We start from the raw sequence: 72,089 nt of genomic DNA on the forward strand, positions 1-72,089 counted from the left end.
GACCCCAAGACCACACTCAGAGGCACCCTCCTCTACAGACCACCAGGACCCCGCGCAAAATTCAGTGAAGACATCACGGACTTCATCACTCCACTCGCGCTCCCCTCCAAAGAATACATCCTTCTGGGAGACCTCAACTTTCACCTTGAAAAGATCAACGACCACAACACCACCACCCTCCTGGACAACCTCGCCAACCTCGGACTTAAACAACTGGTCACTTCCCCCACCCACATCGCAGGTCACACACTCGACCCCATCTTCTCCTCCAGCAATCATGTCTCCTTCAGCCACACTACGGATCTCCTCTGGACTGACCACAGCTGCGTTCACTTCACCTACAACAAGCCCAAACCCACCAACCACCTCCAACCGACTCTGCAAAGAAACTGGAACAAAATCACCTCCGACCAGATCTCCTCATCGCTCCTTCTAAACACCCCAGCCCACTCCTCGGACCCAAACCTAGCCGCCGCCAACTTCACCCGATGGCTATCCAACACCGCAGACACCTTAGCACCACTGAAAAAACGTCAAAGCAAACCTGGCAACAAGAAGGCCTCATGGTTCAACGATGATCTTAAGAAGTCCAAGAAACTCTGCCGCACCCTTGAAAAAGCGTGGAAAAAAGACCCAACCACCAGCACCAAGGACGCCTTCAAAAACGCCACCCGCACTCACCACCAACTAATCCGAAAGGCCAAGAAAACAGCATTCAAGGACCGACTCGACAACAACGCCCACAACAGCAAGGAACTTTTCAACATCGTCAAGGAGTTTTCCAATCCCTCGGCCAACTCCAACGACATCACCGCCTCTCAAGCCCTCTGCGACTCCCTAGCCTCATTCTTCCACAACAAGATTGCAGACATCCACAACAGCTTCGACAACCAACCCGGGGCCCAACCCACCCAACCACATGCTGAACACTCTCCCCCCGCGAACACCCTTAACGACTGGAACCCAATCTCCACTGAGGACACCATCCGCCTAATGAACTCCATCCACTCAGGATCCCCCACAGACCCATGCCCTCACCACATCTTCAACAAAGCAGACTCCGTCATAGCACCGCACCTCCGAGACGTCATCAACTGCTCCTTCAACTCCGCCACCTTTCCGGAAACCTGGAAACACGCTGAACTCACCGCCCTTCTGAAAAAACCCACAGCGGACCCCACCGAACTCAAAAATTACCGCCCCATCTCGCTCCTTCCATTCCCGGCCAAAGTAATCGAGAAAGCTGTCAACAACCAGCTCACCGCTTTCCTCGAAGCCAACAAATCCCTCGACTCCTCACAATCTGGCTTCCGAGCAAAACACAGCACTGAGACCGCCCTTATCGCAGCAACAGACGACATTCGAACCCTACTGGACAATGGAGACACAGTCGCCCTCATCCTCCTCGACCTCTCTGCTGCTTTCGACACAGTCTGCCACAGCACCCTGTTACAACGCCTCAATAACATCGGAATAAAAGGAAAAGCACTTGAATGGATCACCTCTTTCCTCACCGGAAGAACCCAGAGAGTCCGTCTTCCACCATTCAAGTCCGAGGCCACCGAAGTCATCTGTGGCGTACCACAAGGATCCTCTCTCAGCCCCACCCTCTTCAACGTATACATGAGCCCCCTCGCGACCATCGCCCGCCAACACAACCTCAACATCATCTCTTACGCGGATGACACTCAACTGATCCTTTCTCTCACCAAGGACCCCAGCACCGCCAAAACTAACCTACACGAAGGAATGAAAGAAGTTGCTGAATGGATGAAACATAGCCGTCTGAAACTGAACTCAGATAAAACAGAAGTCCTCATCCTAGGTACATCCCCCTCTGCATGGGACGACTCATGGTGGCCGGTAGCCCTTGGAAAAGCACCCATCCCGACAGACCACGCACGGAACCTAGGCGTTATCCTGGATTCTTCACTCTCAATGAACAGACAAGTCAGCGCCGTATCTTCATCTTGCTTCAACATTCTTCGCATGCTCAAAAAAACATTTAGATGGATCCCCACCGAAACCAGGAAAACAGTCACCCATGCTCTAGTCACGAGCCGACTGGACTACGGAAACACCCTCTACGCAGGCACTACCGCTAAACTCCAAAAGAAACTCCAACGAATCCAAAACGCCTCAGCCAGAATCATATTAGACATCCCACGCAACGAACACATCTCTGGTCACCTGAAAGACCTCCACTGGCTACCCGTCAATAAGAGAATCACTTTCCGACTGCTAACCCACGCACACAAATCACTCTACGACATCGGACCAGAATGCCTCAACTCAAGACTGTCCTTCTACACCCCCTCCCGCCAATTACGTTCCTCCAGCCAAGCCCTCGCCACCGTACCTCGCATCAACAAGACCACCATGGGAGGCAGATCCTTCTCTTACCTGGCTGCTAAAACATGGAACTCACTCCCCACTCACCTTCGCCTTACCCAGAACCACCTAGCTTTCAGAAAGCAACTTAAAACGTGGATTTTTGACAAGTAATCCTCCCCCCCCCCCCTCCTTAGCGCCTTGAGACCCTCTGGGTATGTAGTGCGCTTTATAAATTCTCTGACTTGACTTGACTTGACTTCTGTCAGAAACCTGACAGAACACCAGCAACATTTGTGAACACATAAAATCTGTGCGCGATCATGGAATCCTGCCTATTACCGGTTCTCCAAGTGAATTAAATCACAAAAAGCACTCTTTTCACCCTGCAAACTCTGCACAATATTCCCTCATCAAAATGTTCCTTAAAAGCTGTAGGTTAAAGTATTCAAAAGGCTGCAAAGAATCCAAAATTATTCAGCAAACAACTCCTATTCCTTCCCCTACACGACAACATTAACCCACGCCTTCAGAGACCTCACTGGCTACCGATAACCAGACAACCCTTCTTCAAGACAATCTACAATCCTCACATTGGGCACTTACAGCAAGGACCCATTTTACATCTAAGTGAAACTGTAAAATGCCCACAGAACAGAACCTTTTGATCTAGACTGGCACCTTAGCTGTCAAACCCTCCCAAACGTACCAATGCATTGGTGGAATCTCCTTATTCACTCTAGCAGCACAATTATAGCACACTCATGGCAAAGACAAGAAACATTCAAGATAACTTAGAATTTGAGACGGTGGTGAAAACCTGGGTTTGCCAAAAGATGAGGAATGATTGCACCAAGCAACAGAACCAGAGCCCAGCACCTAGAAAACTGTAGTTCAAAGATGATAACATCACATCTGGACTATGAAAATGTGCTATATTTAGGAGCCACTCAGGCAGTGCTAAATAGACTACAGATAATTCAGAATGCAGCAGCTTGACTCCTTATCCATACGTCTATGCCTCCTTCGCAATGTCCCACTGGCTACCTATTGTAAGTAAGTAAACTTTTATTCTTAGATTAATTACATTTGTTATAATATAAAATACAGTGAAAAAACACAAAAAAGGACCAAACAAGCAATGACAAAGCCAATAAATACCACAAAAAAAAAATGGGACAAAGACTCACCCACAACTCCAACTATATAAAGGACTACAATCATTACCATCATTCCTTGCAAACAGGAGACACAGCCAGCAGCAAACACCAGTACACAGCAACCACAGACACACTCACAACTCACCCATCACACAACTCACACACCATCAGCACCTCATACAAAAGCATACACACATACACACAGCAAAACCAACACCAACCCAACCTCACTTGCACCCTCACACACACATCCCCCACCACCACCACCCATCACCATGCCTCCAAAGAAGAATCCAAAGTTCACAGATAGTGAGTTAGAAGTGCTGGTAGACGAGAGTAGAGCCACATTTGTTTGGTACATTGGCTCAAAGGACCCCCATCTCACAGAAAACCAAGATGTGGGCGAGGACTGTGGACAAGGTGAACGCACAAGCACCAACGTTGCGCACAAAGGACGATATCCAGAACAGGTGGTATGACGTGCGCAGGAGGGTCAAGAAACTCATCAAGAAAGATCACGCCTTGAGTCAGCGCACCGGCGGTGGCCCTCCTGCCAAACCAGTCTACTTCAGGACCTGGGAGGAGAAGGTGCGGGACATCCTACCACCAGAGAGCGTCCATGGCCTAACACACATCCCAGAGCCTGGTGAGTACACAAACAACATACCCAAGATTGTGTGGCAAGGGGACAGTGAAACCATGCACCACAAGCAAAGCTACACTAACCAACAGATAAACATACCATGATGTGTATGCCAGTCAGACACACACAATACCTGCCATCTAATAGTGACTGGGGACTGTGTCATGACATGCACCAACCTACAAACAAATAGAGCAAGCCAGTGGCACTAAGCCAAATAGACACTGCCAGACAGTTTGCCACCACAAATACACCACCTCACAGTGCAGCTGACTGTCAGGAAGGAATAGTTGGGATGCAGGTGAAGTGAGTGTAGCCAAAAGCATGATGGGGCCTGTAGTCACAGATAATGCTCCCCCTCCTGATTGGCCCATCAAGACCTCTCAGAAACATGCCCACATCACAGGGAGTGGAAAATGACTGACAAGATGGCTGACACTGGCTCCTGCTGTGGGGAGCACAAGGCCCTGCTAGGGCTTGTGTGCAAATCACAAGCAGGACACCACTGACTGACATCCTGAAAGGCAACTTGCACGCCCTACAATGGAAGCACGTTTCATGATGGGAAGGAGAACTGACAGCCCTGACCAGACTACTCAGCATGGGGAGACACCCCCCCAACACAAACTCCACACAACTCACCGGGTACAGTGCATTGACACACACCTCATTGAAATAACAGCAAAAGATACCCCGTACTGGGTGCTGCTGTGTGAAGCACAGGGGCTCACTTGGGACTTGTAGCCAAACAAACACCAGGATTTCACAGTCAGCCATCTTGCCATTGCTGTCACACCCCCTCACAGGGAAGCAGAGTCAAGAGGGAGGAAGTATGGGCATGCTGGGAAGGGGGGATAGCCAAGAGTATGATGGGAGTTGCAGTCACAGACAACCTGCACCCACCCACATGGCCCAACAAGATCAGACTGAAACATACTCGCCTCACAGGGAGTGGGAAGGGACTGACAAGATGTCTGACACTGGACTCTGTCATGGGGAGCACAAGGCCATGCTGGGAAATGGCCAACATCATACATCAGGACTACACAGTCAGCCATCTTGCCATTGCTGTCACACCCCCTCACAGGGAAGCAGAGTCAAGAGGGAGGAAGTATAGGCATGCTGGGAAGGGGGGTGTAGCCAAGAGTATGATGGGAGTTGCAGTCACAGACAACCTACACCCACCCATTTGGCCCAGCAAGATCAAACTGAAACATACTCGCCTCACAGGGAGTGGGAAGAGACTGACAAGATGTCTGACACTGGGCTCTGTCGTGAGGAGTACAAGGCCATGCTGGGAAATGGCCAACAACAATATCAAACTCTGTCCGTGACAAGCTGGGAAAAAGCAGTGTACAGGCAGGCATCTGTTTGAAAAGTAGAAAATGTCATGTTTGTGAACCAACAATGCATGTAGAAACATAAATCACATTGTGTGTCTCTTCCAAACACAGGTGGTGCTGGGCACCCAGCATCAAATGACAAGGATACCCAGGCCCAGACTCTGGTGGACACTGAGCTCTCTGGTCTGACTCTCTCACTGTCCTCTTCGGATGACAATGACCAACCTGGCCCCTCCGGTCTGAGCCATCATGCAGCACCAGCAGCATCAACATCTGCCCCCCCCTGTACCCACGCCTCCAGCATCTGGACACTGACAGGGCACCCCCGCCAACACGGACAGACCAAGGACAATCAACACCCACAGCACAGGGACACAGGACCCCCCAGAAGCTACAGCCAACACCACCAGCAACACCACCCAAGGGGTCCCAGTGTCACCTGTGCGTACCGCCGCTGGTTCTGCCCGTGTGGAGAGGGGTGCTGGGAGGCACAGGGCACGCCTTGCAGAGGAGTCTGGACTGCATGATGACCCCCAACTGGCACGCAACTTAGATGCGTACCAGGATAGCATTGGAGGATTTGGCCAGGTAGTGGGGATCCTCAAGGACATGCAACACGAGCAGGTCGCCCACCATGCCTGCATAGAGGCCAAGTGGGATGACATCACTGCGGTGCATCGGGACATACTACAATTCCTCCGCCAGATCAACACCAACCTGTCCACACCCCCCTGTTTGCCCACAACATCTGTCGCAACACCATCTGCCAGCGCCACAGGGAGGGAGGAGGACTCTGGAGGAGAGTCGCCTGCACCGCAGAGGCCTGCACATGAGGATCCCCCCCCCCCGGAAGAAGAGGGGTCGTCCGAAGAAGGACATGTGAGAGGCAGATGTCCCAGCACATCCCCCAGGGCCTCCAAACCTGTTCTGGACAATGTTCTTTGTGCGCAACCCGTACATCTTGTCCAATCGCACACAACTCGCCCACATGACATGGAAGGTTCATGTTGGACCAATGTATCAGATGACTGCGGACTTTACTCTGGACATTTCATCTACCAGCACTTCCAACTCCAATGTGAACTTTGGATTTCCAAACCACTGTACAGCACCCACCATCCTGTGCACTTCCCTCACACATGTTTGTAAATAAACTCACCAGTACACCATACTTGCCTCTGTTGTGATTCCAACTTGTCATGTTCAGTGAGATGTCGATCTGCTACACAACACAGTCCATGCCAAATACTGCAACAATGTGACCAACGTAAGGTGAGTCATGGGGATGTGACACATGTGAGGGAGACACACCACTATGGCAACACAAAACATACTCACCATGGCCATGTTACTCATCACACACAATGATGTTGACCTGAAACACATTGGCATGCACAGACACAACACCAAGCCCAGTCAGTGGTAACAAGTCCACAGGTGAGGTAATCAGATGTCACTCAGATGTGGGAAGACAGACAACACACATAACAGAGCATAGCACAGGTTCATTACACATCAGCAACACGTTTATTCCACACAAGTTGAATGGTAATTCTACGTAACAGTGGACACATGCTCACAATGTGTTGGAGAATGGAAGTCCAGGGATGTGGGGTACATTAGTTGATGGGAATTGTCAACTTCCACACTGGTGTTGGCTTCTGGGTGTTGGAGGTCAGTGTTGACCACACAACAGGCAAAGTACCCTGGGAAGAACAGACAAGATACAGTCAAAAGCACAGAAGAACAGGAGAGAAATGCAATACACATGCACAAAACATGTTGCAAAACACCTACACAAACACTAGTTAGCAGTACTACCCTATTGTGGAGTACACACCAGATGAATGGACACATCACAGCACGCATCCAGTCAAGTGGCACACAGACACACTCAGACAGCAACAGAGCTGGCTCAACACATTCCAGGCTACCTCCATACATTCACATAACAACCCTGGAAACTCACATTCAGGTGAAGAAGTTGTTGATGAGCTGGGAGCGGACGTCACCATCATCTTCATCATCACTGGCCGGGATCCTCCACAGGTGCCGGAGGTTGGTCGTCGTCATCGTCATCATTGATGAGAGGCACATCATTCCGCACCGCCATGTTGTGTAGCATGCAGTAGACCAGTCTTATTTTGCACACCTTTGCTGGCTCATATGGGAGGGCCCCTCCGGTCTTGTCCAGGCAGCGGAAGCGGCTTTTCAGGAGGCCGAATGTCCGCTCAATCACCCTCCTGCTCCGACCATGTGCCTCATTGTAGCACAGCTCGGCTGGTGTCACAGGGTTCCTGAGGGGTGTCAGCAACCACGGCATGTTGGGGTATCCGGAGTCACCTACAAACACAAAAATGAACAAGTAGCTGAGTTTTGTAGGAGTGTGGAATACAACAGTGACAAACACACACAATAAGAAACAGACAGTACACGCCGAAAAGCCAGACACGCTGAGCTGGCATCGGTGACATAAGCGTTGCAATGCGACTACTCCTCATAATGTAGGCATCGTGCGCCGAACAAGGGAACCGTGCACACACATGTGTGATTGACATGTCAGCAAGACAGACCACCAGAGCATTGATGGAATGGTAGTGCTTCCTGTTCCGGTATGCCTGCTCATGTGCCTGTGGTGGTATCAGGGCAAAATGTGTCCCATCAATAGATCCGATGACATTCGGCATCCTCCCCAGTGTATAAAAGGCATCCTTAATTTCAGGGAGTTCATCTGGGCTCGGGAACTTGATATACAGGTCAAGGAAGTGCAACATCCCCTCCAAGACATCGCGTAGCACCCGACTAAACTTCGTTTGCGACATACCACCAGCAGTAGCCACAGTGTACTGGAAGGTACCGGTAGCAAAGAAGTGCAGGGCTGCCATCACCTTCACCTCTGGGGTCAGTGCTGTAGGGTATGTCCAGCCAGGTAGCTGATGTGGCGCCAACTGCTCTGCCAACTCCGCAATCAGTGGCCTGGTGAAGCGGTACCGTCTGATGCAGTCGCGTTCCTGCATGGTTGCAAGGTCTGGGAACGGACGATGGACAGCTGGTGCCCTGCAGTACAAAGATGCACAAAGGAAGATTGTCACTACATCTACCCATGTGGCCATGACCACCATCACATGCTAGTTCATGACATTACACAATGTACTGAGGTGTGTGCTGTTGGGCATGGCCACATATGTCACCTACAAGACCACCACCTCACATCTCATTTCCACATGTCCACATGAGTGCCATGTAGTGCAAAGGGCCAATCATCTGGCTGTGTCACCCAACCTATATGTTGCTGCAACGTTAAAAAAACACACCCCACTGACAATGGAGGCCTCATGTCTCCCAGGCATCACAGATCTTTGCCAAGCAGAAACCCAGGCTCCCTGTATTGCCACATCAACACAGCAATGGACATGGCGTAGCACGTACACACCACAAGGCAAGCGTAGTCCCACAGGTAGTGGCCACTGTTGTTCCTACCGGCCCTTCATGTACGTCTCTTAGAAACACACCCCATCAAGGTTGATGCATATATCACATGGATGTGGAGACTGTCACCCATTGGTAACATGTGATCAGACACATCTGAGACACAACATGCACACAGACTGTGGGGGCACAGTAGTATTGGGGCTACAGGTCTCACTGTGACGTACATGCCATCACCTCCAGGACTCAGGGTGTATGTGACATGTCTTAAACATATCCAACCTGACACTGTGGCCTTGACTCATGCCCATTACTGTCCAATTGCACATCACAGTGGTAATGTGCACAACACACAAAGTATTCTGCCCCCATGTACACGTGCACAGCCTTGGAGTGGCTGCACAAAGAGCCAGCCAAAAAAACAGATGCGGCCCCCCCAAACACCCAGGGAATGCAGCCTTACATGCCATGGGACACTGTGTGGCCAATGCTATAGTGTGGCAGGTGTGCGCAGGTGTCCATGGCCAGTATATGTGTGTTGCATCCGTATAATAGTCACACTAATGAGGTCCGACGCGGGTGACAATGCGTACGCATTGCACGGTTCATTACCGAGCCGTGCGTACGCTTTGTCATTGAATGCAATGAGGTCCGACGCGGGTGACAATGCGCACGCATTGCACAGTTCATGATCGAGCCATGCGTACGCTTTGTCATTGAATGCAATGAGGTCCGACACGGGTGACAATGCGTACGCATTGCACGGTTCATGACCGAGCCGTGCGTGCACTTTGTCATTGAATGCAATGAGGTCCGACACGGGTGACTATCATGCATACCCATCGGACAGGCATGGTCCGAGACAGGCGTACGCCTTGGCCATTGATTCGTTTGGAGACGGGTTCAAAATACGCATTGTACAGTCAGTTGAACGAGCTGGGCGCACCCATTGGCTCAGGACTGTCATGGAGACGGATGCGGATTCAAAACTTGTACGAGTTGTGCACTGCAAATTCAGTTAGATGCCTACAACAATGTTGCAATTTCAAGTGTTCCATGAAGGTGAAGATTTGAACGATGCGGAAGGCGTGTAAGAGTCGTACTTTTGAATGGATTGGCCAGATTCATAGAATGCAACCGTGTTGGACCTATCACTTGGGACACATGGCACAGAGTCTGCCTCTGCAGCACAGATATAAAGCTGGCTGGCCCCCAGGGAGCTCACTTGCCTGCACTACATGCTACTGGACCACATCCCTGCTACCACTGCTGCTGTCTATGCGTCCTCTGGCTCCTGCTATAGCACGTACTCTGGAGAGGGCCCCAGCCTTCACTGAGGAGGAGAACCAGGCCCTGCTGGACGGGCTCTTTCCAGAGTACAGAAAGCTCTATGGGACACCAGGGGAGCAGGTGAGTGTGCTGTCCACTGCCTTCCTAATTATGCATGTTGTCTGACTAGCAGTACTAGCAGTGTGTACAGCAGTGGCAAGCATTCTAACTGACTACTTTCATCCCCCAAAGTGTGTAGGTACATGTAATGAATAGTTTTCCTGCTGCTAAAGAGCATTATTGCAAGCTTAAACTATCCAGGCATTGTTAACATGTAAGACATGCATGTGAGTTTTCACTCCCCATGGTTGCACTACCTGTGTAATTTATTTCCCTTTGTGATGTTGACATGTATATCCAAATGTGTGCTGCACAAATCTGGGGCATGTGTGTTAATGTACTTTTCACTTTGTCATCCTCACAGGTTGATGCCCACCAGAAGCAGGAGATCTGGCTGACCATCGCCCGGGCTGTTCGTTCTGTGGGGGTCGACAAGCGCCGCATCCGCAACTGCCAGAAGAGGTGGCAGGACCTTCGGGGCTGGACCTGGAGGATAGCTAGAGTCCAACTGAAGCTGTCACCTCCACGCAGGAGGGGCAGACACCGGACCCTGACTCCCCACATGGTCCGTATCCGGGCGGTGGTCTTCCCTGACCTGGATAGGCAGCTGAAGGCCAGACAGCAGCAGGAAGGGGGTAAGTCCGTGCCTGATCTGCAAATAGCAGTCTTTTGTCCTGGTCACACTTCCACATTACGTAGGTCTTGTAGTCCCAAACTCAGGTCCCTCATTTGTGTGATGCACCCTCCTCATCTGTTCCACAGGTGTGGCCCCTCCAGTCTGTTGCTTGTGTCACTAGTGCACTGTGTCCCTGCAGTCAGCTATGCTTCAGGTACCGGTCAGTATCAGTTCCCGTGAATCTGTTGTGTGTTTCATGGGTGGGTCAATAGTTTACACAATGCCTGAGATATGACATGTGATCTGTGTGTGCCCTTGAGATGTGTACCAATTGCTGGTCTGACTCGCAACATGTGGCTGGGGTATTCCAAACAAACCCATGCAGCAGGGGACTGCAATTTTTGGGCATCAGGAGTATGTATATCAAGTATGTCACACTTGCTTAGCCACCTGACTACTGTCCGGGGCAAAACACTGTTTCACTTAGTCCTGGCCAGTAATGCCCCCTCAAAGGCATTCAGAAACACTCTGTAATCCCACTCCTGTGTATGAAATTGCAGGTTGTGCTTAGTGACATATGCCCTCAGGTGTCTGCCTCTGTGTCATTAGGGTGTGGCTTGTTGCTACGTACAACTGGGGTGTCCATGATTCAGAGGGTCAGCATGACATCTGCGATGTGACTGTGAGAGACAAGACCTGTGTGACATATAGGTGTGTGATCATCTGACAGCGCACAATGGTGTATGCAACTGTGTCCTTCATGCATCTGGGTTACATGCATGGCAGACTGTGATGTGTTAATGTACAGGCATTTCTGTTTGCTGAGACTCATATGAATTATTTGCATGATGTGGGGTCTTCTGGGTCCTGGATATGTTGTTTGCATGAGATGGGCAAGTGGGCCGGTCATCTGCAGAGTCAGCTTTACCCCTGAGCTAGGATTGTGAGTCAGTGCATATTGTTGTTGTCTGGATGCCCTGCCCCTGTGACAGGAGACAGGGTTGACTGACTTTCAGGGCATCCCAGTGCCATGGCATTTAACTTGCTATGAGTGAGCCTGCATTGTGTTCAAGTGTGCACCATGCACCCCATTGTGGCCTTGCCCATCAGGACACGAGTACATCATAGTGTGTGTTGCTGGCATGCATCCCAAGCATGTGAATTGAGTCTCTGCCCATCCCTTCATCCGGACACCTGTACTGAGTCAGTCGCAAGAGATGTGCTGTGTGTATAGTGACATACTCCTACATGTTCACTTGCATGTACAACTAATGTGTGGGTGGTGCATGTTGGCACATTGGTGTGTTAGCATCCAACATGCAACGGACATATGTGTGAAAGTCAAGGAGGGATATGTGTGCCATGGTTGATGTTGAGAATGACAATTGTCTTATCCTAAACAGTGTTGGCACTTTGAGCTGTGTTCAGCTGATGATGCCAGGGCTTGCCCTGTGATGTGATGTACTCACTGTGGTATGTGAAGTCGGTGCAGGTGACTGATGTTGTTCTCTTACTTCCTATTCCTTTCCAGATACATCCACGGACACAGGAGGGGACAGCTCCATGGACAGGGAGGAGGAGCCACAGAGCCTTACAGGGACAGAAGGAGAGGAGGCGGGTGGACCCAGTGGCACGGACGGCGAGTTGAGCCACACAGAGGAGTCGTCAGCACCATCCCCCCCAGCTGAAGGCCACAGCAGCTCGGAGGATGACTCCCTTGTGGAGGCGGGTGTCAGCAGCCACCAAACCCCAGCTAGTGAGGCTGTCTCCGCCACCGCCACCACCACCACCACCACCCCCCTCCCACCGGCTCCCATCCCAGAGGTCCCTGTGGGCTCCTGTGTTTGTGAGCATGTCTCCTTTGTGCCAGGCACCGCACCCCCTGCCCCTATGTCCCCTGCTGCCCTGAGTGAGGAGTCTGTGGACTTACTTAGACAGATCCATGTAGGGCAGACGTCGATGCTGAAGGTCCTCCATGCACACACAGGTCTGTTAACACAACTGGTGTCATACATGGAGGGCATTTCCTCGGGCATGTCTGCCCTACAGAGGACCAATCAGTCCGTGGCCTCCTCCCTGATGGCAGCAGTGTCCCTCCTCCAACAGTCCCGCACCCCTCCTACCCCTGCACCACCCACGATTCCTAGCACCCTACCTGTCCCAAGCACAGAAACCCCCAAACCAAGGGCTAGACGTGCACACAAGCAAGCGCAGGGGACTGATTCCACACTCACAGGGGCTGGTTTGCTGACACACACACACAGTCATCCACAACCACTCCACAGTCCTCCGAGACCTCTCCCTCCCAGCCCCCTTCCCTTGCCTCACCTGTAACCCCATCCTCCCAGAAGCTCTTCCTCTGTGACCTTGGCCTCTTCCCCACCGACCCTGCAGATCCTGATTACAAGGGGAAAAGGAAGTCCCCACACACAGAAGGGAGTGCCCCTCACATACGGACACCCTCCCCCAGGTACAGTCAGACCGAGACACCCACCTGCATGTCCCCCTGGCGAAAGAAGAGCAAGACCCCCCCCCGCCACCACGCAGCTCCAAGGCAAAGTCTCCGTCCTCCATCCCCCAGGCCACCACTCCAGAGGTTCCCCTGCCACTCCCTGCCTCGGGTTCCCCCACACACAGATACACCATCCCCAAAATGCTAAGGCCATCCCCCCTAGCAGGTGCTCCTCCACACCTGGTCAGACAGTTGGTGCCACTGATGTGGGGACCGTTTCTCCCCCCCTGCCCTGCCGACCTCACCTGTCCCCCATTCCGCTCCCATGGATGTAGGCACTGCTTTGGAGTCCACAACCACCCCGTCTGACTTGGGCACTGCAGTGGTGAGCCAATCCACTCCATCTGACCTGCCCACTGGAGTTGTGCCGGCACCCACCCCATCTGACTTGTGCCCCACAGTTGTGACAGCACCCACCACTTCAGTCAGCTCCACTGCAGTTGCAAGTGTCTCGCCTGCATCTCCCACCTCTTCACTGCCTCCTTCTGCTGCGCCCTGATCCTGTCCCTGCGGTGCCTGGCCTACCCCCATGTATGCCCTTCCGAGGGGATGACCCTGGTCCTTAGCAGTGCAGGCAAGCAAGGTGTGACAGTTGTCACTCTAGTTCACTCCTTGGCATTTGGACATGGACTGGCCATTGGCCTTTTGTTTGCACAGACGTTTAGATTTTCATATACTAAATGTGTCACTCTAGTTCACTCCTTGGCATTTGGACGTGGACTGGCCATTGGCATTTTGTTAGAACAGACGTTTCACTTTTAATATGCTGAATAAAGCTTTTTTTTTTGTCCCTGTGAACTTGATTTAGCTGTACATCATGTTGATGTTGTTTTACATGCCCTTGCACCTGTAATGCTTGGTTTACAATGTTGCATACTGATGTGTTGATGTGAGGTACTCCCTGTGGTCCATGAGATCTGTATCCTATTCTGGTGGGTATCCATGTCATCCTTTGCAGCTACCTGGGTGTGTCAGGATCAACTATTTGTGTACATCTCTCTGTGAGCATTTCATTGGCATGGTCACATCTGTGGCTTGCACCCCTGCACATATGATGTGCTTCCCATTGTCCAAATTGTCACTTCCACATACTTTGTGCTCATCAAGACTGGACCTACAGGTGTGGGCAACATTGTAATAGGAGCAACTGGGGCCTCTGTGCAACTTGCTAGACAAATGTTTTGGGTATGTGCAGATGACTTAGGGGAGACTCACGTACCCAGGCTGTTGTGACCAGAGCCTTCATTGTGTGGTAACTGATGGCTGACTGACCAATTGTTCTGCAGACATGAGTGGGACTTATGGTGAATAAGTTTGGCACAGCTGGGCTCCCACAGGAGTTGCGTCCCCTCAAGTTAGTGTGTTGTCCAGTGACATGGCCTGGGCCCATGGTGTGTGTAGTAATGTGCACGTGTGTGTCCACATCCCTGTTCATACACAGACAGTGTTCCCTTGATATATTCCTGTTGTTGATGCTTGCTGAGTGGTACTGGGTTCATCCCACTACTTTTCCAATAGGCTACCAGATGTGTGGGTGCATGACACACTACTGTTAATTGGTGTATCATCATTGTGATTTGTCAGTTCTGAGTGGTGATGATGTTGTCAGACACAGATGGGACACAGTCAGGGTTCCTCAAGGCACTTGTTTGTTCGCAATATCATGTAGTTGTCCCTAGGTGGTAGTTTTCAGTGATTGAGACATTTGTATGTGTGTGTGACTGCTCCCACTTGTCGGGTTCACGGATGCGATGCTGGCAGGTGTCAGCATGGGTGCCTTGTGTTTCTCCTTGGCATCTGCATTGTCCTGGGACTGTGGCAGGGATTCTGAAGGTTACATGAGCGTTGAGGTCATGGCTATGTACCGCATATTGTGCAGTATGTCTGTCATTCCCCAGGGTTGTAAACAGTCCTTGTGTGATGTGTCTGTGCACCTTAGTTCCTGCCAACATTCCTGTGTTTGTCATGGGTGCACGTGCAATGTCACCTGTCCATGTGGACTTCACAGATACACATTGTTGCAGTTCAGATGTGTGGTCTTGAGGGTGGACTGATGTGAATGTTTGCATGGATGGTCCCGTAGCTCCCGTTAGTCCATGGATGAGGGGCCATGCTGAGTGATTTGTGTTTGTGTATTTGAGATGTATGTTTGTGGCACAGGACACGTCTGGGTTTCCCAGTTGGTACGACATCTACCTTTGTCATCACAGTGGAGGTGTCATGCATCAGCCGCGGCCCATGGAGGGAGTTCCGTGGGGCGGTAAGGTGGGGCGGGGGAGGGGCAGGGTGGGGGGGTTCTAAAAACCAGAATATGGATAATTGCAGGTAAGTAAACAATTAAATAAATAAAACGAATTTCGTAGCGTGCGCTGCATCGCAAAATGCGATGCAGCGCGCGCTACGAAATTCGTTTTATTTATTTAATTGTTTACTTATCTGCAATTATCCATATTCCGGTTTTTAGAACCCAATACCCTGCCCCTCCCCGGCCCGCCTTACCGCCCCACGGAACTCCCTCCACGGGCCGCGGCTGTCATGCATGCTTGTGTCACCCCACTGTCTGGTCCCTGGGGGTAGTGGTGTTGTGTGTCAGTCTCTTGCTGTGTTAGTTGGTGTTCATTACAGCTTGTGTCACGTGTGTCTGTTGTGCTTCCTCTCATCTCCCAACGCCTCATTGCCCACTGAGGGTGTCCCAATGATGGTTTACTTTTGTATGGCACTGTGTCCACATCTGTGTCACTGTGGTTCAGCCCCCCTCATGTGTTGTGTAGTTGCCTGGGGATGCTGTGACACACACACACATGTTGTGTCCGATGTGCAGTGTGAGTTTGCCTGTTTGTGCATCTGCACCAGTGCATTGGTATTGCTGTTGTGGGCCTTGGTCTGGATGCTGTTTATGTGATTTTGCACGCTGTCCCTGTGAGTCATTTCACATCATTGTGCACATTCATCCTGGTTGTTGGGTGCCATTGCTGGCATGGAATGTGAATTTGTGTGCTGACACCTACAGTCTACACATGTTGTTTTGATTGGTGTGTCTATTTTTGAGGTGTGTGCATGCTTGGTGATGGTCACTTCTGCTGTTGTGTCATTGTACGCTGTATGCATTGTCAGCCGCCATGTGTGGTGCTTGTCTGCACATGGCCGAGAGTGTTATGTTTTCACAGCACTGTTAGCCTCACCACATCTCTGTGTGTATGGGACACAACCACTAGTTTGCCCCAGAAGTGCTTGATGTGTTGGGAGCATGGATCATACATGCTGTTTGTTAATTGCAGCTTTGACCATGATGACACTTACCTTTTGGTCACTGTGATGAGGGGGGTTTGGTCCCAATCACCACAATGCTCCACATCTGCTGTATTTTGTGAGCCCCCACTTGACTTCTGTTCTACACAGTGAGGGGGTGTTCTTTTTACATTGCCACAGTGCTATGGTGATGCTTGCCTTGTGTATGTCACACTCATGTGTTGGACACACATGTGCTGTTACTTACATTGTATGCTCGTAGCCATAATCACTGTTGTGGGCATTTGTCACAGACTAAACACTGTTGTCATGATGTTATGGGGGATGTATTTTGCGGACATACCTGATGTTTGCGTATGCTGGATGTGTTGCGCATCACCCATCCTATGGCTGCGGGTGGCAGGGGTGATGAGCAACATAAGCACTATGGGTGGGGGTGGCAGGGGTGATGGGCAACATAAGCACTATGGGTGGGGGTGGCAGGGGTGCTGGGCAACAGGTCCCCTGTGAGTGGGGGTGGCAGGGGTGATGGGCAACAGCTCCTCTGTGAGTGGGGGTGGCAGGGGTGATGGGCAACATAAACCCTATGGCTGGGGGTGGCAGGGGTGATGGGCAACAGGTTCCCTGTGAGTGGGGGTGGCAGGGGTGATGGGCAACATAATAAGCCCTATGGCTGGGGGTAGCAGGGGTGATGGGCAACATAAGCACTATGGGTGGGGGTGGCAGGGGTGATGGGCAACATAAGCACTATGGCTGGGGGTGGCAGGGGTGATGGGTAACATAGCCCCCAGGGGTGGGGGTGGCAGTAGTGATGGGCAACAGGTCCCCTGTGAGTGGGGGTGGCAGGGGTGATGGGCAACATAAGCCCTATGGCTGGGGGTGGCAGGGGTGATGGGCAACAGGTCCCCTGTGAGTGGGGGTGGCAGGGGTGATGGGCAACATAAGCCCTATGGCTGGGGGTGGCAGGGATTATGGGCAACATAAGCACTATGGGTGGGGGTGGAAGGGGTGATGGGCAACATAAGCACTATGGCTGGGGGTGGCAGGGGTGATGGGCAACATAGTCCCTATGGGTGAGGGGTGGCAGTAGTGATGGGCAACAGGTCCCCTGTGAGTGAGGGTGGCAGGGGTGATGGGCAAAATAAGCCCTATGGTTGGGGGTGGCAGGGGTGATGGGCAAAAGGTCCCCTGTGAGTGGGGGTGGCAGGGGTGATGGGCAACATAAGCCCTATGGCTGTGGGTGGCAGGGGTGATGGGCAACATAAGCACTATGGCTGGGGGTGGCAGGGGTGATGGGCAACATAAGCACCATGGGTGGGGGTGGCAGGTGTGATAGGCAACATAAGCCCTGTGAGTGGGGGTGGCAGGAGTGATGGGAAACAGGTCCCCTGTGAGTGGGGGTGGCAGGAGTGCTGGGCAACAGATCCCCTGTGAGTGGGGGTGGCAGGGGTGATGGGCAACATAAGCCCTATGGCTGGGGGTGACAGGAGTGATGGGCAACAGGTCCCCTGTGAGTGGGGGGGGCAGGGGTGATGGGTAACAGGTCCCCTGTGAGTGGGGGTGGCAGGGGTAATGGGCAACAGGTCCCCTGTTAGTGGGGGTGGCAGGGGTGCTGGGCAACAGGTCCCCTGTGAGTGGGGGTGGCAGGGGTGATGGGCAACATAAGCCCTATGGCTGGGGGTGGCAGGGGTGATGGGCAGCATAAGCCCTGTGAGTGGGGGTGGCAGGGGTGATGGGCAACAGGTCCCCTGTGAGTGGGGGTGGCAGCAGTGATGGGCAACAGGTCCCCTTTGGGTGGGGGTGTTAGTGGTGCTGGCCATGCAACCCCTATGGTGGGCTGTTGTTAGTGGCCAGGATGTGGATCCCCTGTGTGTGTGCCATTTTGCAGGTATGTGTCGTTTGTTTGTGTTGTAGGTGTCTGACTTACCTTCTGCGCCGTCGGCGTCGGTCCCTGATCCGGTCATAGATGTAGAGTACTGGTATGACCTGCACGATGGGATTCATGATGTGTTCGTGTCGTACACGCTGCTTGTTGCTCCGTCTCGTACCCGCTGCAAGCTGTTCCGTCTCGTAGCCGTGTATTGATTTGTGGCGCGAATCGTAGCTGATATGCTTGTTTTCCGGATGCTGTGACGTCCCGTGCGCGATGACTCATCCGGCGCGTAGAAAGTACGCATCGTACTTGTCATGCCGGAAACTGCTATGGATACTGCTTCCGGGCAACTCGGTTCCTCTTTAGGAGTTACGGCTCGGACGGAGAATGGGGCTTGATTCACAGCCTACGTGTCGGTCATGTTTTTGGCAGTTATGCACATTGTACTTACTCGACAGGACGGACCGGCTCCGGGTATGTGTCGGTCGCACGGTAAGGCTACGGACAGCTGTTCGACCGGCCATCGGAATCAGCCCCATAGAGTTAGAGTTACAAAGGGGGAGAGCAAAATGTCCTTAAGAATATTCCTGCACCAGCCTGGACACTCTGTTAGCCTGATTCATCTGTTTGGTCAAGAGGGTTATTTATGTGGGCAAGTGTAACTAAATAGTTTTACAAAAACAAGCATGATTTATGTTAAAATAATGACATACTTATACTAACATAGTTGTTGATGAATCAGTGCTCCTCAGAATGCTGTGCTGGGACACAGACCTGTGTATACTAAACTGAACAATGTGATACTCTTTTTCTCTTCACTGGTGAAAGAATGCGAGGAGGTGAGTAGAGCTCATTTGCTGCATTCTGTGTTGGTCGTCAGCAAATCCCATAGAGGATTGTGCTCACTCGCACTGGCATCAGAGCAAGGCCACCAACGTATCTGCTCACTGAAAAATGAAGGGCTTGGAATGAGCAAGAAAATATGCTCCACTCTGTTATGAAGCCAATACAAGATGTGTATTATATGTGTATATAGTCACTGAACAAAACAAAGGTTGCAGGGGCGTTATAATTAAGAATTAGCATTTAAAAAACCTTAGACAGTCACTAAAAAAAACCTAAGGTACAGGGACAATATCGTTAGGGGCAGATTTTACTCATACAAAATCTGAGGAATTCAGTTGTTATAGTTAGCTATGTTAACTATAACTCATGCCCCCACAATGCACTGCTTATGACCTCACATATTGCATCACTCATGACATGGTCAGTTACATCACTGATGACATCTCAAATGACTATAAATACCGACTGGTTACTGCCAGTATTTAATATACATATATTTTAAAAGACATTGTTATTCTTATAGCAGCTACAAAAAAGAGTAACTTTGGGCCGTTTGGATCACTGCTGGTGCTTTAGTAGCAGCAGGGACAGTTGAGCTCAGCTTGGCGATGTGGAATCCTGGCTAAGTCAGACAGCAGTGAATTGCACTCTGAGTTCATTCCTAGATATAGTAAGAGAACTTGAATTCATTTGCAAGGTATTGTTAACAGGTGTGCCCTGCATGACTCCATTCATAAATTAAATTATTTTGTATCATCTGTAAAATGCAAGCAATCATTTCCTGACTCAGGGGTCAATTATGATGTCAGACAGACCTGAGTTCGTCCGACATCGTTTGGTGACTGGGACCGAATGACCTCCTGTCACCGGTCCCAACCCAAAAATTAGGATGCGACCGAACACTGTTTGGTCGCTCTCCTATTCTTTACCATGGGATCATGCATTCTAAATGGAATGCATGCTCTCATGTTAAAGAGCTGAGGTGCAGTTCATCCCTGCACCCCATGGAAGGCACCTCAAGGTGCCTGCCACCGGGTGCCGGAATCAACACGTGGGGCACCATAGGTGCCCCCTAGTGCCACCATCCAGAGGCCTTGCACCCATGGGAGCCCTGCTGGGGGCCCCTAAGTCAGTTTCCCAAAGCCTTTCTATGATGGAAAGGGTGGCACAGAAAGGCTGTGAGAATCTACCATCGTAGTCCCTTGGGCAGAAAGAGCCACCCGAGGAATTAAGGGCCCCTTCCTGAAAGGCAGACAGGCTCCGTCGTAAACCCTTCAGAAATCCTGTCTGAATTAATTTCCAACCAACTCCATCGAAATGGGTCGGTCAGAAATTAATCCAAACAGAAGATAAAGATTCCGTAGGAACAGCTACGGCATCGTAATTGGGCCCTTAGACAGCCAGGCTTTGGGATCAATAAAGAGAAACAGGGCATGACCCCTATTGGCTGTTCTAATTGGGTAAAGAGTCAGAATATCGAGTTGGAAATGTTGACTTGCACTATTATCGAGTGCAAAATATCGAGATACAGAAATATCGACTGCAAGAATATAACGTGGTCAAGAATATCGAGTTTAAGGTAGGAAATATCGTTTTCAAAAATATCGAAGTCATTAATATCGTTTTCAAAAATATAGTTGTTAAACATATCGTTTTTTAGTTAGTGTTATGTATTTTAGTATGTATTTTGAATGTATGTGCTCTATATTTTTGTCTAAGTATTGCATTTGTTTTTTAATATATGTGTTACATTTTTAAAAGTTATTATTTTTATTTTAATAAAATTTGCATTTTAGTTCCATAGCAGGTTGTGGGTTTGTAGGGGAATAGGGTGGGAAGTAATTTAATTCTAATAAATTGAATATACATTTTTATTTATTAGTATTTATTCAATTTAGATTTTATAGTGTTAATTGAGGGAATTAATTTCTTATTAATAAACTAATAATTGACTGTTAATTTGTATTGCTTAATTAATTGGTAAATATGTTAATTGTGTCATTTTTTAGGAGTGGGTTGTGGGTTTACAGGGGAATAGGGTAGGAAGTAATTTATTTATAATTAAATCATTAATATTTTAAAAAAATAGATATTTAATTAATATTTTATATTGTTAATTGTGGGAATTCATTTATTATTAATTATTTATCCATTGGTTGTTAATTATTATGAATTAATTGGTAATTATGTTAATTCTGTCATTTGAGGAGCAGGTTGTGAGTTGATAGGGGAGTAGGGTGGGAAGTAATTTAATGTAATACATTTATTAATATTTTTAATATAATATTTATTTTATTTTATAGTGTTAATTAATCTATTAAAAATATGGCAATTGTGTAATTATTTTGATGTGTGAGTTGTGGTAAATGGTGGGAAGTAAATTTTTTTAAATTAATCATTGATTTGCTGTTGATATTAAATTATTAATGTAAAATTAGTTGTGGGAATTGTGTAAATATATTAGGTGTGTGTTTTGGTGTTTATTGGGTTAGAGGGTGGAAAGTAATTTAGTTTAAAATAATTAATCATTACTTGATCACTCATATTCATTTATTAATTGATTAATATTTTTGGTAATTGTTTATTTTTATTTTGTTTGGGGATTTAGGTTCCATAGCTGTAACATTTGGTTAGTATAATAATTTGTACCTTTTTAAATGTGTTTTTGAATTATTAATATTTGTTTAATTGACAATGAATTGTGTTAATTATGGAGGTACACTTTTATATTTTATTTAGATGAGTGTTGTAAATTGTGTGGTGTTATGTGTAGGAAAAAAATATTAAATTTATGTAATAATTATTTTTTTATTACAATTTATTTCTATTACAAAATATTTATTTTTTTATACATTTTTTGTTAAATTAAAAAAATTATTCTTTTTATGTAAATTTTAGATGTTTTTTACATTCAGGGGCCGATTCCGATCCTGTATTTTTTTTTCCCGTACAAGTACCGTACAAACGGTGAAGTACGATTCGTACGGGAAAAATACATACGAATCGCCTCGGGAAAAGTCTACGAGACATCCCCGGACAGTTTTACGTACGAGTCGTAAAACAGAAGTCCGAGCGCACAAGTCCGATCCGTACCGAATGCACAAGCGTATGGAAAATGTCCCGTACAAAGCGAACTGTGTGCGACCCCTACCCCGGGTACACTTGTGCCCGGGGTACGAGTTGTACGGCCCCCCCACCCCAGCCCCATATGTATGCGCCGTACCCCCAGCCCCGTATGTATGCGCCGTACCCCCAGCCCCGTATGTACGTGCCGTACCCCCACCCCAGCCCCGTATGTACGTGCCGTACCCCCAGCCGCGTATGTACGTGCCGTACCCCCAGCCCCGTATGTACGTGCTGTACCCCCACCCCAGCCCCGTATGTACGCACCGTACCCCAGCCCCATATGTACATGCCGTACCCCCAGCCCCGTATGTACGCGCCGTACCCCCAGCCCCGTATGTACGTGCCGTACCCCCAGCCCCATATGTATGCGCCATACCCCCAGCCCCGTATGTACGTGCCGTACGGGGAATGGCATGTACATACGGGGCTGGGGGTACGGCGCGTACATACGGGGCTGGGGTGGGGGTATGGCGTGTACATACGGGGCTGGGGGTACGGCACATACATATGGGGCTGGGGTGGGGGTACGGTCCGTACATACAGGGGGTGGGGGGCACGGTCCGTACATATGCAATTTTGGGGTACGAACCGTACATGATGACATGTACGATGTGGGTGATGGCATGTACGTCGCATAGCGGGGCCCCTTTTCCTAGTGCATCGCGGCGTACTTAGCTTTTCCAGCACTTTTTGGCTCCCGTAAAAATATAGCCGTGCGGAGTGCTGTGGGTACGAATCGTACTTGCTGGTCCGTAAAACGCTACCTTACTCCGTGCGGACGTCGCGTACGTGCTTTCCAGGATCGGAATTGTATGTATTTTTTAGCCGTACGGAGTTTTTTACGATTCGCACGGAAATGGTATTTCTGTACGAATCGTACTTTCTGGTTTGTACGGTGGAATTCCCGGGTACGAGTCATACGGAGAAAACGCTCCGTACGACCATTTGTACCCGGGTTTTACAGGATCGGAATCGGCACCTATATGTTTCTATGTTTTGTTAATTTTTATAGTTTTATAAATGTTTTGTTTTTGTGTGTTTTATTATATGTTGTATTGTAGTTGATATTTTGTTTTTAAATATGAATTTTCTTCAGTGGGAATAGTAATTGTTACCCCTCTGCTATCCAACACATCCCCTACAGCTGCATTCGCACGAGTGGGAATAGTAATTTATATCCCTACACTAACCAACACTTTCCTTACTGTTGAACTCACTGGAGTGGGACTAGTCATTTTTACCCCTCCACTATCCAATAGTTTCCCCACTGTTGAGCTTGCTAGAGTGGGAATAGTAATTTTTACCCCTCCGCTATCCAACACTTTCCCTATTGTTGCATTCTCAGGAGTAGGAATAGTAATTGTATCCCGTCCGCTATCCAACACTTTCCCTACTGTTGGACTTATTGGAGTGGGAATAGTAAATTATGCCCCTCCACTATCCAACACTTTCCTTACTGTTGCACTCACTGGAGTGGGACTAGTAATTTTTACCCCTCCACTATTCAACACGTTCCCTACTGTTGCACTCGTTGGAGTGGGAATAGTAATTTTTACCCCTCTGCTATCCAACACTTTCCCTACTGTTGCACTCTTTGGAGTGGGAATAGTAAATTATTCCCCTCTGCTATCCAACACTTTCCCTACTGTTGTACTCGCTGGAGTGGAAATAGTAATTTTTACCCCTCCGCTATCCAACACTTTCCCTACTGTTGCACTCATTGGAGTATGAATTGTAAATTATTCCCCACCGCTATCCAACACTTTCACTACTGTTGCACTCGCTGGAGTGGGGATAGTAAGTTTTTTCATGTACGCTATCCAATACTTTCCCTACTGTTGCACTCAATGGGGTCGTTTCCGATCCTGGTTTTTTTTTCCCGTACGACTCGTATCCGTATGTTTTTTACGTACGAATTGTACAAGTCCCGTACAAACGGCGAAGTACGATTCGTACGTGAGAAATACATACAAATCGCCTTGGGAAAAGTCTACGAGACGTCCCCGGACAGTTTTATATACAAATCGTAAAACTGAAGTCCGAGCGCGCAAGTACGATTCGTACCGTCCATCCGAAAACACAAGCGCATGGAAAAGGCTCCGAACGGAGCGAACTTTGTACGAGCCCTACCCCGTGTGCCCGGGGTACGAGTCGTACGGCCCCCCCCAGCCTCCCACCCCTCCCGCGTACATCCGCACCGTATCCCCCACCCCTGTATGTACGGCGTGTACCCTCCACCCCCGTATGTATGGTGCATACCCCCCTCCCCCCGTATGTATGGTGCATACCCCCCACCCCCATATGTACGGAACGTACCCCCCACCCCCGTATGTACAACGCGTACCCCCCACATCCCGTATGTACGGTGCGTACCCCCCACCCCCTGTATGTACGGCGCGTACCCCCCACCCGCGTATGTTCGCACCGTACCCCAGGCATACCCCCCACTCGCGTATGTTCGCACCGCGTACCCCCCACCCACGTATGTTTGCACCGTACTCCAGGCATACCCCAATCCTATGCGAGGATTGGGGTACGCCTGGGGTACGGTGTGGACATACGTGGGTGGGGGGTACTCCTGGGGTACGGTGCAAACATACGCGGGTGGGGGATACGCCTGGGGTATGGTGTGAACATATGTGGGTGGGGGGTACACCTGGGGTACGGTGCGAACATACGCGCGTGGGGTATGCCTGGGGTACGGTGCGAACATACGCGGGTGGAGGTAACACCTGGGGTACGGTGCGAACATACGCGGGTGGGGGTACGCCTGGGGCATGGTGCGAACATACACGTGTGGGGGGTACGCCTGGGGTACGGTGCGAACATACGCAGGTGGGGGTACCGTACCCCAGGCATACCCCCCACTCGCGTATGTTCGCACCGTACCCCAGGTGTACCCCCCACCCACGTATGTTTGCACCGTACTCCAGGCATACCCCAATCCTCTGCGAGGATTGGGGTACGCCTGGGGTACGGTGCAGACATACGCGGGTGGGGGGTATGCCTGGGGTACGGTGCAAACATACGCGGGTGGGGGATACGCCTGGGGTATGGTGCGAACATATGTGGGTGGGGGGTATGCCTGGGGTACGGTGCGAACATACGCGGGTGGGGGTATGCCTGGGGTACGGTGCGAACATACGCGGTGGAGGTAACGCCTGGGGTACGGTGCAAACATACGCGGGTGGGGGGTACGCCTGGGGCATGGTGCGAACATACACGTGTGGGGGGTACGCCTGGGGTACGGTGCGAACATACACGGGTGGGGGTACGTGCCGTACATATGGGGGTGGGGGGTACGAGCCGTACATAAGGGGGTGGGGGGTATGCGCCATACATACGGGGGGTGGGGTGTAGGCGCCGTACATACAGGGGGCGGGGGGTACGCACCGTACATATGGGGGTGGGGGGTACGCGCCGTACATAGGGGGGTGGGGGGTACGGGCCATACATATGCAATGTTGGGGTACGCACCGTACATGATGACACGTACGATGTGGGTGATGGCGTGCACGTCACATAGCGGGCCCCCTTTTCCTCATGCATCGCAGCGTACTTAGCTTTTCCGGCACTTTTTGGCTCCAATAAAAATATAGACGTGCGGAGCACTGTAGGTACAAATCGTACTTGCTGGTCCGTAAAACGCTGCCTGAGTCCGTGCGGACGTCGCGTACGCGCTGTCCTGGATCGGAATTGTATGTATTTTTTAGCCGTACGGTGTTTTTTACGATTCATACGAAATGGTATTTCTGTACGAATCGTACTTGCTGGTTTGTACGGTGGAATTCCCGGGTACGAGTCGTACGGAGAAAATGCTCTGTACGACCATTTGTACCCGGGTTTTACAGGATCGGAATCGGCACCAAAGTAGTGTAAAATGCACGTTTAAAAAATATTAACTATTTTAATATTTTAATTTATAATATATATCTTTTTTAATTTTTATGTTACATGTGTATGTATATATATATATTTATAATGTTTAATATATTTATAACATTTTATAAGTAATTCAAATTATTATTTATTAATGTGTATGTATATATATATATATATATACATTTTAATATATTTATAACATTTTATAATTAATTAAAATTATTTATTAATAGTTTTTAAGTAAATATATATTACATTTTATATATGTATTGTTTAATTTATTTTTAACCCCTTCAGCGCTGCGCGGATTCCCCCGCGGTGCTGAAGGGTTCGAGCGCGGGCGGGGCCATGACGGAACGGTTCCGTCATGAGCACAGCTCAACCGATGCTCATGACGGAACCGTTCCGTCATGAGCATGGAAGGGGTTAAATTAAATGTATTATTTATAATTGTTAAAATATACAAATAAATCTAAACATTTTTTTAAGTTAAATGTATTATTTAATTCATTTTACATTATTTTTATACATATTAAAAAAAACAATACTGTGTACTTCAATATTTTTTACAACAATATTTTGTTCCGATATTTTTACACTTACCATTATAAAGATAGGAGGTCGATATTTTTGACAACAATATTTCTGTCCCGGTATTTCTGTATCTCGATAATCTGGTACTCGATATTCTGTCAGTGATCCATTCTAAATGCAGAGGCTGTTAACGAGATGAGGGTTAGGGTAATGGGTGTACTTTATACACTGTTGTCTCTGGGTGTTTTTGGATGGAATTCTTTAATGCTTTACTGCTTGGTCAGAGTCTGCTGAACCGAGAAACAAACAGTAACGCCTTTATTCGGAAATTGAGTGGAATACCAATGTGATGTTCCTGTATTTGGAATTACAAAATCGCTGGAGTTTGTTAATCCCACATTGGAAGAATGCAGTGGGATTCCAACATCATAATAAATGGAAAATTCCTGTAGAAACCGGAATTTCCTTGCTCAATTTTACAGTAATTTCAAATGTTTTGGCACGTCAGGATTTTGGGTCAGGAGAGAGCTGGGAGGAGTTCAGATCCATTTGCAGACTTGATCAGACACGTGGTTCTCAAGTACCACAGTGCCAATTTCGCTGCTTGCTTCACTCACAGAATTAAAACACAGGAAAGGGACTCAAGCTAGAGCAATGGTGTCTAGGTAATAGTTCACCTCAACCTATTGTTTGGGTGGGATCCTCCTGAGTCAGAGGTCTACATCCGGGTCAATAATAGTAGAATCAATACTTAAGCACAGTGCATAGCTGTCTCCTTGCTTGGCAAAGTTTCATGGTTGTACTGGCTCTCCGCTTCGACCCAGGTGATAGGACACCTTGTGTTCTAGCAGCCTTGTTGTTTTTCTCCCCCAAGGGTTGGTCCTCACCGTCAATGAATCCATCAATCGGGGAATTGTAAGCGCGCTACTCACCCGTGAGGGTCTCAAGGCGCTGTAGAGTTATATTGTTTTGTTGATTTGTTGTTTATCCTACTACTCATCTCAAACTAGGATTCACTTTGAAGCCATGAAGGGAAAGATCCAGCTTTGCAGTGCCAGGAGAGGAGTTGAGGCGCAGGTCGGCTTGAGTCTGCTGTTCCAAAATTCCCAAGATACTGCTACGGGCTGGGCCAGATTATGGGATGCCCCTATGTATTACCTGTTGTGGATGTTGGGGCAATGTGATACCTATGGAGTAGGAAGAGACACCCACCTTCTAGAACCTTTCATCTCCACTTTTAAGCCCCTGCATACGGTAGAGTTTTGGAGAGAAGAGGTAACTATAGAGAAGGAAGGAAGGATGCATTGAATAGTCAAACTCCTGCCTGAAGTGGGCTTCTGACTTGTAGGGTTTTGATAAACACAGTCTTCAGGACAACTGGCAGTGGCCTCACCACTCACCAAAGGATGGACTTGCAGAGGACCATGAAGGAGAAGGGTCTTTTGGACTTCTGTGTTTGGCTCTGGTGGTGAGAGCTGCCTAGAGAAGGAGTACCACTGAGTCCTTCAAAATAGGGGTGCTGAAAATGTACAGGAGGTTATGGGACCTGGAGAGTGCAGGACGGCCGTATAGTCTGCCTTGAGAGCCTCTGGGTGTTACAAGAAGTTACAAGACACTGGAAGCACCTGGAGTACTGTGCTCTGAGGCCTTTCCTTAAATGGAAACTCCAAGAAAATCTGCACATACTTCTGGTGCATACAGTACACCAAATTGAGCAAGACACAAAAACAGTTACATCCAAAAATACCCAATGGGGTCAGGGAATACAGTTGTCGGCTCGTTTGCTCTTGTAGGGCCTGTAAAATAGATCTCCAAGAGATGCAACCTTTCGATTTTAGACTCAACTTTACCCATATATGGAAGCCCAGACATAAAACGTCTACGAATGTGCAACCAAAACTAGGGTGAAAGACTGGAGAACAGGGAGATTATATACGTTTTTTCTGTGTTTTTTTCATTTGTTTACTGCTCGTTTTCTTCAGAAATGGCTCCCATCATGGAGGCATGAGACGTTTCAGTTGAAATATTTCTGCACAAATAGTGGACAACTCTAGATGCAGCAGGTTGTCATGGATTGGGATGGTGGAGGTCATGCCTTCACCACTGAGGCATAGATTGGCCAGCATGTCAATCTCTGAATGATGCTCTTAAATAGTTCCCTTGATATGTTTTGCCTGTGCTGATTATATCTTGACCAAACTGTTTTTGTTGTGTGAACGAGAGTGTGGCATTGTTGCAGGGAGATTTTATCTTTACATCACGCTTCCTCCACGTATTGTTTTCTCCAACCAAGTCAGTTGTTGAGGCCAACCGCAAATTGATGAACTTTATAGCTGCAGTGGCCGACACAGATGCAGAAAGATACATAAAGAGAGCTTGAAGTCCCAGCCTGCACCTGCTTCCTTACAGTTTCAATGTAAATCCGATAGGGCTGAGTTAACCCCATGGTTTACACAGGAGGTTAAGGAAGCTAAACTCAAATGCAGATTTTCCACAGTTTTAATGGGTAGGACATCATGATTTTATTGAAGGCACAGAGGTTAATATTATGCATAACACCTTTATTGCTCCTCAAACACAGCAGCCACAAACTCTAGAATTAGAATACACAATAACTCTAGAACACAGAACATGCATATTGCCATTGAACAGGCAGCCATCTTCCTCTTTTAGCTGCTGCGAAATAAACAAAGTCCAAAAAACACAACTCCTTCTGCTGGTCCTGTATTCCAAACCTTCAAACCTCTCTCGAATTCAATCCCGAAGCCCAACTCTTCTCCTTTAACCTACATAAATAAAATAAATATTTAATAAAATTGGGTGGGAACAGTGGAGGGACAATATTAGCCTCTTTGCCTTTAATAAAATCATGATTTTCTGCCCATTAAAACTGTGGAAAATCTGCATTTTATGGCAAGGCCCGGAGGCCAATATTATGCATGTTCAAAGTTCATCTAAAACACTGTCAAACACATTTTCCACAGGTTTAAAATAGAATCTTTTAAAAGCTGAAACATTTGACCAATCAGCAGCCTTCAGAATTCCACTCAAACTAACACCCCTCATGAAAGCTTTACTATCCATGGCCCCTCTAACAGAATGTGCTACAAACACACTCCCATTCACACCAGCCTTACATATTACCCCTTTTACCCACCTTGCCAAGGTAGGTGAAGAAACTGCTTTAAAAGGTTTTAAAAGGCTTCTTATAAGAAATTAACAACTGTGAGTAACCACTATGTCTCAACTCTAAAGTCCTCTTCTCATATTCCCTTAAACAACTAACTACACACAAATTATTTTGCCCCTCCAAAAGAGGATACAAAAATCGTCCTAGGCATAGTCTTAGTCCTTTTCCTTATTTCAATACACACACCCTCTGGTTGATAACATCTAGAATTTACCTCCAAAGTTCTAATATCAGAAACACTCTTGAATGAAACCAAACACAGCAGCATAGCCAGCTTCCAAGACAAAAACTTCAAATCCAAACACAAATTTGCTCCCCAGCTATCCAACTCCTTCAGAACCACTGAAACATCCCAAAGTGCACCATATTTAGCTTTTGGAGGCAAACCCATTCGAACACTCTTAACCAATCTTTTAACCAATGTATGCTGTCCAATAGGAAATCCGTCAACTAAAACATGCCCTGCCAAAATCGCAGACCTGCTTAAATTGACAGTATTGTACGTCAAACCACTACTATATTGAGCTGACAAAAAATTTACCACCTCCACTACAGATGCTTATAAGTGATCCAAACCCCTTTCAGCACACCAATTACACCATCTTCTCCATGCTGACCTATAAACCTTTGTTTTCCCTGTAGACCAAGATTGTGCGATGATACCCTCAGCCTCCTTTGATAATCCATGCACTTGCCATACTCTCCTGAAATCAACCAAGCTACAAGCCTCAACTGTCCCAACACTACCAATTCGTGGGCATTCCCTTGCACATCCAACAAAATCTCTCTGAAGTTCGGCAATATGAATGGATCCTCCGTCAACAGATTCATCAGATCTGGGAACCACACCTGAGCTTTCCAAAAAGGCGTCACCAGGACTAACTCTGCCTTTTCCCTTCTGACTTTCATCAAAACCCTCTGAATCATTGAAAACGGAGGGAGTGCATAATTCCTCCCTTCTTTCCACACCTGAAGGAAAGCATCTATCCCCTTTGCTTCCGGATCCGGCCTCCAGCTGTAAAAATCCTTCAACTGTGAATTCAGCCCGTCTGCAAGCAGATCCACCTGCAGAGGAGCCCACCTCTACTGTAACCTCTCGAATATACCTCTATTCAGTCTCCAATTGCTCACATCCCTGAGGTATTTTGAATACCAATCCGCTTCTACGTTGCTCAACCCTGGGATATAATGAGCCTAAACCATTACCTCCTTCTCTAAACAAAACTTCCAAAATTCCTTTGCTAACTCCGCTAGGCCCCTCGACCGAGGACCCCCCAACTTGTTCACATACCGTACCGCTGACAAATTGTCCATTTTCAACAGAACACAACATTTCACTTGATCCTTTATAAAACTCTTGATTGCAAATGATCCTGCCAGAAGTTCCAAGCTATTTATGTGCATCTCTCTTTCCTGTTTTGACCACTGTCCCCCTGTTGACACCGTGCCACACCTTGCCCCCCATCCGTGCAAACTCGCATCCGGCTCTATCTCTATCTCTGGCACCTCTCCAAATATAGCTCTTGAATTCCATGCTTCCAGACTCATCAACCACCAATCCAGTTCCTCTTGACTCTCTTGATTCATTCTCACCTTTTGTGAGTACTTCGCACCCTGTCTCAAATGAAAAGCTTTCAACCTCTGCAAAGCTCTGTCATGAAGGGGTGCGGGAAATATCGCTTGAATCGATGCAGATAACTGACCCAACAACTGAGCCAATTGCCTCAACGTAATCCACTCTGCATTCTTCGGTCTCTTCACTTCCTTCCTGATTTTACTCACCTTCTCCATAGGCAACTTCAATAAACATTCCAATGTCTGTATCTGAAAGCCCAAAAACTGCATCACTTGTTCTGGTTCCACACAAGACTTCTCCCTGTTTACCACAAATCCCAAATCCTCCAGAACTCTCACAGCAAACTCCGTCTGCTCCCTCGCTATGCTCCTCTCTGCCGCCATTATCAATATATCGTCTAGATAAACAATCAAACAAATCCCTCTGGATCTCAACCATGCTGCCACTGGCCTCATTACCTTTGTAAAACACCACAGGGCTGACGTCAACCCGAATAGTAGACTCTTGAACTTCCAACGCTTTCCCTTCCAGATGAATTGAAGCTAATCCCTTTGATCCTCGCACATCGGAATGGTGAGATATGCATCCTTCAAAACTAAACGGGTCAACCAATCCCCTTTCCTTAACAAATCCCGCAACATATGAATCCCTTCCATCTTGAAATGATTGTAACAAACCCAATTGTTCAACTCTATTAGATTTATAACTGGCCTCATTCCTTTTTCATTTTTCTCCACTAAAATCAGATTGCTAATGAAACAACCTTGCACCTTTCTTGCAGGTTCTATCGCTCCTTTTGCTTCTAAGGCCTCTACTTCCTTTGTTACCAGATCCTCCATTTCTTTTGAAAAATGTAAAACATTTGGAATTCTCGCTTGTACCAGCGTCTGAATAAAATCTATTCTGTAACCTACTACTGTCTCCAAAACCCAAGGATCCTGAGTTATCTCTCTCCATCTTGTGACAAACTGGGCTAGTCTGCCGCCCAACTTAACTTGGATAGAAATAGGGTCTGGTAAACAACTTACCTGAGGCACCTCTTGTTCGTATCTTAGACCGCATGCCTCTTGATATGTTCCTCTGCCTTTCTGGGTAAAAATTACCCTGTTCCAATCTGGTATATCCATAGTTTCCTCCATAACTCGTTCCATGGGGTCTATTACCTCTACCAAAGCTTCCTCTGGTAATACCCTGTCCTCGGCCAGGGATCCGAACCCGCATCCACCCGGCCACTCCTAAAACCCTTATGATATCTTTCTGAGCCTTCTGTAGTTGGTTAAACGTCCAAACATACTTAGCCATGTCCTTGACAAAATCATCGCCAAAGAGCAAACCCTGACTTTGCTCTCCTAGTTCTTTACTAGCTAATTCTGCTAGTTTTGGATATATTTTAAAAAGAGTGATTTTTCTCCTTTACACACAAAGAGCTGCATTCGAGTTTCCTAGAAGACAAATTGCCCTCTGGACCCACTGACGCATTTCCTCTACGTCAATACCAGTGTTATTCAAATTTGCCTCCTCGCACAAATCGAAAATTTTAGTTAACGGTCCCAGTACATCCAGTAATCTATCCTGGCAACCTTTGAGCCCTTTATCGAGGCCCCTTCTGGGATCTTTACCACTTTTATTGCGAAAGGCCATCATTTTTTGTATCCAACTCTGGCGTATACACCACCTTACTGTCTAAACTAGGTCTAGGGCATTTTGACCTAAGCCTAGTTTTTATATCTTTTGGTATCTCCCTCCTTATCCAGTACCTTACGTACTTAGCCACATGCTCCGCAGGAGTCCAATGCGGAGACAGAGGGTGCTGAATTAATAGCGGGTCGAACATTTCTTCCCCTTGTGAATCTACATAATCACCCGCTTCCAACTTAATTTCTTTTCCAGCTACCTTTCTCTTCTTGATAGGCATCTCTTCCACATCTGAATCTTCAAAACTTGTACTACAAGTCAACTGTACATCTCCACTTGTAGAGCTTGAATCACATGCAGCAACACTGTGCCTTCTCTTACGCACCTTTATAGTGCCTCCTTTTGCCTTTATAGCAGATTCCTTCTCAACCTTACGTTCATGTTCCTTGTCTTTCTTTTCTTTTCTTTTCTAAATGGTTCCTTCTTTTGTGACTTCTTTGCACCCTGACCAGATACTCCTGCTCCAACTTCTACTTCCTCCGTTGTCCAAAAGTTATCCTCCTCCCCAGACCTTCTCCTGGAGTCTTTCCTCATCATACCTTTCTCTAAACTATTCTCAATCTTTTTATCGATAGACGCAGACATATCTGCAAACATCTTCTCCATATAAACTCTCATCCTCTCTTCAAATCCTCCCTCCGAACTCACCATTCTATTTTTCTTGTCTGTACACCACTTCTCAACTTCCCAATCTATATTTTATTTATGATATCCAAATATATTCTCCTTTCTTATCCAACTTCAAACTTAATACAAACAACTTTTCAAATCATCCAATCTAAATATGTTTATAATAACACACAGCAACTTCCCAATTTATATAATAACCTCTAAATAATCGCTTGTCTATAACTCTCTTCACACCGCTATAATTACGACCTCCTCACGAACTCTTGACCGAAGTCTGTCAGAAACTGACTTGCGTTCTGACTGAGACTTCACTAACTCCCAAAATATGTCTGCCATCTTTTGTACTCTTAACATATTTGCCAAGTCCCAATCTTACAAAATTTCAGCCGTACTTAATGTAAGTACGGGGCCCTTACTAGCTCATAATTTATTCATTCCTCTCTCGCGCTTCATAAATCATGACGCCCGAGAGAAGACAGACGCGCTCGAGCTCCGTGTCTCAGCGCGAATACTCGAACCAGATGCCTCGCGCCTCCAAGAGTCACTGGCGACTGGAATGCGCTCCGGTTTTGAAAAGTAACACCTAACGGTATTCAACCTGAAAACCTTTCCTCCTGAAAACCTTTCCTGATCTCAAACAATGGTACAACATGCTACGCTCTCAAGCTAGCGATAAACACTAATTATATCACTCGTTTTAAATAAACAATACCTCGCTTCAATTTTAAAATAACCACAATTAATTATTTTAAAAACACACCACCTTCTTCTCATCCAAAGATGAGAAAGTGTCTTTCTTCGGTTTTCAAGTGGCTGGCGAGGGCCCAATTGAAATGCAACGAGGACAAATCTGAGGTCCTGCTTTTTGGTGACTTTCCTACTGGCTTTAGAGATTTGATATGGCCAGTGGAGTTTCCCCCGCCAGCATCCATTAGTCAGACCGTGAAGAATCTGGGAGTCTATTTTGACGCTAATCTCTCCTTTTCCAGTCAAATAAAGCGACTGACAGGGTGCTGTTTTGGTCTTCTCAGAGTTTCTGAGAAGGTTCCTGCCGCTCCTTCCACAGGCAGCTCGGGATGCTGTGGTGCGTGCACTCATCCTGTCCCGCCTGGACTATGCCAATGCGCTTTATGTAGGGATTCCAGCCTACTCCCTTAACAAATTGCTATGTTATTCTGAATGCGGCGGCCCGTCTCTTGGGTGGGATCGCTCCGAGGGAGAGTGTGCGGGGCTACCTTCGTTCCCTGCACTGGCTTCCTGTTAAGGCGCGTGTGATGTTCAAATCTCTCACCATCGCACATCGGGCACTGCATGATCTGGGCCCTGGCTATCTGAGAAAACGCTTCTCCTTTTATGTTCCGGGGAGATCCCTGCGCTCTTCATCTCTTAGGCTGATGAAGATCCCTGGTTTCCAGCGGCACCGCCTGGGGGGCGCCTCCTTGGCCGTTCTTATGGCCCGGGCTTGGAATGCGCCCCCCCTGGCACTGCGCCATGTGGATGATATTACAGCTTTTAAAAAACTCACCTCTTTACTTAAAGTGTGGTTATGATTTGTTTTCCTTGAGCCGCGCCGGGACACTCTCCGGAGTAGCTGTGCGCGTTATAAGTTGAAATAACATAACATAACATAACATTCAAGAAGGCACTTATACAATTTAAAATAATAATATATTGTAATATCCAAACATACCACATTCATTAACAAGTAAGAAATGAATGTACTTATCTTGTGCTTGAGCAGCAACAAAAGAGGGATATGGCTGCCTGTTCTATGACTATATGCATGTTCTGCGTTCTAGAGTTATTGTGTATTCTAATTCTAGAGTTTGTTGCTGCTGTGTTTGAGGAGCAATAAAGGTGTTATGCATAATATTGGCCTCCGGGCCTTGCCATAAAATTAAGACAAATAAAAATAAAAGTTTTATACAAACAGGATCTTGGAAGCATCCAATAAACATAGAAACACTTTTAAAATCCTAGAGGAACTCACCTGCCCTGAAAAGGTAGTATTTAAAATGAAAGCTTTCTGCAATTAACTTAATCTTTTCTTTAGTAATAAAGTTCAGAAGATTAAGCAAAGTATTCCTAAAGGTGCACTAATTCCTGGTGAATTAACTAAGGAGCATACTCAGAAAACATTGTTAAACTTTCCTGAGAATCATGAAAATAGATGGGAAAAACTACTCGCTAGAGTAAAAACAGGTTATCCTAGGGACCCACATCCACCTGCTCTCTGAAATAAATGTTTAGAAATAATAGGCTCACCCTTATTAATTCTTCTTCACCTTTTCCTGCAACAAGGTGTCGTTCCAAGCACCTTTAAACACGCAGTTGTTATTCCTCTGCTAAAAAATCAGGGAGCAGATTCTAGAGACTTAAAAAACTAGAGACCTATCTTTCTGTTCCTTTTCTCTACTAAATTGCTAGAAGTTTGTGTAACCTCACAGGTATGTAAGCCCTTACAGGACACAGGGGTTATTCACCTTGTCCAAGTAGGCTTTAGTCTTTCACACAATACGGAATCTGTAATAGTTCAATTGGTGGATGAATTAAGGAGAATAGACTCCTCTGGGAAAAACTTTGCACTAGCACTACTAGACCTTTCTGTAAAGCCTCAGTCCTATCCATAGCTGTGTCAGCTGCAGTTTCGCTTTCTTGTTTATTCTTGCATTGATGCTTATTAGTTTCCCTCTGATGGTTGCCTTTAGTGCCTCCCACAGTACCCCAGCCTGTATGGGAGACCAGGGGTGCAGGTGAATGCTGACTCCACTACCTTTGACTGTGCACCTTTTTTGTGACTGTCACTTCTGGCATTGTGTCCAGGTGTGACAGACATGCAATGTGATTTAGAGTGGGTCCCAGGGGGGGTAATGGCTTATGTCTCTCATGCAGAGCATGATGTAGTTCCTGTGTGCACTCCTCACTTGCATTGTGCTTACTGTGACATTCACTGCATAGTGCATGACACATTCAGCCTGGCAAGTCCTTGGTGGCATTTTCTGGCTATTGTGCTGAGGTGATTCAGTGTTCCCCCTGGTGTGACAGGTGACTGTACCCACAGATGTGTTTGAGTTGAGTGGAGCTGTGGTGAGAGTGTCCAAGTGATTTGTACGCCCTCCTGGACATTGATGTGTGTGAAGGTTCCTTGTCATGTGGGTGAGTGTCTATGTGAAGTGGCGCACCACAGCTGCATGGAGGAGCCAACTGCTCTACCCATCTGATGTGAGAAGTAAGCCGTGCTGTATGTCTGACTTGCTGAGCTAGCCCAACACCTGTGACACCCCACAGGCAAGTGGCACATGTGCAGAGTAAGGTTTGTATCCGCTGTTGCCTATGGCAGGTGATTGATCTGTGCCTGTGTGTGTCTGTGTACTCTGCTGAGGTTGCGTCAGTGGCCTGGGGCATGTAACTGCTTTGAGGTGCTGTCCATCAGCCTGGTGTTGCATGTGATGCACAGTGTGTGCCATGCTCAGGGAGTGTGCCTTGTTGGCCAATGACTAAAGGGTAAACCATCAAACGTGGGGGATACGAGATATTACAGCAATGCTTAAGCCATAATATTTGGTATCCCATAGTAAACGATGTTGGAATGCAAAAGGGAGGGTGATATTTGGCATAGAAATACTGTGCTCACCCATCCAACATAAGACCATGTCAAATTGAATACTGGTATGTTCTAACCTAAAAAACATAGGGGATACCACATATAATAGTCGGTATAGGCCATAATATATAATATCACCTAAGGGAACCGTACGCACAATCTTGTGGAATGATGTACAAAATGTGAAAAGATACTGTAGTCTGCTATCAAATAAAAGACAATTTCAAGTGGTCAATGGCTAAAGTGTAACCCATGAAACATAGGGGATACGAGATATTACAGCAATGCGTGATTCATAATATTTGGTATCCCCATGCTAAACGATGTTGGAAAGCAAAAGGAAGGGTGCTATTTGGCATAGGAATACTGCACTCACCTATCCAACTTAACACCATGTCTAATTTAATCCTGGTAAGTTCTAAACCAAGAAACACGGGGGATACCACATATTATAGCAGGTATAGGCCATTATATTTGGTATCCCTATTGTAAGCGATGTTGGAAAGCAAAAGGAAAGGTGCTATTTGCCTTGGGAATACTGTGCTAATCCATCAAACATAAGACTATGTGAAATTGAATACTGGTAAATTCTAACCCCAGAAACACAGGGGATACCAGATATTATATCCGGTATAGTCCATTATATGGGGTATCCCTTAAGGGTACTGGATGTAAAATCTTCTGGGATTCATGTACAAAATCGGAAAAGATACTGTAATCCGCTATATAATAAAAGGTAACTTCAACTGGTAAATGGTTAAAGGGTAACCTATGAAACATAGGGGATATGAGATATTACAGCAATGTGTGAGCCATAATATTTGGTATCCCCATAGTAAACGATGCTGGAAAACAAAAAGAAGGGTTATAATCAGCATATAAATACTGTGCTCACCCATCCAACATAAGAGAATGTCAAATTGAATCCTGGTAAGTTCTAACCCAAGAGACACAGAGGATACCAAATATTATAGGCGGTATAAACAATTTTAAATGGTATCCCCTAAGGGAACCGGACGTACAATCTTGTGGAATGATGTAAAACATCTGAAAAGATACTGTAGCCTGCTATCAAATAAAAGACAACTTCAAGTGGCCAATTACTAAAGTGTAACCCGTCAAATATGGGGGATACGAGATATTACAGCAATGCTTAAGCCATAATATTTGGTATCCCATAGTAAACGATGTTGGGAAGCCAAAGGGAGGATGATATTTGGCCTAGAAATACTGTGCTCACCCATCCAACATCAGACCATGTCAAAGTGAATACTGGTATGTTCTAACCTAAAAAACATAGGGGATACCAAATATATTAGTCGGTATAGGCCATAATATATGATATCACCTAAGGGAACGGTACGCACAATCTTGTAGAATAATGTACAAAATGTGAAGAGATACTGTAGTCTGCTATCAAATAAAAGACAACTTCAAGTGGTCAATGGCTAAAGTGTAACCCATGAAACATAGGGGATATGAGAAATTACAGCAATACGTGAGCCATAATATTTGGTATCCCCATAGTGTATGATGTTGGAAAGCAAAAGGAAGGGTGCTCTTTGGTATCGGAATACTGTGCTCCCCCATCCAACATAAGACAAAGTCAAATTGAATCCTGGTAACTTCTAACCCGAGAAACGCTGGGGATACCAAATATTATAGGCCGTATAGGCTATTATAATTGATATTCCCTAAGGGTACTTAAGGCAAAATCTTGTGGAATGATGTACAAAATGTGAAAAGATACTGTAGTCTGCTATCAAATAAAAGGCAAATGCAATTGGTCAATGGCTAAAGGGTAACCCATGAAACATAGGGGATACAAGATATTACAGCAATGCGTGATCCATGATTTTTGGTATTTCCCTAGTAAATGATGTTGGACAGCAAAAGGAAGGGTGCTATTTGGTATTGAAATACTGTGCTCCTCCATCCAACATAAGGCAATGTCAAATTGAATCCTGGTAACTTCTAACCCGAGAAACACTGGGGATACCAAATATTATAGGGCGTATAAGCTACTATATTTGGTGTTCCCTAAGGGTATGGATGCAAAATCTTGTGGACTGATGTACAACATGTGAAAAGATACTATAGTCTGCTATCAAATAAAAGGCAAATTTAATTGGTCAATGGCTAAAGGGTAACCCATGAAACATAGGGGATACGAGATATTATGGCAATGTGTGAGCCATGTTATTTGGTATCTCCTTAGTAAATGATGTTGGACAGCCAAAAGAAGGGTGCTATTTGCTATAGAAATACTGTGCTCCTCCATTCATCATAAGGTGATATCAAATTGAATCCTGGTAACTTCTAACCTGAGAAACGCCGGGGATACCAAATATTATAGGCCGTAAAGGCTATTATAATTGGTATCCCCTAAGGGTACGAGAGGCAAAATCTAGTGGAATGATGTACAAAATGTGAAAAGATACTGTAGTCTGCTATCAAATAAAAGGCAAATTCAATTGGTCAATGGCTAAAGGGTAACCCATGAGACCTAGGGGATACAAGATATTACGGCAATGCATGAGCCATAATACTTGGTATCCCCATAGTAAAAGATGTTGGAAAGCAAAAGGAAGGGTGCTATTTGGAATAGAAATACCTTGCTCCCACATCCAACATAAGGCAAAGTCAAATTGAATCCTGGTAAACTTCTAACCCGAGAAACACTGGGGATACCAATTATTAGAGGCCGTATAAACTATTATAGTTGGTATCCCCTAAGGGAACGGATGCAAAATCTTGTGGAATTATGTACAAAATGTGAAAAGATACTGAAGTCTGCTATCAAACAAAAGGCAATTTCAACTAGCAAATGGCTAAAGGGTAACCCATGAAACATAGGGGATACAAGATGTTACTGTAATACGTGAGCCATAATACTTGGTATCCCCATTGTAAAATGATGTTGGAAAGCAAAAGGAAGGGTGCTATTTGGTATAGAAATATCTTGCTCCCGCATCCAACGTAAGGCGAAGTCAAATTGAATCCTGGTAACTTCTAACCCGAGAAACACTGGGGATACCAATCATTATAGGCCGTATAAACTATTATAGTTGGTATCCCTTAAGGGAACGGATGCAAAATCTTGTGGAATTATGTACAAAATGTGAACAGATACTGAAGTCTGCTATTAAACATAAGGCAATTTCAACTAGTAAATGGCTAAAGGGTAACCCATGAAACATAGGGGATACGAGATATTACAGCAATGCGTGAACCATAATATTTGATATCCCCATGGTAAATGATGTTGGAATGCAAAAGGAAGGGTGCTATTTGGTATACAAATACTGTGCTCCTCCATCCAACATAATGCGATGTCACATTGAATCCTGGTAACTTCTAACCTCAGAAACACTGGGCATACCAAATATTATAGGCCGTATATGCTATTATATTTGGTATCCCCTAAGGGTACCGGATGCAAAATCTTGTGGAATGATGTACAAAATGTGAAAAGATACTGTAGTCTGCTATCAAACAAAAGGCAATTTCAACTTTTCAATTTCTCAAGGGTAACCCATGAAACATATGGAATACAAGATATTTCAGCAATGATTGAGCCATAACATTTGATATCCTCATAGTAAATGATGTTGGAAAGCAAAAGGAAGGGTGCTCTTTGGTATAGGAATACTGTTCTCCCCATCCAACATAAGGCAAAGTCAAAGTGAATCCTGGTAACTTCTAACCCGAGAAACACTGGGGATACCAAATATTATAGGCCTATAGGCTCTTATAGTTGATATCCCCTAAGGGTACGGATGCAACATCTTGTGAACTGATGTTCAAAATGTGAAAAGATACTGTAGTCTGCTATCAAACAAAAGGCAATTTCAACTTTTCAATGGCTCAAGGGTAACCCATGAAACATAGGGGATACGAGATATTACAGTAATGCGTGAGTAATAATATTTGGTATCCCCATATTGTATGATGTTGGAAAGCAAAAGGAAGGGTGCTATTTGGCATAGAAATACTGTGCTCCTCCATCCAATATAAGGCGATGTCAAATTCAATCCTGGTAACTTCTAACCCGAGAAACGCCGAGGATACCAAATATTATAGGCCTTAAAGGGTATTGTGATTGGTCTCCCCTAAGGGTATCAGATGCAAAATCTTGTGGAATGATGTTCAAAATGTGAAAAGATACTGTAGTCTGCTCTCAAATAAAAGGCAAATTCAATTGGTCAATGGCTAAATGGTAACCCATGAGACATAGGGGATACGAGATATTATGGCAATGCGTGAGCCATAATATTTGGTATCCCCTTAGTCAATGATGTTGGAAATCAAAAGGAAGAGTGCTATTTGGTGTAGAAATACCTTGCTCCCACATCCAACATAAGGCGACGTCAAATTGAATCCTGATAAGTTTTCACCCGAGAAACACTGGGGATGCTAAATATTATAGGCCGTATAGGCTGTTAAATTTGGTATCCCCTAAGGGTACTGATGCAAAATCTTATGGAATGATGTACAAAATGGGAAAAGATACTGTAGTCTGCTATCAAATGAAAGGCAAATTCAATTTGTCAATGGCTAAAGGGTAACCCATGAAACATAAGGGATACGAGATATTACAGCAATGCGTGAGCCATAATATTTGGTATCCCCCTAGTAAATGATGTTGGAAAGCAAAAGAAAGTGTGCTATTTGGTATAGAAATACTGTGCTCCTCCACCCAACAGAAGGCAATGTCAAATTGAATCCTTCATAACTTTTAACCCGAGAAACTAAGGGGATACCAAACATTATAGGTCGTATAGGCTATTATATTTGGTGTCCTCTAAGTGTACCGGATGCAAAATCTTGTGGAAGGAAGTACAAAATGTGAAAAGATACCGTGGTCTGCTATCAAATAAAAGGCTAAATCAATTGGTCAATGGCTAAAAGGTAACCCATGAAACATAGGGTATACGAGATATTATGGCAATGCGTGAGCCATAATATTTGGTATCCCTTTAGTAAATGATGTTGGAAAACAAAAAGAAGGGTGCTATTTGCTATAGAAATACTGTGCTCCCGCATCCAACATAAGGCAAATTCAAATTGAATACTGTTAACTTCTAACCCGAGAAACATTGGGGATACCAAATATTATAGGCCGTATTGGCTATTATAGTTGGTATCCCCTAAGGGTACGGATGCAAAATCTTGTGGACTGATGTACAAAATGTTAAAAGATACTGTAGTCTGCTATCAAACAAAAGGAAATTTCAACTTTTCAATGGCTCAAGGGTAACACATGAAACATAGGGGATACGAGATATTACAGTAATGCGTGAGCCATAATATTTGGTATCCCCATAGTGTATGATGTTGGAAAGCAAAAGGAAGGGTGCTATTTGGTATAGAAATTGACTCCTGGTAACTTCTAACTCGAGAAACGCTGGGGATACCGAATATTATAGGCCATAAAGGCTATTGTAATTGGTATCCCCTAAGGGTACTGGAGGCAAAATCTCCTGGAAGGATGTTCAAAATGTGAAAAAATACTGTAGTCTGCTATCAAATTAAAGGTAAATTCAATTGGTCAATGGCTAAAGGGTAACCCATAAAACATAGGGAATACAAGATATTATGGCAATGCGTGAGCCATAATATTTGGTAACCCCAGATTAAATGATGTTGGAAAGCAAAAGGAAGGGTGATATTTGGTATAGAAATACTGTGCTCCCGCTTGCTACATAAGGTGATGTCATATTGTATTCTGGTAACTTCAAACCCGAGAAACACTGGGGATACCAAATATTGTAGCCGGTATAGGCAATTATATTTGGTGTCCCGTAAGGGAACCGGATGTAAAATCTTGTGGAATGATGTGAGAAGGTATTGTAGTCTGTTATCAAACAAAAGGTAACTTCAACTGGTCAATGGCTAAAGGGTAACCCATGAAACATAGGGGATACAAGATATTACAGCAATACGTGGGTCATAATATTTGGTAACCCCAGATTAAATGATGTTGGAAAGCAAAAGGAAGGGTGCTACTTGGCATAGCAACACTGTACTCACTCATCCAACATAAGACTGTATCAAATTATACCCTGGTAATTTCCAACTCGAGAATCACAGGGGATACCAAATATTATAGGCCATATAGGCTATTATATTTGGTATCCCCTAAGCGTACTGGATGTAAATTCCTATGAAATGATGTACAAAATGTGCAAAGATACTGTAATCTGCTATCAAATAAAAGGCAACTTCAAGTTGTCAATGTCTAAAGGGTGACCCATGGAACGTAGGGGATACGAGATATTACAGCAATGCGTGAGCCCAAATATTTGGTATCCCCATAGTATATGATGTTGTAAAGCAAAAGGAAGAGTCCTTATTGGCAAATGAATACTGTGCTAAGCTATCCAACATTAGACCACGTCAAATTGAATCTTTGTAAGTTCTTACCCGAGAAACACAAGGGATACCAAATTTTATAGGTGGTAGAGTCCATAATATATGGTGCCAGATTTTCTAGCAATGCAGAAGCTGTAATATGTGGTATCCTCATAGTACAATATTATTGAAAACGGAGGGAAGGATTCTATTTGGCAGGAAAATACTTTGTTCGCCCAGACAACAGAATGTCATGTACAATTGAATCCTGGTAAGGTCTATCCCGAGAAACATAGGGGATACCAAATATTATAGCCCTTATGAGACATTATATTTGGTATCCTCCAAAGGAACTTGATGTGAAAGCTTGCACAATGAAATCAAAAATGTGAAAAGATATAGAAGTCTGCTAGCAAATAAAAGCCAACTTAAGTTGATATGTGGCTAAAAGGTAACGCTTGAAAAGTTGGGGATTCTAGATATTACAACAGTGCAGAAGCCGTAATATGTGGTATCCCCACAGTAAAATATTATGGAAAACACAGAGAAGGGTGCTATTTGGCAGGAAAATACTTTGTCCACAGAATGCTTTGTCAAATTGAATCCTGGCAAGCTCTAACCCAAGAAATATAAGGGATACCAAATATTATAGCCCAAACAAGGCGTTATATTTGGTATCGCCGAAAGGAACCAGATGTGAAAGCTTGTGGAATCAAATGAAAAATGCAAAGAATTAGTGTAATCTACTATCATATAAAAGGTAACTTGTATTGGTCAGTGGCTAAAAGCTAACCGGGCAAATGTTTGGTAACACTTGGAGATGTCTGGGCTTATGTCCTTCTTATTAGGCTGGCCCCAAATGCTAACTCCAGAACTGGTGTAGGGTGAACTTAGAGCAGGAGAGTGTTAATTTCACTGGTCATACATCTGGGAGGGCAGTGCACACAGGCTCTGCATAAAGAGAAAAGGATTTCTCCATCTTGGATTTTGAGAGTGAGGGGGCACTGTGGGATTGTTTACAGAAGGGCAAACAGGAACTGTTTCAAAAGTGGGTAGGGTTACCCCTAGGAACTTTTACCCATTCGCTTTGGGCGCCATTAGGAGAAATACACTAGTTGGTGCCAAGCATTAATATGGAAGCTCAGGCACCCTTTTTAATCACACTTTATGGACCTGTGGAAGAAGAGAAGAGGACCTTTACCTGATTTCTGTAACTAGAGCAGAGTCTTGAAGGTTGGACTTGCTTCCCTTTGTAACCCAGACAAAAAAGTAGACGCCTATTGACCTGTGTAGCTATAGGGCCACAACAAGCTGCAAGAGTTCTTTTCCATGAAGTGCCCAGCTGACCAATAACAACTGGACCTGTCTTGGAACCTGCTGATGGCCTCTCCTGGAGTGAGTCTTGACTCCCAACAGTTGGTTCCCAGGTCCTGGAAACCTGAGCTGTGTCTAACTGCACTTGTCATACAACCTCGGAAAAGTTGGGACCTACAAGGTTTTAGATTTCCAGTTCTCAGGAGGACCGGAACACACAAACCCATTCTATCCACCCAAGGCATAGCCACGCTGGTTTGAAGAAAGTGGTTTCTCCCACTTGGACCTTCTCTGCAGTAGCAAATCAGTAGGCCCTGATCAATAAGGTACCCGGCCTCATGGAACTCACCGTCGGATATAGCCTGGTGGCTTGACCTAATAAAGGATTTTGACTTCAATTTCAGAGACTGAGTCCCAACGAAAAACTCTACTGTCGCCATTGACTATCAATGGTGTGTAATGCTTCTCAGTGCTATTATCATTTTAATCTTTAAAATGCATATCTGTTGTATCCCTTAATGGATTAGTCTTGTTTTGGTGTAATTTTGCTTATTAAATTTTACTCTATTTTTATAATTCGGTTTGGTATTTTTATTGCTAGGTGTTTTTTTCTTCATTACTGTTCTGACAGCGGGTAAGTGCGTCACACATTGCCCTAAATTAAGCCTGTCTTAGCTACACCATCCCTATCAGCGGGTGGAGCTTAGGTTAATTAGTGACTTTGAAGGTCCACGCTGTCTCGAGTTGTGATTATTTCTTGAGATGTATAGTTGTACACCCCAAATATGAATCCAATTTCTTGCAATAATAGAAGAAATGCATATTTTTAAAGAACTGCTTTGTGTGCTTCTTGTTTTAGGTGTAAATGTCAAAAAGAAAGAAAATACATAGTTGTATTGCTTTTTAGGTTGAGCCTAGGGAGCGCACATGTGCTGTCTGGATGACCTATTATATTGATAAAGCATTATGGAAAACCAGCATTAGAGTGTGCTGTGCTACGAGCGTGCACCAGGGTCCATGTATGAAAACTATAATTAGTGTGTGCTTTGCAGTATGAGGCATGACCGAGCACCAGGATCTGTGCGCGAAAACCAGCCATGTGGGAAACCAGCATTAGAGTTTGCTGTGCAGCGTGAGGCATGAGCGTGCACTAGGATCCGTGTGTGAAAACCAGCCATAAGGGAAACCAGCAGTAGAATGTGCTGTGAAGCGTGAGACACAAGCATGCACCAGGATCCGTGTATGGAAACCAGCATCAAAATGTGTGCAGTGCCACGTGAGACACGAGCATGCACCAGGATAAGTACATGAAGAATACCCCTGTGGAAAACAAGCATTAGAGTGTACTGTGCAGCATGAGACATGAGTGTGCACCAGAATCTGTGCATGACAACCAGACATGTGGAAAAGTAGCATTAGAATGTGCTGTGGCGCAAGTGACACAAGCGCGCACCTGCCCTGCTATGTGGAAAAACAGCATGAAAGTGTGCTGTGCAGTGAGTGACATGAGCGTGAACCAGAATTCCTGTACAAAACCCTGCCACGTAGGAAGCCAGCACCAGAATGTATGCCATGAGCCACCAGCATGCACCAGGATCCGTGTACGAACAAAGGCAGTAAGGGAACTAGTCCCAGAATGTGTGCTGTGCAGCCTGACACACGTGTGTGCACCAGTATCTGCGTACAAAAGCCAGCAATGTGAGAAAGAAACATCAAAATGTGTGCCTCCAGGGTGCACCAGGAGCCATGTATGACAAGCATTTGCAATGCGACAGGTGTCGTATCTGCGAGAGTTTAAACTATTGGCATTGTAAATGACAATGACTTATTTATCTGTTTTGCTAATTAACACATAAATAGAAGGCATCATAATTTACAATGCCAATAGTTCAAACTGTTGTATATGCGAGACCTATTCAAAGAAGCAGCAGCCATTATTCCTGGCTGCTCTGAAAGTGAAAGCATGCGTGGCACACTGAATGTTGCAGGAAAGCATGTTGTGCCTGCAGTAGGAGACACTCATTAAAGAAAATAGTGCTTATAGACTAAAAATTACGTACTGTGTAACAACTGAAGTAAAAGGGCCAGTCCTCATGGGAGGTTACAAATGAAGACAAGGTGGTACTAAGGAGGGACTAACAAGCCTATTACGAATCAGAAGTCAGCATTTACAAAGGACAATGACACAAGCCAATGGAAAATTTGGGAAGAGAGTGGGCAGAGCTTCTAATCCATACTCCAATACATCATGCCACAGAGTAGCGCATGTGCTACCCAGGCTCAACCTAAAAAATAAGTAAAAAACATTGTCTTTTACAACGCCAATAACTCTAACTTTCACAAAAGTGTGAGACCGATTGCGTTGCCAATGCTTGTTTAATTAGTATGGACACAAAAATATAGGGCAGCTGGTAAAATGCTAAGTATGTTGTATGAGTCTAACTAAATATGCACTGTTATTCAACTTACTGTGCAAGTTATATATTTGTCATAACACCTTGTAACATATTCATTATATGAAAATCAAAACACTTTATTTCCCCATTTTAATACTTTGCTTTTTTTATTACCTTCACCCTTTAATCTTTCGCAAGTTTTGATATTATTTTCCCCTTATTTGAAAGGGCCGGACTGACTACCGGGCGTTTTGGAATGCTGCTGGGCTGGGGGCTGATTTTGTTGATGGGGACCTGCGTGTACTGAACGCAATTCGTTTTGCTTTAATTATTTCGTAGTACACACAGGTCTCCATGAACGAAATCAGCCCCCACCGCAGTGAAATCAGCCCCCTGCTCGGCAGAATTCCAAAACACCCGGTAGTCAGTCCGGCCCTTGTTTCTATTCTCTTCCCCTCATGTTATTTCGTTTCGATTCAATATGCTTACAGCAATAGTTTCTTTGCTTTCACGATGTTTTGTTTAATAACTTAATTGCTGTTTCCATTACGACTCACTCTCTGTATTTATTGCGCTTTCTGTCTGTCTCTCTGTATTTATTGCGCTTTCTGTCTGTCTCTCCGTGCACAAGTTTCAGGTGATTTATCGCCAGAGCCGAGTTTGGCATCCCGTTGAATCGTGTATCCCCTACCTCAGCCCGAGCAGTGATCAGCTGCTTCTGTCTCAACCTGCCCGGGCTGAGTTTCGTTTCCGAAATGTGCCGAACTGCAGGGGATACACGATACCTTGGGGATAATACCAGATATTACACAACACCTGTTATCCTCTGTATCCTGGAGGGCCAATATTATTGGAATGCCACGGCAAGGCAAAGCAGTTCTGAATAGAACGCACCGCAAACATCTGTCGGTTTGGAGCTGTTGTGAAGATTCATTTTGCTTCTGGTCTATTTTGCTTCGCTCTGCTACAATGGTAGCCCACAGACATGAAGAGCATCATTGTGACTTTTCCCATGCCTAGGCATTCTTTGGAGTTGTAGTACTAGAAGTATACTTTCAGCATTACATCATTTAACATGTGCACATCTGCCACATGCCATCCTTTTCAACCTGGCATTTAAACGTTCTGCAGTCACAATTTTGGGTCTTTTTTTATTACATTTACACCCATTGCCCATGGATCTAGGATCTAGTCTAGCCTTTCCAAGCTAGCAGGATGAAACCTCTCTCTTACTTCTAAACAAACACTAGTTTGTCGGACATTAACTCTCTACCTAGTTGTAGCCTCCTTCTCTTTTGATTGAAACACACTGGATGTAACCCTCACATCTGAATGACTTTTTTTTAAATAGGCATTAACCAGTGACCATTTATGATTGTTCTCAGCCCCCCACAGCCAGGCTATCATTAGACTGCAGACTAAGTTAAAAAAATATTAAAAAGGCGCCATGACTTCTCCAGTTGTGCCTCCAAGCTTAGAAGTAGCATCCCTGTATCCATCATGACCTCCTTGACACTGCTCAAATTTAGGAAAGAATCCAAGATGCATCATTTTAAAGAGCACTACATCACAATGATTAACCTTCCACAAACCAGCTACCTCTGCCATATCACTCATTGACGTTATGCTGGATGTTGATCACTTACAGCTCTCCACTACCTTTTAGCTAGGTTTGCACTATAGAAATACGGTATGTATACATACATACACATATACATACATCTTATTGTGCAACACAAATGTCAAGTCTGAACCTTGATAGACTAGAAAGGGACTTAGTAACTGTACAAAGCCCGGAACTACCCAACATCGTTTTCACAGGGAAAATCCTAATGAGCATGCTTTGTACCATCATCCAGAAGAAAAACAATTGCAAGCAATATAATAACAGTTTTTTTCATCAATGCCTCTCTGCTGCCTGTAGGTGATTGAGGAAAGAAGCCTTGAGGAAGAAAACAAAGGTTTTAAAAAAAAACACACACATAAGCTTACCCATTTTGGCAAATGGGACAGAGAAACAAAGTGCTCCGGAAACCCGACAGGTATGCAATTTTTAGGTCATACTAATACGTTATTCTATATTATTACCCTGATCTCCTCTTGCCCAAACACATTTATTGCAAGGTCTAGCCCTATAATTCGATTATCACTAATCTGGCCTGATAAATCAAACATGGAGAGTGAGAAAGAGGTAGACTCTGCTGAAGTCTCTGTTAATTTCCTCATCATGTCTTCTGCATAATGAGGACATTTTCATTGTCAGTTTGTCATAGACCGCTAATGCTTGAATTACTAACTGGTACTCTTCATTTATCAAAAATAAATGATAAGAAGGCTGAGATAAAGGGAAGGAGGGGAGGGTTGTAAGTACTGGGACAAGAAAAAGAGAATCAGAGTAATGAAGATTACCGGTAAGTAATTCTAGCATTATCTCTTACCTCATCCCATTCCTTACCAATTGAGGGATACACAAGCTTAGCTCTTCTTAGCACTTGAACCAGAAAGGAATAAAAACACACAAAAAGTGTATACCAATATTTATTGAAAGGAACCAAACGCCCTAGTGGATAAACAAGCAGAGAGAATTATTCAATTCAGTAAATTGCGACAATTATTTAAAACTCTGGGAACCAGAATGCAGAACTCACGAACCAAAACAGAACTCATTACATTGAGCTACATTACGTCAGTAATGAGAAATAAATGTAGACAGAGTAGTCCACATTGCAGCAGAGCAAATGCCACCACCAAAAACCCAGACAATTCTGCCCAGGAGGCAGCCAAGCATCTAGTTGAGGGAGCTGACACCTTGTTTGGAATACCCTTGCCAGCATTTTTACTGGCCTTGCAGATCACCGATTAAATCTATCGGGCCAGAGCTACTTAGAGGACTTACAACCCCTATTTGCATGACCAAAATGTAAACACACCTGACTCCGAAGTTTTTACTTCGGATTACATTTACCACACATGTTTTACTTTGATGACACTCTTACCATGAAAGACTTAATAAAGCAAGACTTTACCATTCAATTGATCAGTAGGTGGCTGTGTTTCACCTTGTGTGGCAAGTTCATAAGGCTTAGAGTTGGTGTGGGCTTAGGCACTTGTATTTTAGGGCTCAGGGCATGTGTTTGTTTCGTCCATATAGGGTTTTGGTTTGTTTTTCTGTGAATTTCCTAATATTTTAATATTCTTTTTTGTTTTGCACATCTGAAAATGTGTAAATTTCATTGACCAGCTGATGCCACCGGTTCACCAGCACACTCCATAGTTAGAAAGATGTAATATACAGCAATAAAAACAAAGAGAGTTGCTGCAGGTAATGATTTAATTATCCCTTGCAATTTAAATAAACTCCAGGTTCTGATATTTCTTGATCTTGTCCTGTTTCACGTCAATAGTCCGTATTCACTTTCAATAAATATTCGAGGACGTTGGGGCTTGAACGTCTCTTTGTACAGAGAATAGAGCACTTTGAAGCAGGACGGACGATGGGAACAGAGAATGCTGCGTACAGGTAAGTAAGTTTACTTTACATTCTAAAACTAAAATAAAACATTTACAGCACAGAGACAGAAATGGTATGCATGGTGAAAGTGTGCGTGCTTGTTGTTTGCGTGGTAAGTGTACTTTTAGTGTTAATAGCTGTACAAGAATGCTAATGGTATGCTTGGTTACATTTGTAATGTGGTGACATGCGTGGAAAAACCACGAGTGGTAATGTCATACAACTGACCATGACTAACAAATAAAGAATTGGATTTTCTGAAAATAGAAGTACAGTTTAAATCTATAGTAATGGCTCTTACGACATCCAAGAATTTTAAAAAGGAGCATAAGCAGAGGAATCTAAAAAGGAAGGCAGGACAGTTTCCTGATTCCTATGGAAAATGAATTACTCTTAGGGAGGAAATCTGGACCTAAGGACAAAACCGCTCTATCCTCAAACATGTTCAAATATGGGTACCTGCATTGGTGAGAACCAAGTTCTCCCATCCTTCTTGCCGATATAATTGCAATCAAGGAAATAACCTTATTTGTGAGATGTCTCTCGGAAACTTCCTCCCATGGCTCAAAAGGAGGACCTTGTAAAAAAGACAAAACTAAGGGAAGATCCCAAGGAAATAAAAAAACAATCACCTTTGGTCTTAGAAAGAGAAAAACCTTAAAACTCTTAGAGACCAATCCTCTACAGAGGAACGGCTACCCAATGAGATATAAAGGCTTTGGTCGCCTCACATTGAAGTTTTAGTGTGGAAACCGACAAATTCTTATCATAACCCTCATGAAAAAAAATATAGGATTTCTGCAGGAGAACACTGTAAGGGAGAAAAAGATTCCAGAGAACACCTCTTATGAAAAGAAACCCAATGGTGATACTAGGATTTGTTTTTTTTAATCTCTCCTGGAGGCCTGTAAAGTCAGAGACGCAGGTAAAGAAATGCCCTTCTTCAAAAACCTTCTCTCTCAACCTCAAATAGACAGCTGAAGTCGCAGCAGGGAAGCGTGAGTCAGAGGCAGAGATATCAGATGGGGAAGAGACAGGGGAAAGGATTCACTCCCTGTGTATTGCCAGGGCACAGAGCAGGAGAAACTAGGTCCTTCTCAGCCAAAATGGAACCGCCATAATGACATCCCTTCCCTACCTCTGAATTGTCAGTAAAACCTTCCAAATCAAAAGGAACAGAGGAAAGGCATACATATGGGAATTTAGCTAGGAGTGAAATAAGGCGCCTATCCCCACTACTTGACTGCTCGGGTATCTAGAGAACATTGAGACTTGTGAATTTGACTGACCCACAAACGGATCTATTACCAGAGCACCCCCACTGTGATAAAGAGGCTGTAAAATAGAGGGACTGAGAACGTAATCCTGAGAGCTGGCAAAATATGCCTCAGTTTGTCTGCCTGAAAGTTGAGGTACCTCTGAATAAGTACTGCTTCGAGGGAGAGAAGATTTTTCTCTGCCCAAATCATTGTGTCCCAAAAAATGTGAATCAGGCTGCAACATTTTATTCCAAATTGACTGATGATATAAGCCTTCGCCACCAGGTTGCCTGTTCTGATCACTAGAGCAGAACCCTTGAGTTGGGGAGAAAACACATGCATGTCCCTCTGAATTAATATCAGCTCTCTCCAATTAGAAGACCTTGTTGACTCTTGAGATGACCAGAGACCCGGGTCCAACAGATCCCCCAGTACAGCTCCCAAACCCTGACTACTGGCATCGAACATCAGAATCAACAGGCCTGGAAGGGGAAAGGGAGTCCCCTGAATGGGCTGGAATGTCTATCTACGGTGCCAACTAAGCCTAAATAGGAAAAGTGACTAGAGTGCAAACACCGTAATTCTCTGAGGTCTGAGACCAATGTAGTAGAATATGATGAACCACCTTACTCCGATGAACATGAGCCTAAGAAACAATGAATACCGTTGCTGCTTGCAAAAAATAAATAAAAAAACACTTTTCAAATTCCCCTTTTTCACTAGCAGTGGGCATAACAATAAGAGATTTAACCCCCCCCCCCCAAAATAAATAACCATAAGCTCCTCAAATTGTAGCCAGTCTCTCACTGGGGCGTCCTGTCTCTTCACAAGATAGTCCTCATGGCAGCATAGCTTTAACCTCCTCAGAGCTGGAAGGAACACCTTCCCCACACCTATCCTGAAGTTGGCACCAATATAGTATAGATTCTGTGAGGAAACCAGAAGAGATTTCTCCCTGTATGAGTAAGGGACTGAGAGAAGGAGCATGCTTGAGTTAGAAGGTCGTCGAGATATGGGTAGACCTTTATACCATTGCTGTGGAGAATAGAAATTACCGGCACCTGGACCTTCGTAAATCCTTTGGCAGCAGTCTTCAACCCAAAAGGAAGGACTCAGGATGAATCTTCCCCACACAGATTCTGAGACATTTCTGACTGGACAGAGCAATTTGAACGTGCAGGTAAGCATTCTGTAAATCAATTTTGGATGAAAAATCTCCTTGCATCACTAAAGTAATAACCTGCTTAAGCGAGCTTACCTTGAAATTTTACTAGGGAATATAATTGTTGAGATCTTTTAAATCTACATTCATTTGGAAGTCCCCTTGAGTACCAGCCCCATCTCAATTGGTTCGGAGGAACCCAGATTATTGGTCTTGTGAGGAATAGAGCGGATATACTGTCTATCAACGCTTGACATTTTGCTGGATCTAGAGGTAGATCTAAGCAAAAATTTGGAAATCGGGGAATCAGAGAAACCTTAATCTTGTATACCTGATAGAAAATTTTAAGAAGGATTGACAAGAGGAGTCATTTCCTCAGGATTTAGGCTGACATCTAGATCTGTTAAAAAAAAATATAGCCTTTTGTTATATTTGTAATCAAAATCCTGTCTCCCTTGATCAAAGCCTCTGTCTACTTAAAGGGCTAGGTATGTTTTTGATTTTTGATAGATTTACCCAGTACCTCCTCCAGTTCCCCTCCAAACAAATTGAAATCTGAAAAAGGAGTGCGCATTAAACATTTCATTTGACATGAATCCACCTTCCATCCCCTCAATGGATATGACGTTTAGCTGCCACCATCTCCAGCTGAAGCTTTAGATGAAAAATTACATCAGACAAAAACTTAGCCTGAACCTCCATACGAGCAAAATGCTGAGAAAAATCCTCCCCTTCATGAATAGCTGTGAAAAGAGACAAATCTTTAACCAAAGACTGAAGTGTAAACAGAATAAATCCCAGGCCTCATAGAGAAACTCAGACCAGCATAAGGCCTCTCTAAAGCCCTTTCCGCTTTTTCGGTTAACAACGTCAGCAACAACAATGTCTTCAGTTAAAAGGGAAGACTGGCCCACTAGATTCACCAAAAGAGGATCTCTTTTAACCAAAGGATAAAGTCTACCCAAAACTCTCTGACCCATTACTTTATTCGGGTCTCTCCATTCTCTTTGTAGTAACCCTGAATAGCTGGGATGATAGAAAGCATGGGAGCAGCGGTTCTCTGAAACAGAGGAAACCAATCACTGCTAGAAGAAGATTGTTTTGCATCCACTGGAAGCTGAACATTTGAGGAAGGAGAAGAAACTATAGATCTAATCTCATCTTTAGGATTATATTTCCTTCTGGTAGCGAAGGAACGGTCCAGAAACCCCAACGTTTCTGTATAATAACCAAGTGAGGACCATGAAGAGGCAGATGAAGGAGATGAAACTGAAACCACAGAAGAGGGGGAAGAAGGAAGATAATGAGAAAGAGAAACCACCTTCCTCTGTATCGCTCATAGACATCTGAGAGCGACCTGACCATGTTCTGCAATTTTTTATCAGCCATTGGGGAAGAGCGAGACCTGCCAATAGAACGCATTCTGATCCCATGGATCAAATTCCTTCCAAGGAGACTGAAGGAGTGATAGAAGATGTTTCTTCTGTGAATGTTTCACCATTGTTCGAAATTGGGTTTCTGGTTGGCAGAGGTATGCACCCTACCTAAACAGAGACCACAATCCTAGTCAGGGTAAGTCAGTAACACACTTTAAATTAACTTGTGATCACTCTCAGCTTGGCACAGAGCAGTCGGGCTTAACTTAGGAGGCAATGTGCAAAGTATTTGTGCAACACATCAAACAGTAACACAATGAAATACTGCAAAAGGACTCCACACATCAATTTAGAAAAATAGAGCATACTTTTATAAATAAAACAAGACCAAAATGACAAACATCCAATCTGTAGAAGTCGAGATAAGAATGTTTATGGTTTAAATCTTTTTATTGAAGGGAACGCAAGTCATGGTATTCAATGCAACGACTTGTGGGTCACGCAGGACCGCAAAACCGCTGGTTGACTTGTGTAATTATACAAAAGGAACTTGGAGTAAAACCGAAGAAGGAGAAGCAATACCCCCCGCCCCACCCCCAAAAACAGTTAGAAAGGAAGGAAGGAATTAGTGAGAAAGAACCTCCCGCATCCCCCTCCTGGCCAGAGAAGGAGAAATGATAGTCGCTCCTGGGTAGTACCCTCTCAAGCAGGTGTGTTTTAGCCTCTAGGTGGAGTAGGCGTAAGTAGCTTGGGCATGATAATTCCCTAAAGTCCTGGGCTAGCAGGGACAAGAGTGGTTGCCATAGTTCGCCAAAGTCCGCGCCCTTGCCCGCGATGGTGAGCGAAATCTTTTCCATTCCTAATATGTGCCACAGTCGGTGTAGCCACCCTGTATGCGTCGGGATTCATGTGGATTTCCACAATGTGAGAATATTTTGAATTGCAGAACCCAGTGCAAGCGCTATCTTCTTACCCCATCTAGACTTTAAGGGATAGGTGAGTGGATTGGGCACTCCCAACAGTACGTATGCTTGGGAGCACGGGATCTTTGTGTCGAGGTGTTTGTCTACTTCTTCAAGCACTTGGGTCCAATAAGGAGTCAAGCGGTCACATTCCCAAAGGAGATGAACAAGTGTACCCACCTTCCCGCACCCTCTCTAACAGTCCGGGTGGTGTGCCCTATCTATTTGGTGCAGTTGCTCGGGGGTGTAATACCAATAGTACGCTAGCTTGGTGTAGGTTTCCGTGAGGCCTGTGTGAGTTGCGGTATGTCTCGCTCTGTGACAGATCCCTTCCCATTCTGTGTTGGTGAGATCCCGGCCAAAGTCCCTCTCCCACCGAGCCCTACCAGCATGGAAAATGTGGGTGTAGCGTGACAGGAGCATTCTATACAAGTCCGTGATCAACTTCTTATCCGAGGAGCGGGTGATCAACCACCACTCATACTGCGTGAGGAGTCTGTGGGCCTGCGCCCGGTTGTCGGGATGGGAAGCCCAATGGCAGAGCTGTAGGTAATGCAGTCGTTCAGTTTCGGGGAGGTCATAATCTGCACGCAGTTGCTCGAAAGGGATAACGCCCTCTGTGTCGTAGAGTGTGCCCAATGCGCAGCAACCTTCGTGTCTCCAGATAGGGAAGGATGTGTCTGCGAGCCAAAGTCCAAAATCGGAATTGCCGAAGAGGGGATTGAGTGGGGAGGGGAGTGTCATGAGCTTGTGTCCCAGGCCACCAGAGTGGGGCGCGTAATTTGGGATGCGTAGAGGTTGGGAGGGTGTTGTGGCTTCCGAAGGAAGGGGATCTTCATTAAGGAAGTGCCAGCTACCGCGTGGTCCTGGAAGAGCCAGTGTTTTTCTGATTCCGCCCGGTTCCATTCCACCAAATACCGCAATTGGACGGCTTTGAAGTAAAGCGCCAAATCTGGGATCCCAAGGCCCCCTTCAGTGGGAGGGAGGAAGCTAACTGACCGCTTCATCCTCGGTTTTCTGCCTTGCCAAATAAACTGGGATAGTTCTGATTGCACCCGTTGGATCCAACCTGTAGGAGGCTGTAGGGGGAGTGTTTGGAATAGGTAGAGGAGTTTCGGCAGTATGGACATTTTCACGGTTGCTATACGCCCCAGCCATGAGATGGGATAGCGTTTCCAGTGTCTCAAGTCCGTGCGGATGTGGGAGTGCAGGATCCTGTAATTAGCTGCCCTCGTGGCCTGTAGTTTAGGGTCCAGCTGAAGTCCCAAGTACGGAACCGTGGCAGACGACCACAGTATGGGGTGGTGGACTTGAAGTTCCGCCAGAAGGGGAGGCGACAGAGAGAGGTTCAGACTGATGGACTTTGCAACGTTGACTTTAAACTTGGACGCCCTTCCGAAGGAGACCAACTCCTCCAGAAAAGTGGACAGCGACGTGGCAGGATCCGCGTAGGTAACCAGGACGTCTTTCGCGTATAGGCAGATGGCGTGTGTTTGTTGCTGCCGAAGCGTATGCTCGTGATCTGTGGATGTTCCCGGACTCTTTGAGCCAGGGGCTCCATATGCAGAGCAAAGAGCAAGGGTGACAACGGGCACCCCTGCCTGGTGCCTCTGTGAATACGGAAGGGGCTCGACGCGTGTCCATTAACCCGAACCGTTGGAGAGGGGTCTCGATAGCAATTGAGGATCCAAGTCCTCATCTTTTCCCAAGGCCAAAGCGGGCCATCACAAACTCCAAGTAGGGCCAATGGACCCTGATGAATGCCTTTTCGGCATCAACGGTAAGGAGCATGTACTCACCTGGGATGCGGGAGGCTTTCTCGATAAGATGAAGGACTCTCTTTGTGTTGTCGGCAGTTTTTCTCTGCGTTATGAACCCGGCTTGATCAGGGTCAATAATGCCGGGCATATATGGGACCAGGCGGACCGCCAGTATACTGGTGTAGAGTTTCAGGTCTATATTAAAAAGCGAGATAGGCTGTACGCCTCACATTGCGACCTGTCTTTGCCGGGTTTGTGAATAACCACCAGAGCCGCCTCTAGCATGGAGGGATGGATCGCCACAGCAAAAAAATTAAAAAGGTGAGTAAGGAGACGGGTGATCATGGGGCAGAATTGCTTATAAAAGGCCGCGGGGTACCCGTCCGGACCCGGGAATTTAGCTAGTTTCAAGAGGGAGATAGCTGAGATCACTTCCTCTGGGCGGATCTCTCTTTCTAAATGGTCAGCTTGAGCCTGGGAGATGCATGGAAGAGTTATCTGGTCCAGGTATGCCTCTGTTGCATCACTCCCTAAGGACTGTGCATCGTCTAGTTGTGCGTAATAGTCCCGGAAAACCTCTGCTATGTCGGAGTCTTCTGTGTGGGTGTGACCTGCTTGTTCTTTAACTTCACGGACCCCTTCTCGCAACCTGGTTTCCCTCAGCTTGTGCACCAAGAGCTGGCCGCATTTATCGCACCCGATGTAGAAGGAGTGGCGCAAACGCAGAGCCGCATATTCTGCCTTGTCGCGGTCTATGGCTGCCAGTTGCGCCCGGACCGTCTTTAATTGGCGCCATATCCTCGGAGCTCCTGTGCGGCAGTGCATCACTTCTAGCTCCCGAATCCTCTGGGAGAGGTCCTCCCGTTTGCGTTTGCGTTCTGCATTCTCCGCCGAGGATATAGCAATAATGAACCCCTGTACCACTGCCTTCAGGGTCTCCCATCTAGTGGAAAGGGACGTATCGGAGTTGTCGTTATGTGATAAGTAGTCATCTAGAGTGTGTTGGATCTGTGCCACGATGTCGGCGCGGCGGAGAAGAGTGTCCCAAAAGCGCCACTGTCAGGTAGGTCTCCGGACTGGGGGGAAGGTCAATGTGAGTACCACCGGAGCATGATCTGATAGGGCAGCAACTAGAATGTCTGTGGAGGATGTGGTGTCTCTGAAGAGCTGGGTGCCCAAGAAATAATCTAACCTGGCATAAGTCTTATGGGCACTGGAATAGTAAGAGTATTCCCTAGACTGTGAATGCTAATACCTCCATATGTCAGGCCGAGGTCAGTCAGTCTATTGAGTCCTGCGTGGGAAAGGGCACCTACCCGGCCATAGCGCTGCGCTGAGCGGTCCAGTTCGTTATCAAAGACTAAATTTAGGTCCCCCCCTAGAAGGATCCTGCGTTCTGAGGTAGCCGTGGCCTCATACAAAGCTTCATGGAGAAATCTCTCCTGCCCTTCATTTGGCACATAGATAGACCCGATAATTAGAGTGTGTCCCCTAATCTGGAGTTGATAAGTCAGTAGTCTGCTTTGAATTTCCGCTTCTTTCTGCACCACCCTCCCCTTGAAAGACCTGGAGAGCAAGATAGCCACCTCCATAGTTTTGGTTGGCCCGGAAGAGAAGAACTGAGTCAGAAAGCTGCGGGAGCGGAGTCTGTGGCAGTCCTTGGGCAGAAGGTGCATTTCTTGCAATATGCACACCTCGGCTCCCGAGTTCTCTAAGTAGGCCAAGATCGCGCGATGTTTGATAGGATTGTTCAGGCCACTCACGTTAATTGTGAGGACTTTAAGACTATAGGATGGCATCAACGGCGCGATGTAGTATGCAGTGATGAGCATGCGCCGCTGGAGTGAGGGTACCATTCTCGGGTGTAAAAGCGCCAGTGAAGCAGCAGATGTGCGCAGCCAGGGCTGGATGGAGGACAGGAGGGAGACAGAAAAGAGAAGAATGAGGAAAAATAGCCCGAGGCAGAAACAAAAACTATCCAACTCCCCCGTCTCCCCCCTCAGAACCACCCGAGGTAGAGAGAATAGATGGTAGGAAAAAAAGCATGGATATAGGGTCCAGGACCGTTCAGGAAGCTTGAGACCTGGTGAGGGCTTCTGGCAGCGTCTCTAGAGCCTCCCGCTGACCCTTTGCTATCTCAGCAGGGTCCGGACGTCGTTGCCGGCTGAGGCGGCATCTGCATCTCTGTAGCCTCCAGCGCAGTCGTGTCTCATCAGAGCCCAGGTCCTTGGAGTCTCCGCCGTCGTCGTCCTCCGGAACTTCAATGCCCAAGAGCCGACTGGCCTCCGCCAGGGAGCCTAACTGATACAGCTTGACATCGTAGCGAAAGATGAGGTGGAATGGGTGGCCTAGGAGTATGTGATATTACACTGGCAGAGGACCGCGGTGATGGGTCTGAAAATCTTGTGCTTTTGGAGTGTGAGGGCGGCAAGGTCCTGATAGAGAACCAGTGTCTGGTCACGGAATGAGATGGGGTGCATGGTTCTGGCTTTACGGAGTATTTCCTCTTTGGTGCAAAAGTCTTGGACACCGACTAGTATGTCCGCTGGGGGGGCGGTGTCCGAGCGTGGGAATCCCACCCAGTTGGCGCGGTCAATCTTAAGTTCCGCGTCCAAAGGGTTGCTCAAAATATGATTAAAGAGCTAACACACATATGTGACTATATCACCAGCCTCCGCGTTGGTTCTCACCCCCCGGATCTGGACATTGTGGCACCGGGAGCGGTTCTCCAGGTGGGATTGAAGGTCTGCCTGCTGCACGAAGGAGACCTTGGTGTCCCGGGCGTCACTTCTGTCCTCCAACATTGCCACTCGTTCCCCGATGCCATCCATTTCTTTGCGGACCTCCTTGAGTTCTGCCATGAATTCCCTCTGTACTCTGTGAATATCGTCCCGTAGGGCTGTACACAGGGACTCCAGGAAGGCCCTCGTGACTGGCTTTTCTACGGGGCCACTCATGGTGGTCGGGGAGGGGCCAGGTTTCTTGGCGGGATCCGATGGCGTCCCCCCTCCCCCCTGCGGACGCGCGAAGAGCTCCTGCAGGGATTTGCTTTTCTTCCCTCTGGTGGAGGCCATGCCGTGGCCCTGGTTCGTGGAGTGTTGGGCGATGGAGCAAGCCAGTTGGCACGTTAGCCCTCCACTTTGGTCAACTGCTGGTGGACCCGGTCATCGCCCAAGAACCCTATGGAGGGGAAGCCCTGGGTGCAGGCGTGAGGCGCTGGATCCGGTGGGCCCTCCGATATGTTCAGGCTGACCCTCGCCGCTCAGGAAGGCTGCGGCCTAATGTGCCGCGCTCCTGTGCCACCAGTGGCCGAAAGGGCCGAGGGATACCCCGCCCACCACACCGCGTGGCCCCCTGAGCGCTCAGCACAGTTCACAGTCCTCAGTGCTTGTGGAGATCCGGGCCCCACCGCTCGCACTAGGCCGGAGGCTCCAGGCCGATCAATGCCCCACCTCACGCAGGCTAAGCTCCCCGGCGCCGGGAGCCGACCTCCTCTGAGACACCCATGGACAGCACGGGAGAGTGGATGCCAGATCTGGAAGCTGAGTCCCCCGGGTGATGTGTGGAGAGCAGGACCGGGAGGGGGCCAGGACCAAGTTCACGTATCTCCCGCCGAATGTCGCCATGTGCGGGATGTCTCGCGCCAACTCTGCCACTGCTCGGTGCCTGTCTAGGACACCAGGCCCTGGGGTCGAGCTCAAGATAGGCGGTGCAGGCCCCTCGTGAAGAGAGCTGCCTCCAGGAGATGCGCGCTCACCTCCCGGCCAGGCTCGGCTTCCCCCAGACCTCTTCAGGTGACTCCGTCCCCTGCTGTGCCTCCTCCGTGCCCTTTAATCGTCAGTGGTGGTCGCTCTCTGTCGGGCTTGGAAGAAGGGCCCCTGCAAATTCCCCCGCTGGTGGGGGTGTGGGTACTCCCGATCAGGCCCCGGTCTCTGGCCGCAGCCTCGCCGGGCCAGCCGCCTTCAGCCACTCCGGGGCACCTCCTGGCACAGCGCCCCCACTCCCTGTGGTGCGGTGCCGGTGCGGTAGAGGGCAAGTCCTCGTCGTTGCTAGGAGGGCAGGGCGCCCATCTCAGCGCTCGTCGCGCTTCCCCCTCTCAGTCGCCCCAGGGGTCATGGGCCGCTCTCAACTCTAGGCCGAGGCATCGTAATCTGGAGTAGGCCGCAACTCCAGCCACCGCCGGGCTCCTCTGCTTCGCCGCCTTCTCAGCGCTGCCCACAAGCCGAATGGGAGACCCCCGTGGTTCGCGCACCCTCAGGTGCCTGATTCGGGTCCGGCTGACGCTGTTGCAGGCCTGGGTCCGGTGCTTACTCGGGCGGTCAGCGGGAGGGACGGGAGGAAGCGTCTCACCTCTCCGCCATCTTGGCCACGCCCCTCAAGATAAGAATTTTTAAACATTAAATACAAACAGCGCTTAGAAGGAATTAGCACTCAAAGACTTAAATAAGCATGCTGGACCAGGACAAATGCAAGAGTTCAGGGCAGCCGCAATGGAGCGGGGGCTGGATACTTTACTCTGGTCGCAAACAAGGAGATGTGTCGGTCATCACCATGCCGTTGGGGTGATGTGCCAGATTTCTCCATGTAGCGGTGGTGATGCGTCGGTTCAATGAGAGATATGCCGGTTCAGAGGTGCAGCGGTTTCGATTGCGATGCACTGGGTTTCCTCACATTGTTGAGGCGATGCATTGATCTTCTATATGCAGTGGCAGCAATGAGTCGGTTCAGTTACGGTGGTTCCGGAGGTGATGTGGTGGTTGCAAGGTCGATGCATCAATATGGTACCCGCATCCGCGTGGATGCATTGGTTCCGATCGGCCCACCGATGTTGATGTGTGGGTTCTGGCAGATGCAGCACTTTATACTCACTTTCAAGGGCCCAGGACTGGAATGGCACCACTTGGCAGAGCAGGACTCACAGCAGACTGAGTCCAGGTGCTGTTTGCAGGTTGAAGATAGACAATAGAAGTCTTTGATATCCCTGAGACTTCAGAAAACAGGAAGCAAGCCAACCAGCCCTTCGAGATACTTTGGTTCTGAGATTTAGAGATGCAGGTCCAGCCCTTTTCACTCCCAGGCAAGAGTCAGCAGGCAGCAGGCCAAAACAGCAAAGCAGTTCAGCAAACTGGCAGCCCCTCCAGCTGCACATCAGTCCTTCTTCCTGGCAGGCTATCCTCAGTTCCAGAAGTGTTCTGATTTGGTGTTGTCATGGGTCCAGTACTTGTACCCAGCTGGGCCTTTGAAGTGGGGGATACTTCAAAGAGATGCTTTGAAGTACACAAATTCCCTTTCTTTCCTGCCTTTGCTCCAGACACACTACATGGGGGCAAGCATTCCTTTGTGTGTGGACAGGGCACAGCCCTTTCAGCTTTAAGTATCAGCTCCTCTCTCCCATCCTGTTCAGGATGACCCATCAGCATGCAGATGGCCACTCAGTCACACCTCCCCTTCTGTTGTGTGTGGCTGTCTAGAAGAGGGAATGCAAGAAGCCAGCTGTCACCCACCCCAGATGTGTATTCCAGAGGCAGGCAGAAGGTACCAAATTGTTACAGTAAGAAAATCCCATCTTTTTTAAAGTGGGATTTTCAGAATTGCAATTTAAAAAACAACTTCATCATAAGTTGTGTTTTTAAATGGTGATTCCAGAGACACCAAATTTGGGGGTCCCATCTCCTCCTAATTGGAAATGACACATAAAATGTAAAAAGGCAATCCCAATGGTATCATATTGAAGAAATGGGACTACCAGGACATGTAAAACTCAAAAGTATATCTCCTACTTTTTAAATACACTGCAACCTACCCATGAGTTGACCTACGCCTACATTAGGGGTGTCTTATATGTAAAAAAAAAAGGAAGGTGGGAACTTGCAAGTAGATTAAATTGGCAGGTTGGCATGGCACTTTAAAACTGCACATACTGGCTGTGCAGTGGCAGACCTGAAACATGTTTAAAGAACTCCTTAAGTAGGTGGCATAATCAGTGCTGCCTGCTCCCTGGTAGCATTTGTTTTAGAGGCCCTGTGCACATGTAGTGCACTTTACTAGGGACTTAAAAGTAAATCAAGTATGCCAATTGTGAATAAACCAATGCTATTATGTACCATGTAAAGAGCACATGCACTTTAGCATTGATTAGAAGTGGTAAATGTGCCCAGATTCCTAAAACCAGCAAAAACAAAGTCAGCACAACTGTCAAAACAGAAGGTCAAAAGGCAAAAAGTCAGGGGAAACCACGCCAGGAATGCTAGGTCTAATAGCCATCCTTACAGCACAGGAACCAAAAGCAAAATATACCCCAGTAGATGGACAAAAAGGGGTTCAAGTGATGGGTAAGGGTCCTAATAAAGAAGACCTTCAAGGTGCCTGAAAAGAAACGCTAAAAGAAAAGAGATTAAAAAGCAGCTAAATAAATACTTTATTCATCTCAGTAATAAGGGCACAAGAAGTACATAATACCCGATTGAGCCATAACACACATATTATCCATCATGCACAAGGAAGAGAAGCTGGAAACAACAGAAATGACAGGTAAGAAAAAAAAGATACCTTGCGGTCAGGCCACCACAACCTTCTGAATCTTAAGCAGATCGTCAGTTCTCCTGTAGTATTAGAAAGAGGGCCTTATCGCCCCTCCGCCTATGTAGGAACTCCTCAAAGTGGCTCAGATGGATACGTCAGGAAGAGGAAGAAAACAACTGCAGTGCTGTCCCTGGCCCACGAAGGGGGCCTTCCTAAGAGTGTGTCCCCCCTTAGTGCCACAGGATGGCACACAATTCAGCCTCCCATTGATGGGGACCCTCGAGGGTCCCCCATGCATGCGTCACTTCCGGGTAGGAGGGGGCAGGGGGAGAAGTACTTATACCTCTCCCACCCACTGTTCGCCCTCTTTCTCTTGCTCCCCTGACTCCGTTTAGATGTGGCCCACGGAGCTGCTGGCATCTTATAGCGTGGTGAGTGCATATGCCCCCTCCCCACCGGCTCCCCCCGCCCTGTCTCGCAATCACCTGGGCAACATCTAGGGCTGGGTGGCCCGACCACTGCCCGTCTTGGGGGGGGGGTTGGGGCAGCTCCCGGCGCACTCGGGCGGTGGCATAAGAGCTTTATCCTGTCCGTGGTATGGGGGGCGTGAGTGGGACCCTAGCCGTCGCAGCTATGGAGGGTTCTGGGACACCGACCTGGTAAGAGGGAGACTAACCTAGGCCTGCCTGTTTGTGCACCGGCAGGGCTGGGTCTGTGCAGGGTCACTGACCCCCCCCTCCATTGCTGATGGGGGATATCTGGAGTAATGGGGAGTGCCCGTGCAGGCCCATGGGTCTGCGGGGCGAAGGGTCGCCGGTGGTCTTGTAGGCAGCCACGCATTGGGATTGTGTGCCAGAATACTGCCAGAGGTGCCTCCAACCACCTTAACATCCTGCACAGTCTCCGCGCCCTGGGTGGTAGCCTGGTCTCTTTTCATGCTGCCTTGATGCCGTTTGTCATGCTTTGGCGTCGTGCAGGTTACTCACCTGTCTCGCGGTTGATGGCTGGCCTCTTCTGGATTGCGGTGAGTCGGGCCCCCTACCTCTTGCAGTGGGGCCCCATGTCTGGCGGCGAGGAGTGTCGTGGCCACGTCGGGTGCACAGGATCCCACGGGGTCCGGGCACACCGCAGTCGGGGTTTGGCCGATGTTGGTTGTTGCAAGAGTTTTGAGGCAGATCTAGGTTCCCCGTCCCCAGGGGTTAGAGGCTTTGGAAAGATAGAGGCAGGTGGGTATGCCTGGGGACTAGCTCCGAGCAAGTTTGGGATTGGTGTAGCAAAACGGGATCACGGGTCTAGCAGTAATGGGCGCCGGTGGCGAGCGGCTCCCAGTTGTTATTTGGCACGCTGACGCCATGGTTTCAGCTTAGTTGGAAAAAGGCAAATCCGTAGTCGTTGTCGTGGGTGGCTGCCGTGTTCGCAGGCGATGCCCCGCGGCTAAGAGCGGCTTCCTCTAACGAACGGAGCCTGGGAGAGGGCAGGTCCTGCAACTTCATCCAATCACATCATTCCCAGATTTGCCCCGTTTAGTCAGTTAGGGCGCAAGCTGGGAGAAAACTGAGGCGCCCGCTGTTACCCAGAAGCGGTGGCTCAGAGGCAAAGGGATTGGGAATAGATCGCGGCGGGCCCGGGGAATGAGCCAGTTTTTTCTTGTTGCCAGCGAGTATTTGAACAGGCGCAGCGTGACCCTCGCCGGCCTTGTGGATGCGGTCAGTTTGCCCGGGGCAACGGCCAGCAGCCAAGTTTCCCGCAGCAAGTGGTTTAACCCCGTGGGATGAGCCTGTGCGACCAACCAAGTGAGTCGGAACAGGTTTGTCATGTGTTTTTTGGTTGCCAGTTTCCTGGGGCAGTGTTGTTTACAACTGTTTTTTTTTGTTTTTTGAAAGTTTTTTTTTTAATGGTGATAGTGCAAGACGGTCTTGGGACGTCGAAGGAATACCTGGCATGCACAATACCGAGGGGGAAGCATGTACACCCGGGCGCTGCATAAAGTGGGTTGTAGGAGGCTCTGGTAAAATGTAAGAGCTAAGTGTGGGTTAATAGATGGACACCTCTAATGTCACTGATATCGCCAAAGAAGACAGTAAACTACAAGAAAAAATGGGGGAGTGCGCTTGGGAAGCACAAAGAGCAGAGATCTGTGACCTCTCTGTCACTTGGTACACTAGGGCCCTTCATCGGCAACACGGTCCTTTGATTATAGAGATTAGGCATCCGAGCCCCACGGTAGGGCATTTGCCTAGCTATTAAGAGGTCACGGTTCTTATCTGGTGTCAGCTTTTGTGAGTGGGTGACTCGTGGCCCCGACGGGTGCCCGGGCTCCCACTGGTGCCGGTTGGCCGCGTGCCTATTTGAAAAGGCATCTTACTTCGGATCGCATGATAGAGGGCCCTTTCGTGGGAGGTGGCAGGTGCAGTCGCATGACTGTCCCGTGAGTCCGGAGTACGGATATGTTTCAGCGGGACTAACGGTTTCAGCCAGCCTCGCAAAACCATTTAAAGTCTTCTCAAAAGTAGCAAAATATCTACACTAGATACATGTGCATAACCCATATTCTCAAATGCATTATGTTCTCCTCCCCCCCCTTTATGACCTGCCTGCTAGCGTCCCTGGTTGCGGCTTGTGTTTTCAGTGTTTGGGATTTGCCCTCCTCCCATGCATTGACATGTCATGGCTTTGTTGCTTGTCTTGTAGATTGGGTGGACATTGCTAGTGAGTTCGACCGTGCTGAATGCTTGCGTGGTTCACATGTACGAGCTGGCCACCCTGGGGGCAATCTTCATTAAGGGGTAATGTGAAAACGGCAGCCATCTGGGGGTAGGTGTCCACCGCCATAGCAGACTACCTCTTGGGCCTGAGTCGGACAATCACACAGGTTGAAGGGTCTGTTTTGGTTGTGTCCATCAATGTCTCTTGGCCAGGAAGGAGGTGTGATTTCTCGGTTATGGCCTGCGTGGGGCCAGGCAGGCTGACCTATTGTGTGAGTTCTTTGTGTGGCCATAGGGCGCTGCCTTGCGGCCTGTCGGGTCACAGGCAGGGCCCTGGCTCGCGGCAAATGCAAGTTGCTTTGTCTAAGGGGCTGGCTGTGCTCCCAGTGCCCAGTTATGTAGTTTGCTTGTTTTCTGACTACTTAGCTGCAATCAGAAATGTCTCGTGATAGTTAGGCCGGGGAAGAAACTTGTATGGTGGCATCTTGGCAACGTCTGTGGAAATTTAAAGAACCCAACACAGATGGAAGTGGTTAATTTCAAAACACAGCCCTCCTTTTCACTGTCACATTTATTTAACTTGTTCATAAGTTGATTAAGGTGTTTGGGGCCTGGAATAGACTGAATCATCACATTGGTGTAGTGTTACTTTTTGGTAGGCAGCTCCAGTCAATAACAGAATCCGTAGATTACCAGTTGGCACCACGCTAATCTAAGCACCAATTTTCAGCTTGCAGTGATCACCTGCAGGCTTTCGTTATCAAAATACATTTATGACGCGTGTTTTGGCACTTGATAGCGTTGACATCAATAGAATTTTATGCAGGGGAAACTTGGGATATAAATGAAGGTAGCATAATTGGGTTTTTAGGAACAGTACTTGCCTCTCAAATGCGAACCTTGGAGTGGCCATGTGTTATTCTTCCCCTCTTTTGATCTTTTGCTAGGGGAGGGGTAGAGAGATTTGCGGTTAAGTGTATCAAGTGCCCCACATACAGGCTATTGGCACACTTTTTGCTCACTGGAGGAGCACACATAGGATACTAGGAACAATACAAATATCGCAAACTTTCATAGGAATAAAAAGGTATAAAGTGAAACCTTGGTCAGGTGCCTCTGAAATGGATTGACATGGTTAGGTACTATGATGACATTCCATCATCTATATACAGAGCAGTTTAAGTTGGCTTTTTAGTCGTTAAGATCTGTCGAACCTCAGCCTCAATTAGTAAGCGCCTTGACACCTTCGGGTGAATGTTTCGCGCTTTATAAATCGCCATTTCATTTCATTTCAAGTGATTTACTTTTGGTTTGGTTTAATGCAGGGAGGGGGGACTACTCCACTCTCACCCCAGCCAGTATAAGCACAGGGATACCCCCTTTTTCATACTAGTACCTGGCTTTAAGTCCATGGGCCACTTTTTGCTCACTGGAGGAGCACACATGGGATACTAGGAACATTACAAATTTTTGTAAGGCATCAGGAATTTATGCTTGCAGGAAGGTATTTAGCAAGGCCCGCATGCAAGGAAACATTTCTTGCACACATGACCAATAAGCATGGGGCATATGGGATTTACTTAGGGGCAACCATTTTCTAAGGCCATCCCACCAGATAGTGTGCCGCCCCCCCTCAGCCTTTCACCCTCCTGAGGCCGATAAAATGAGTATCATTGACTTTGGTAGCAATAATTACCTGTTCAGCAGCGCAAGGATAGCTTTCGGGTGAAAGGTGGGTTTGGCACAGCATGTGGCAACCTCAGTTGGCAAGCTTCTTCACTATTCGGTAAGGACAGGGAACATGGAGAGCCAATGTTTTTTGGATGTTGCACAACAATACTATGGGATAACATTTACTATCGACTGGCCTGAGGGCACTCAACTGCAATGAAGTTTAGCCGCCGTTCTGCCAGCTAAGCTCATTACGAGTTTCAGAGGATAAGGGGGTTACCTCTCTAGGGGTAGGCCTATGTTAAACTGTTGTGCTTAGTGAGGTTCCTTAAACCAAAGCGGGTGTGGTATCTTTCCAGGGTTATCTTTTCTTTTTTCATGAAGTTATCAGCAGATCAGTATATGTGACACACAATTAGTTTTGCACACGGCGGGGGCTACCATTTTCTCCCCGTCTAGTTAGTCACGGGGTACGCACTTGTCAAATTTGTACCTTGTTTAAACCCACAAGGTGAGAAAGTCAAGTCGGGACTTCCGAAAGTGCAGCATTAGCCCACCACTGCTATTTTCAGCAGCAAGTTCACCTTAAATCTGACTGGGTGTTTTTTTCTGGTGCGCGGCACCGTCACTTAATTGTCAACACCGGCGCCTCTGACAGTCTGTCACTAGGTGGCACTGTCTGACTTTGAGAGAGGACCACTACAACAAGCACTGAGTAAGTCCAGATCATTGTTGACTATTGCCTTCTGCCCAAGCCATCCTGTTAGCCTTGGGGGCCTGGATTGCCTCATTTGTCACACTTCGAGTTCACGTTTTATAGAGGCTTGTCAGCTCTGTAATTTTGATTGCCACGTTTGCTGCGCTTCAAGGACAGAGGTTGAATGTCTCCTAACAAGTTTGGCTTGCAATTTTGGTTTACATTGGGTTTGGTGATTACATTATCCTTTCACTTGCGGTTAGAGAAAGTAGATAAGCTGGTTGGATATGGCAGTGCATGATCTGGGACACTTAGCAGTAAGCCGGTAAACAAGTAGCACATGAGCGTCATCCGGAAGAGGAATGCAGATGTGTCAGTTCTGTTTGGACAAATGCTCCGGTAGTAAGGGAGCTCTATGGGTTAAGGCGTGCCAGGCATGGATCTGGGGGTAACCAGCAAAGGTAGCTTCCTGGGTTTGTAAAGTTGATGAGCTGGGCCAAGTTGTGCTGCAAAGCACCGTGCATAATCTATAGGTCACAGTTTTGAATACTAGCACATGTTGTGCATAATCTGTATGTCACAGTTTGGAATACTAGCACACGTCCTATGCACAGTTACTATTAGGTTCTGATTCCTCTACTCCTGCACAACATCACATATAGGGTACATTCAGGACACATGTTATACGTTCTACCAACCCTGATGAGAGGTAACCACGCATCTTCAGCGATGTCAACCATTACGGGTCAAGAGGGGCGAGTAGGGGTTGCAACAAGACACCTGCAGCAGGGAGTGCTGCCAGGCAGCAAGGAGTTGATGAGTAAATAGGTCTGGCAGGTCCCGCGGGGGTGCCTGCCACCTGGCCACTGCAGGTTGCTTATGGGGATCTCTAAGGGCATAGGAGGGGTCTTGGCAATGTAAACCTGGGCTGAATCACATGCAGGGTGTGGCGGTGGTGGTCCCTACATCATTTCACAGGATCACTCCTTGTTGGGTCTATCTAACGATCATCCCAATTGACTTTAAATTTACAACCTCTCTTGTTTTGCCATACTGTGAGTAGGTTAGCCATGAACTTAAATAAAGTGCTGCAATGGCCCACTAATGCTGTAGTACAGCATCGGTGCTATATTGGACCATCATTAACACCAGCAGCTGTCACATTGGTAGCAGTAAAGCTGTTGTTTATTTCACCCGGGATTGGGGCTGGCAATGTCATCGAACTTTGCGGCCAGAAACGGAATAGGCAAAGACATATCTGTGATTGCGCAACACGCACTCAGCAGTAAAGCAAGCTAAGTTTCAGCAGAATCCTGGTATACCGTCAGTGAAAATGTAAGGTTATGGGCTACACACAAATAGGCACTTTCTGTCAGCTGGGGCAGGAGTGTGCCACTCCCAAAAGGGTGCGGTTTGCCTTGATAGTGCTGAATTGGAGGGGATGAGGCACCATACGGACAACTACCAGAGCACATTTTGAAGTCATAGTTAAGAGGGTGCAGGTACAGTACTCATAGGTTTACTCCATGTTCCCTGATCAATAGGGATTGCATGTTACCAGTTGCTTCAGTTAAGCAAATTTTCCTTGGGAGTTGTCTGTTAACATTGGGACTGCATTTTGGTGGTCCGCCGGTTGGCAGGCCTTTTAGATGTGGGTTTATAGCTCAGGCATGTCCAAGTAAGGGTTAAGAGGCCGGAAGTCGACCCTGGGATACAAGTTCACAGGCCTGTGGAGCGGCAGAACTGATAGGACTCGTGTTCAACCTCTTGGTCACAGGTTCAGATCCTGGTAGGTCCACTTAGCCTTCTGAGGTCATTAAAACGAGTACCATTGAGTTGAGTAACAATAAACGTGTACATTCTCCCGCCCTGTAGCCTTAGCTGGCAGCCATGCAGGTTGTGGAAGTTGTCATCCAACACGTGTGCTACGGTCCAAAGATTGGGAAAACTCTGGGTTAAAGCAAAAATGGGCTACAAAGTATTAAAGAACATTTCCCAGGATTCTAAAAATTATTTTTTTTAAAAGGGCAGGTATTTATAAATATGGTTCCCATCCTGGTCACACTGTCTTGTCTGCTCCCTGGTATACTATCAGAAGTTTGGGAGGGCAAGGCGTCAACTAGGGTGGTGACTGGCTTAATTCGATGGACATGCTCCAACAAGCGCTATACACAGAGGTGTGAGCTGAGGAACAAACTAGGGACCTGTGAATTATGGTGGTCTGAAATAACCCCCCGGCAGGTGTGGCAGGGGGCACGTTCAGGGGAAGCCATGGAGACCTCGCACAGGAGGGTGAACAACGCCACGCATAAATTCACCGAGCAAAGGGGTTTTGGTTTATCTGGCATGGGTTACTGCACGCCAAGTCCACAGGGTGTTTTGATGCAGATGGGATACACCTGTCCAAAGTGGGAATGGACCTATTCTTGCTTGATCTGGGGGAGGCCTTAGAATCAGCAGGGTGTAGGTAACTAGGTCTATCATGGCAGGGGGCCCTGGGATGACGGTGGTACCACCCAGTCCTGTGGCGGAGTTACAGGGCGTTCCAGAGGCTGTAAGGAACAGAAGGGTACCCTGTGCAAGAGCACAGTAAGGGTGCTAAAACCAAATATCCCTAGGGAGGTCCTCGCGTTGGGCCCTGGAGGAGTGCCCCGTTAGTCCTATGGGCGGTTGTGGACCTGAGCAACCGGGGGTTGCCTGCAATGTTCTGCCCCCCTTAGCTGTGGGGGCGTGAGTAAGGGGGTGGACTGGTGGTCTGCTGGTGGGAGGGGC

Source organism: Triturus cristatus, chromosome 1_1 (assembly GCF_964204655.1).
Source record: "Triturus cristatus chromosome 1_1, aTriCri1.1, whole genome shotgun sequence".
NCBI classification, from domain to species: Eukaryota; Metazoa; Chordata; class Amphibia; order Caudata; family Salamandridae; genus Triturus; species Triturus cristatus.